This window comes from the organism of the source record quoted next, unplaced genomic scaffold, assembly GCF_019419815.1.
Source record: "Pyrus x bretschneideri cultivar Hongxiangsu unplaced genomic scaffold, Pyrus_bretschneideri_v1 Contig21, whole genome shotgun sequence".
Classification (NCBI taxonomy): domain Eukaryota; kingdom Viridiplantae; phylum Streptophyta; class Magnoliopsida; order Rosales; family Rosaceae; genus Pyrus; species Pyrus x bretschneideri.
The window spans coordinates 5,141,733-5,213,821 of NW_025999513.1; the positions used below are offsets into that span (position 1 = coordinate 5,141,733).

At 36.8% G+C, this 72,089-nt stretch overlaps 4 protein-coding genes and 1 long non-coding RNA gene across 6 annotated transcripts; 4 read left to right on the top strand and 1 right to left on the bottom strand.

The window, feature by feature from the left end:
- Positions 1-6,938: 6,938 nt before the first annotated feature.
- On the top strand, positions 6,939-12,433 carry LOC103932018. 2 transcript variants are annotated; one of them, XM_009341548.2, is made up of 4 exons: positions 6,939-7,131; positions 7,335-7,387; positions 8,656-9,426; positions 10,164-12,433. In XM_009341548.2, the coding sequence occupies exons 3-4, from the start codon at positions 8,656-8,658 to the stop codon at positions 11,919-11,921; spliced, it is 2,529 nt and encodes an 842-aa protein (XP_009339823.2). In that variant the 5' UTR covers positions 6,939-7,131; positions 7,335-7,387; the 3' UTR covers positions 11,922-12,433. The 2 variants fall into 2 exon arrangements, with proteins under 2 accessions (XP_009339823.2, XP_009339825.2); XM_009341550.2 differs by lacking the exon at positions 7,335-7,387.
- Positions 12,434-12,898: 465 nt separating this feature from the next.
- Positions 12,899-14,240, top strand: LOC103932017. The gene is made up of 3 exons (XM_009341547.3): positions 12,899-13,261; positions 13,375-13,514; positions 13,683-14,240. The coding sequence occupies exons 1-3, from the start codon at positions 13,102-13,104 to the stop codon at positions 13,968-13,970; spliced, it is 588 nt and encodes a 195-aa protein (XP_009339822.2). The 5' UTR covers positions 12,899-13,101; the 3' UTR covers positions 13,971-14,240.
- A 50-nt stretch (positions 14,241-14,290) lies between these two features.
- On the bottom strand, positions 14,291-18,103 carry LOC103932016 (mitochondrial thiamine diphosphate carrier 2). The gene is made up of 8 exons (XM_009341546.3): positions 17,908-18,103; positions 17,563-17,727; positions 17,066-17,182; positions 16,796-16,907; positions 16,042-16,169; positions 15,576-15,728; positions 14,956-15,105; positions 14,291-14,772 (listed from the first exon to the last, which is right to left on the bottom strand). Exons 2-8 carry the CDS (start codon positions 17,677-17,679, stop codon positions 14,554-14,556), a joined length of 996 nt encoding a protein of 331 aa, XP_009339821.2. The 5' UTR covers positions 17,680-17,727; positions 17,908-18,103; the 3' UTR covers positions 14,291-14,553.
- Positions 18,104-25,966: 7,863 nt separating this feature from the next.
- Positions 25,967-28,035, top strand: LOC125477448. The gene is made up of 2 exons (XR_007258514.1): positions 25,967-26,173; positions 26,273-28,035. It is a non-coding gene; the product is annotated as an uncharacterized LOC125477448 (long non-coding RNA).
- Positions 28,036-42,748: 14,713 nt separating this feature from the next.
- Positions 42,749-44,040, top strand: LOC103932014 (protein SRC2-like). The gene is made up of 2 exons (XM_048584295.1): positions 42,749-43,796; positions 43,861-44,040. Exon 1 carries the CDS (start codon positions 42,871-42,873, stop codon positions 43,750-43,752), a length of 882 nt encoding a protein of 293 aa, XP_048440252.1. The 5' UTR covers positions 42,749-42,870; the 3' UTR covers positions 43,753-43,796; positions 43,861-44,040.
- Positions 44,041-72,089: the final 28,049 nt, after the last annotated feature.

A 72,089-nucleotide genomic window follows, 5' to 3' on the forward strand; every position in this document is an offset into this window, starting at 1 on the left:
CGACCCAAAATATTATTTTTGGGCCTAAACACATTATATATGTCATGTTAAATTGTTCATTAGTTTGTAATTGAGTTGATTTTTGATAACTAAATTACTACATAATTTCTTGTGTTTTTAAATAATTGAGTGCATAATAGCCGTCTAGAGCATAAATCAAAGAAAAACTCTTTGCCGATGGCCCCTGCATTTGGTTTGGAGTCCGTGACAATCATCTTAACAATCATTTCTAGTCTCGTCCTTCTTTACTTTTCTGTTTACTTTGTTTGGTGTAGAATTGTCGATGTGATAGTCGTCGTCTTTTGACTTATGCACATAGTAAAAACAATGTTTTAGATCCAATTATCACCATTGATATAAGATGTCAAATAGAGTCGAGATGGGGTTTAGCTAGTACGATACTATGGGTTTAGCCAAATATGGCTCTCGAATGTCCAAAGGATATGGAGCGGTTTCTGTTTAATAATTTATAAGAATTGTCTTGGAGTTTGGTTTTGATTTCTCTATTTAAGAGAGTTTGCTAGTTTGATTTCTCTTTATAGGAGAGTTGCTTGATTTTAATTTTTGTTTGGTGTGCTACAACTCTTTTTGAATCTATGTGTGAAGTGTGGAGCTGCTTGATTTGTTGAATTTACTTCACTTGGTATTATAGGATTGAAGGGTGATGATTAGATGATGCGATTAGACCTATGGACATCGTACTTCATGTCCCAATATATGATTTGAGATTGTTGTTCTTATATGATCTTAAACAAGGTTTAATGACTTTATTGATCTATGTTCCCGATAAGCTTAAACGAGTACTTGAAGTCTATTCATTATTTTACATTTAATAATGCTTTATTATAATATTTTTAATAGTGTCGTTTGGGACCAAGTTTTTATAATATAAATATATTATGCCTTTTTATTCATTGAATAAAATATATCTTTTTTTTTTCCGCTAAACCCACCCCCTCCCTTTAGTGTAGATAATATCAATTGTTCAAAAAAAAAATCTCTCTTTTAAAAAAATAAAAATTGTGCACAAGAAGTTTTCAGAGACCCTTTAGTGTAGATAATATCAATTGTTCAAAAAAAAAATCTCTCTTTTAAAAAAATAAAAATTGTGCACAAGAAGTTTTCAGAGACAATTACTTAAAGTGGTCAGGAGGAGCACACTCAAAGTAGAAGGAGAAGAGCTTTCACCTAGATTGAGTTGCGTTGGCTGACAAAACCAGGCTTTGGTAATATTTGTCATTTCCTCCCAAACAAGATAAGCCAACAAAATGAAAAAATGGCCAACTAAAAAAACTCTCTCAAAGCCAAGTGGCTCCCTACCACAGTGGTGAAGAGGAGTGTTGTTCTTGCACCAGGGTTTAAACCCCAGTCGGCTTCCTAATCTAACAAATATATCGTTTTACAAAAAAAAAAAAAAAAAAAAAAAAAAAAAAAAAAAACCCTCTCACAACACTAAATTGAACTTTGAGAGCATGAAGATATTGTTTCCCCTATTTGTTCTGCAATTAAAAGCCGGTAAATTCTTATCTCAACTGTCATTTGACCTGGCGACATTGTTTTGCAACCAAACGACTTCAACTTCATAGGTGAGAAAGTGATTTAGCTGTCGATGTCAGATTTTATCCTAATTATATACGATATTGTCTGTTATAAAAGAAATATGAATGTATAGAACATAAAGAATGACAAATTATAACCCCTAATAGTGGTTTATGTAAATTGATTCTCATGTATTAGAAGCAATGGAGCATGTTGAAATCTAAAATGTTGTTGTTGTTGTTGTTGTTGTTGTGTGAGTTTAATAGAAAAAACCTCGCTATGTTATAGGAATCAAACTTATGAGACTCATATATTACAGTCAACAAAATTCCTATTGGACTAATTTTCATCTTACTATATAAGTTTAATTCCAATTTATAAAGAGAACTGTTATTTACACTTCAAAATTTTCATTTTGCATTCCTCTCATATGTATTTTTCTTTCTGATTATAAAAAATTTAGAGCGGAAAATGAAAATTTTGAATGCCAATAACAATTTCGTTTATAAAAACTAAACCCAAAATTTCTATACCAAGTTTGAATTCCCCACCACCAAATCCCAACTACTATATTGTAAGGGTTGTGATTTTCACACACCCTTAACTACTTTTCTCACATCCCTTCCTATTTTTTACTATTTAATCGATATCCTACTATTTAATCTTCCATATATACCCTTCCTACTTTTTGATAGTAAATAATGAAAGATTAAATAGGGAGGGGTATATATGGAAGATTAAATAGTAGGATGCTAATTAAGTATTAAAAAATATGGAGGTGTGTGGGGGAAAAGTAGTTAAGGGTGTGTGAAAATCACAACCCTATTGTAAAGTCATTAGTAGGGTCTTTCATATTTTTAATTCACCAATTTCGTCCTCCATCTATTTACTTATGGGTAATGTTAGGAAGATTCAATTTAGAGATTCAATTTGTAAACTAAATGACGTGTCACTAATATGAATAAACACGTTTGTTAATGTTTAAGTAATAAACCAATCATCAACTTCTATGTCCTTTAGTTTTCAAAACTTTGCCTACAATTTAGTCTCCCTAGCATAACCCTTTACCTATTCGGAAGGGGATCCTCTTCATATCCCTTTCACCAAATCCACCCAATCAATTAATCCAGACCGTTGAAATTTGATCCAACAGCTACATACAGGGTCCATTTAAAAGTTATAATAACTTTAAAAGTTATAATAATAAAGTAATCATTAGATTAAATTTCAAGGGCCCGGATTAGGTGATTGGGTGGAATTGGTGAAAGGGATATAGAGAGGATCCCTTTCCTACTTATTCAAGGAAAAAGATCCTCGCTGGATCCCGTGATCGTGATCGTTCATCTTATATCGTGCGATCAGTGGGTACTATTTATATTTAAATTTTAAAATGAACAATCATGATGTATAATGAACGATCACGATTACGGGATATCTAGGAAAATGATTCAGCGATAATCATTTTCCCTTATTCATCAATGTAGTATTACCGCCAATGATATTTTGCCATGTGGATTGAGTTGATAAATGCGTTAAAAATAAAAGAAAAACCAAGATTTAGGAAATAAAAAATTCAATTGTCATCTTCAAACTTCAGCAGCCCTTAGCCGGCCCATCCACTCCACCCACCGTCGACGTCGACCTCTAGTCCCACCACTACCACCCACCACGTTCCATACTGTTGCACCCTTTCTCCCCCAAGTAATTCACATAATTCACCACCCCCTTCCGGTGCTAACCTCGAAAATGTCGTCGTCATGGAGCAGTGAGTCTTTCCCGATCAAATTCTCATCGGCGACATCGCCCCACCCAGTGCCAGTACCCATACCCCGACTAAAAACTTCAGAGCTTTTGATTAACTCATCGAGAGAGAGATGAGTTGTTGACAAAAAAAGAAGAGAGAGATGAGTTGAATTGTGCCGTGGTGGGTGGTGGTGGACTGGTGGGGATTTGAGGTCGACGGCCACGGTGGGCGGAGTGGATGAGATGACAATGCGTTTGCTGAAGTCTGAAGACGACAGGTGATTTTTTAATTTACTTTTTAACCAACAATTTTATATACAATTTTTAACTCAACCCACATGGCAAAATACCGTTGCCTAGGACCCAAATACATGACATATCAACACATTAATATTCCAAAAAATAAAAAATAAAATACTAAAAAGTTTTAAAACGACGAAAATTGAAATAATGAAATTTTATTTTTTAGAATTTGTCAATTTTCCTATTTGACTAACCTAAAAACAATGGAATTTGAATACGAAATTTGTTATTTTTAAACTTTCATTCATATAAATTTAGAAATGACATTAATTTATATGGAATTTAAACTTGGAAATTTGAGGCCCCAATTCCCAAGATTTTTTTCCACGTAGAAATTCTAAATTTCTATGTTTATGAATCCAAACTAGAGGCATGTCAATTTATAAATTTGACTTTGTCAAAATTCCAAGTTTATTTTCTTCCGACTATAGTGTAAAGGAATTCTTAAAGGAATTAGATGGCAATGACAATACTAAAAAGTCAATAAAGGGGAGGACGAAATTGATGAGTTTGAAACATAAAAAAACCAAATTGATGACTTCATAGTACATTAGGAACCATTTGTGATTAAAAAAAAAAACCCATGCATAATGTGGAAGTCGGAATCAATCTAACTAATATGTCAAACTATCTAGTAAGAAAACAATGCCTCATACAGTAAAAAAAATTTATCTATACTTCTTGTATGAGTGGTAAATTGCACTGCCTAGTGTCATAAAACTGAATCCAGAAACCGGATTACATATTCAAATTTCATAAATGATACACAACAAATCTTTTATATTTTAAGTGAACATATAAAAAAAAACAAAAACAAAAAGTTAAAAAGAGAGCAAAACTAGATGCTTGCATAACGTTGTCCGCTCAGATAGTCAATTATTACGCTCGCACAGTCTGTTTATTACGTTCATATTGTCAATAGTGGTACGTTATGTCACATCCCGGCCCGGGGGGGACCACTTCCCGGGCCCACTCCACCATCATAGCACGATATTGTCTACTTTGAGTCCCTACCATGCCCTCACGGTTTTGTTTTTGGGAACTCACACGAGAACTTCCCGATGGATCATCCATCTTGGGAATGCTCTCGTGCGCTACTCACTTAACTTCGGAGTTCTCATGGAACCTGAAGCCAGTGAGCTCCCAAAAGGCCTTGTGCTAGGTAGGGATGAGAATATACATATAAGGATCACTCCCATGGGCGATGTGGGATGTCACAATCCACGCCCTTAGGGGCCCGACGTCTTCGTCGGCACATTTGCGACCAGGGTTAGGCTCTGATACCAAATTGTCACATCTCGCCCCGAGGAGGACCACTTCCCGGGCCTGCTCCACCACTGTAGCACGATATTGTCCGCTTTGGGTCCCGACCACGCCCTCACGATTTTGTTTTTGGGAACTCACACGAGAACTTCCCGATGGGTCACCTATCCTGGGAATGCTCTCGTGCGCTACTCGCTTAACTTCGGAGTTCCCATGGATCCCGAAGCCAATAAGCTCCCAAAAGGCCTCGTGCTAGGTAGGGTTCCCAATGGGTCACCTATCATGGAATTGCTCTAGCCCCCTTCTCGCTTAACTTCGGAGTTTTTACGGAACCCGAAGCCAATGAGCTCCCAAAAGGCCTCGTCCTAGGTAGGGATGTAGAATATATATATAAGGATCACTCCTTTGAACGATGTGGGATGTCACACGTTATGTGTTATATTCTTTGTCCACTAATCATCTCTATTAATACCCTTGTTACTTGACAACTCTGTGTTATATTTTGTGCTATGATTCATGAACTAAGCTGAAATTAAAACCCTTTACCTAACTCCATGTTTAAGAACTTATAGCTCGTCTCTCAGTTTATAACCGAACATCACGTCAATTGAAAGTTGAGCATTTCCGTATTTAAGAGAAAAAAATTCTCAAAAAAAAAAAAAAAAATTTAAGAAAGAGCTCCAAATCATTATTTTGGAAAGTAAAAACTTTACAAATAAATCACTTAGGTTAGCATGAATATATTTTCCTTTTCTTTTTTTTTTTCTGCAGTTAAAAGTGAGTAAAATCTATCTTAACTGTTAATTTGACCGAACGACAACTGTCATTCTGCATCGAACGACTTCAGTTTCATAAATGGAAAATGATTTGGCTACCGATGTGAGATTTTAACATAAATTATATGAGATATTGTTTGTTAGAAATGCGATGAATGTACCTAACACAAAAGAGAACACTTCTCTAGCAAGAACACATAACCTCATACAGAACATTTTTATTTTATCTTGGCTGTAAACGCGTGAAGTGCACTATTTAGTGTCATAAAACCGAATCCAAAAATCAGATTACATATTCAAATTTCATAAATGATATGCGACAAAACGTTCGTATTTTAAGTGAACAGATAAAAAAAACAAAAAGAAAAAAGTTAAAAGAGACCAGAATTGGACGCATACGTAACGTTCTCTACTCAAATAGTCACTTACTGCGTTCACACAGTCTGTTTTTGCCGTTCACGTTATCGATTAGTGGTGCATTATGGGTCATATTGTTAGGCCGCTAACTAGCCATCCACATTGTCGGTTATTGGTTCATTATGTGTTATATTATTAGGCTGCTAATCACCTCTTATCCTTTGTTAATTGACAACATTGTGTAGCATTTTTGCTAGGATTTATGAACTGAGTGTGTTTAAGAGCTTATGTCCGAGTTAGCCATATCTTGACTCAGTTGATAACCGAACCCCACGTTAATTGAAAGTCGAGCCTTTCCTCATCGAGAAATACCCCAAAAAATATTTAAGAAAATCCCTTCAAATGATTATTACAGAAAATAAAAGAACTTTTATAAATATATCCACCCAAAATCAACCCTCACTTACAAACACGCGCCTCCGAGCGCGTAGGACCGCACCACGCAACGATCCCTATGGCTTGCCAATCTAGATCGTAATAACATCACTACGACTTGTCGTTCAACACACTAGTAATAAACCTTCGTAACATTCACATAGGTGGCAGCACACCATTGGCCCGCCCCTTAGCTACTAGAGAATTTTCAATATGCTCGGAATGTAAGATAGAAAATCACATTGCATCATAGAATTAAATATATATATATTTTTTAAAGTTTCTCTAAATAGTATAATGACATGATATTTCAATTTCCTGCTCCGACCTTATATTCCAGACACATTAAAAAATCTTTCTGCGTCTAAGCAGGCCATAATGTACAAATCTCGTCCGGTCTATTGTAGCAGGAATCTTTAAGGCCACGTGTCAAATGTTACAGGATTTAGTATCTCACGCGCTATGGTGGCGCGTGGACATATCGCTTTCGTACGTCTTTATATGGTCCAGAGCCCCCCCTCACTCTCTCTCACACACCAAAAGAAAACACTCAGGTCCTCTCTCTCCCCCCTCTCTCTCTCCCCTATAAAATCGTAATATTTTCTCTCTCTAAGGACACAACGACTTTGCTTTCTCAAATATTTTTCTCTTTGGTTTTGGCCTCCTTAGAACTCAGCCTTCGTGGTCATGAAAGCTTAGCTTCCATAAAACCCAGGTACAACCCTCTCTCTCTCTCTCTCTCTAGTTTTCATGTCCAACAGCGTGCGTGAGTTTTCTCTCTCTAAAAATAAAGAGACTCAGAGGCACAGGCTCTCTGTGTAAGAGACTGTGTGTGTGCTTCACGCTTTGTTTTACTTATGTATTTTGAATCCAAAGCTTGCAAATTGGTGCTAAAACTCCAAGACCCATTTTTCTTAGGCTTGCTCTCTCACGTGGGTTCGGCTTCAAATATCGTTTCCTTCTCCGTGGAGGTATGGAAATATTAAAAAAACCAAATCTTTCGTTTTCTGGGTTGCTGTTTTTATTTGTTTTATGATTCAATGCAGTTCTCTCTGTGTTTTTGGAGGGTCATTGTTTGGTAAATAAGTGGAATTTCATGGGATCGTGTTGGAATTCTCACTGGGACTGTGGTTTTTACTTGCCGGAATGCTTTCCTGTTCTTTCTGTCGTTTTTTTCTATGTTGGGTAATTATTTATTTTTATTAAAGTTTACTACTTTTTGGTGTTTTTTTGTTTTGGTCGTGATTGTTTGTTGTTTTGATATGAATGTGCTTAATGGGTTTTCAGATAATTATCATAAAGTTTATGCCTTTTTGTAGTTTCGTCGATTTTAGTACGGTTCGAAAAGGGATCTGGATTGGTTATTTTGTTGTGGGTTTGCTGCTTAACGCTCTGTTTGCTTGTATTTCTTCTGGTTTATGCTTAAAAAAATTATTGCTGGGTTATTATTATTATTTTTTGGAAATTTTTGGTACCTTTTTATTAAAAAAATAAATTATTGGTACCAAAAAAAACAAAAATTATTTATGATTATTTGTGGTTTATGAATAAACTTTTTAATATAATAAATGCAAGAAAAAAAAAATTCTTTTGTTTGCTTCAAATTTTGAAATTGGTATTTATCAATTTGTTCTGAGGAAATTCCTTCTCTCTTTCTCTATGTGATTAATGATTAACTAGGATTTATTGCTGCTAGTTGCATGAGTTCTTCAATCTGTACTGCTGCTAGGATAAAAATCAATGTTTTATCTTTGGCATGTTTATGACCAACCTGCAGCATTAGCAGCAGCTCAATTGGTTTTGGACTGCTTCCTAACCGAACGGTCGTGTCTTGGTTGCTCCTTTCGATCCCGTAAATATGAACTTTTAGATTGGAAACATTGAACAGATTCAACAAAATGAGAAATTTAGTCTGAAATTTTGAAAGGGTATTTGAAAATGTAAAATTGGACTGGATTTGGTTAGAGTAGAAGCATTTTTTTAGCATGCAGTTCTATTCCTCATTTTCTATCTTTCTCAGTAGGCTATCATGTTCTTATAATGGTATCAAAAATATTATTGGGGGAGCAATGTACGATTTCAAATTGGCATATAGCATTCATAATTTTCGAAATTTTTTATGAAGTATATGTCTTTTAAATTGTCTATTGGACAGAAGGAAGAACTTTGATCCTTTTGTTGTCTCAGAAAGACGATTTAACAATACCAGTTCCCCCTCCCCCTCCTTCTTGTATGACAGATGGATTCAGTTGAAGGAATTAGCCATGGGGATATCAATGACGATGAAGCTGAGCATTCATTTTCTCCAGAAGCTTCTGATACATGTGGTGTCTCTGGTGACCCTGAGCTAGGTCCTAGAGTTGGAGATGAGTACCAGGCTGAAATTCCCTGTCTACTAGCTGTTTCTGACTATATACGGCTTTTAAAGAACCCAACTGATGCAGAAATTTCCGAAGGTAGTTTAGTAATGGGTTTGCCTATACCAGTAATGTGGATCAGCGAGGAATTGGACACCAAAAAATATGAACATGTCGGACAGAGCTTGATTGATTCAGAAAGTGACAACGTAAAGTGCAAAGCTGAGCCAATGGATGTTAAGTCCGATAATGTGATAACATCTGGCGAGTCAGAAAATCTAGTATTGAAACAAGAAATGAAGGCTGAAATGCATCAAAAGCCTGGAGGAGTGTACTGTCCAGTTCCTGGTTCTGCAGGAGACAATTGGAGTGACATGGAAGAAGCCAGTTTTCTTCTTGGTTTATATATCTTTGAGAGGAACCTCGTTCTGGTGAAGAAGTTTGTCGGAAGCACACAAATGGGTGATATTTTGTCATTCTACTATGGGAAATTTTACAAGTCTGACAGATACAAGAGATGGAAAGAATGCAAAAAAATGAGAAGCAGAAAATGTATATTTGGGCAAAGAATTTTTACTGGGGCAAGGCAACATGAGTTGTTTTCTCGTTTGTTTCCTCACGTGTCAGAAGAATGCCAAACTTCTTTGCTTGAGGTTATTAAATCTCTACGAAACTTCAATACTGTGGATAAAAATTATATCAGCCTGTCTGTACACACATCAATATGCAAACAAATAAAAGTATGCTAAATTAGTTATTGCTTTACTGAATACTCTAATTCAGGTTCTGTGTAGGTTCTCTGCCAACATTTTTCAAGTTATTATTTGATTGCTAAAATTTAGACAGATTAGTATCCCTTTAATTGTTTAACTCTTTGTACATTTTTCTCACAAAGTCCCTATATGCCTTCTGTAACTTTGCTTTCCTTTTGTGTACCTGTTCATTTTTTTTGGCAGAGTTGAATCATGTGGAAGTGATTGGTAAAATTGAATTTGTGTGTTTATCACTTTAGCAATTAGTTCCATGTCTAGAGATTACCGCCTCCTACTCATTAAATTTAGTAGTATTTTAGCTTAAATTATGGATTTACGGAGGTACTGTATAGACAAATTATATACGAAAATAATGACAAATGTTTATTTTCTGATGAAGATTGACAAGTAAGTGCAAATATGTAATGCATGTGGATCCATCATTTTATCTGCCACTTGTTTCCTTCTGATTTTATACAACAGAAACATATAATGTTGACTACTCAAAATGAAATCCGTTAATGCAGATAAACAGTTGTTTACAGAAGGGATACACCTTGGATTTTGCTATGATTGTTTGTCCCTTTATTTGTTCGTATCAGGATATGGTCTGTTTTAATTTGTTTGACCAATTCCAGGTCTCGAAGACATTTGGGGAAGGAAAAATTATACTAGAAGAATATGTATTCATTTTAAAGGCTAGAATTGGATTGAATGCACTGGTGGAGGCAGTGGGAATTGGTACAGGAAAGAAAGATCTCACAGGCAATGCCACAGAGACTTTAAAGTCCAATCAGGTTGCTCCTGTTCGCCCAGAAATACCAACTGGCAAAGCATGTTCCACCCTTACGCCACTAGAAATAGTCAACTTTCTAACAGGGGGCTTCCGGCTAAGCAAAGCCCGCTCAAGCGATCTCTTTTGGGAAGCTGTCTGGCCTCGTTTGCTTGAAAGAGGGTGGCACTCTGAGCAGCCTTATCCGGGTTTCTCCACTGGTTCCAGGAATTCATTGGTCTTTCTTATCCCTGGTATTAAGAAGTTCTCAAGAAGGAAACTGGTGAAGGGATCCCACTACTTTGATTCGGTAAGTGACGTCCTGAATAAAGTTGCTTCAGACCCTGAGCTTCTTGAGCTTGAAATGGGAGCAAATAAAGAAAATGGGTGGACAGATGAAACAAAGCTGGACGAACAAGACTTCCCAAATCAGCAACGTCACTGTTATCTGCAGCCTCGTACTCCAAATCGTAGTAGTACAGATGTCATGAAGTTTACAGTTGTGGATACTAGTCTGTCTAATGGGAAAATATTCAAGGTAAGGGAACTGAGAAGCTTACCGCTTGAATTGGATGTCTCTGCCTCCAGAAGTGATTCTGAAGATGACGACGAGGATGCTTCTGAGGATTCAACAGATATTTATAATTCTGCTAATTCCTTGTGTTCACAGAGGGATGAGATCCACGTTTCGAAGTCCATCCGTTTGGGTAGAAATGGTGACAAATATTTTAAATATGGTACTTCAGAGGTGGAACATCAAGCTTTTGGTCAAGGTTCGACTACTGTGACTGCAGATCTCCCCAAGAATGAGAACATTGGTACATGCAACGACATGCAGCGCCGGAAAGCTATGAAGTGCCAAAAGAGCCGGAAAATGGTTTCTGAAAATGAAAATCATGTTGCCCCTGTTTCAAAAAGACGTCGACGGTTAGCTGCTTGTAGTCGCACACAGATCACCCCCAGCAGGAGCCAGTTCTTGCAAGGTCCCATGTTACAACAAGATGTTTCTGGAGACCGTGCGGAATTTAGTGAGAAAACTCCCTCTCAAGTGGAACCATCCAGAGAGAAGTTATCATCCGCCAGTACTTTGCCTAGAGGAGCCAGCCCAGTTGATAGTGGTGAAGGCAATCGTCGTGGCAACAGTTTGCCTGTGGAAATATTCCAAGAGAATCCTCAGCGCCCTATGTTGATTGACTTGAACATGCCCCCGCCTCTAGATGCCGAAACTGATGAACCTTTAACAATGATAGAAAGACAAGATGATCAAACACACCAGGAACCAGATGCTGCTTCCCATTCAGTGGATCCCTCTGAAAGTGGGGCAACTTCTGAACAGCAGCCTGCAATGAACTCTCGGAGACAAAGCACAAGAAACCGACCACTGAGCACTAAGGTACTGGAATCTTTAGCTTATGGATTTTTAGACACAAAACAGAAGCGGAAGAGTAGGGATGAATTCCCCCGAGACAACTCCAAATTAAGGTCATCCAGGCGTGCTCGTACTAAGGTGAGCGATCTCAACAGTTTTGATACTAGTCTCCCGGATTTCAGTATGCAGGAAACCAGGAGTGCTATCCCCAGTAACAACGCTGATGGGTACAGCGAACTTGACATGGTCTCGTAAGTCGGTTTGGTGCTGAAAATCCAACAAACAACTTGAACAAAGCTCTTCTGCATATAACAGAGACCGCTGCTTTTGGCTCGTGCGGTTATAACCAACCCATGATAAACAGCAAGGGCAGCAAGTCGCTTCATTCTTCTGCATTGTACATGGTGTTACATACAAATTTCATTGGAAATTCGGAGTAGCAGCGTCTTTTCCCGTGGCCATTTCATCAGCGAAAGCAGCGCAATTAACCAGAAAACCAAAGATGAGAGACAAAAGTTACCCTACTCCCTTTCAGTCTTAGTTCAACAGCATTTGATAAAACCATTTACTTTCTCTCTTGTGTACAATTTACTTTAAAAGTGGTCGTCTTTTTTTTTTTTTTCTTTCCTTAATTATGAGTTGCAAGACTAACGTATAGGGTGACCGTTGTTGCATTCTGATCAAATGTAGTTCGATTTCTTAGACTCGCGTCGACAGTTTCTCATCGGTTTACATCTGAAATTTTCGTAATTTGAAGAGATTTGTGTTAAGCATTGTTTGTTGCCTGCCTGAAAGCAAAAGGTAAGTTAAGATTTAAGTTTCCTTAGAACAGTTTGATTGCTTGCTAATTAGATATCAAAGCTAGGGGTGTTCCAAGATTCAATCCAATCCGCCCAAACGATCGATTCAATCAAATCCAATCTTGGTCGATGTTGATGCTATGAAAGTTTAGAGAACGAGAGTTCACTAAGCATTTAAAGTTTTCAGAAAGAATTTATATACGTACTTATCCTAAACAGCCAAAGTCACTAATCATTTGTATTATAACACTTGATGTATTAGACTATTTTTCCGACAAAAAAAATTTAGAGTTATAATTAATGCTTATCTCTAGCTAATTTATAAAACAAAACTCTCATATTTGACCCAAAAATAAAAATAAAAACAAAATTAATAAAAGTAAACGAAATGGGCCCCATCGGTATTTGCTATTTGGTGTAGGACAAAAGGACACGAGAGTACCACGCGCCACTTTCCACTGTGTACTGCTCCCATCCTCTTCTTCTTCCTCCTCTCCCACGTCCTCTTCCAATATTCCCACCAAACCCTAAATATTGAAAAGGGTGTTTTGTATTTTAATCTATCTGCATATTTAACGGAGTTTATTGTTGGTTGATTTGGGAAAAATTAGAAAATAGAAAGCACGACCGACACAATGGGTCAGGCGCTGCGACGAGCTGCTGGAAGAACGCGACCCTCTTCGACCGTCGAAACGGCGTCGTCCAAACCGAAGACCGTCGTCGTCGATAAGCGGCCTCCTCTGGTTCCCCCCGAACGGGCGGAGATCTCCAAGGCCGGCGGCGCTATTGATTCTGGTATAGTTAAAGTTGCCGCCCTTCTTTTGTCTATTGGCCTTTCTAGCACATTTTTCCTCAGTTCCGTTCAGTTAATTTACGGCGTCGTTTCGAATGTGGTTTGTTGGTTTCAGATGGCAGTGCAGGAACAGGAGGAGCCGCAGAAGCAGTCGAAAATGTGCTCGAAGAACGAGATCCAAATTACGACGCCATGCTCAATCAAATGGTGGGTAGAATCAAAGCAAAGCCCGGAGGCAAATTGGAGATGGGCGAGGTCAGTTTTTCAAAGTTTGGTTTTTTCATTTTGTTTCGCCGTTTGAGAATAACGTAGAAAGCACTTCCGCTCATAAGCACTTTTAGCATATAAACTAGCTAGCCACGGTTTGAATTTAAGACATTGTATTGTACTGTTGTAAATGTGTATTTTGGGATCATTGTACAGGCAAATGTGGTGGACAAGTATAAGAGGCCTCTACCTAAACTGAGGGATACGAAGCCAGATTCCGGGAGTTATGAGGAGAGGCCTGCTCCGCCGGGAACTCTGAATGTGGCACAGCTGCGCCACATTATTCTGCTGCATCAGGGCAAGGCCGAGGATCACAATGGCCGCATGGAGCCGGAACAAATTGCTGAGAAGTTCCGGGTTGATGTGGTTGAGGTTCGCAGGATCTTGCAGTTTGTAGCACTGCCTCCGGAGGATGGCAGCGGCAAACAGAACAACAATCGCTGAAGAAGGCACACATAGAGATAGCTTCTATCGACTATTCTCCTTCACTACTAGTTGGATTTTCCGTTGAATAACGTTGGTTCGCATACAAGTTTGAATGTGAATCCTGTGATTTGGAGATTTTACACACTTCCGAAATCTGTAACATGTCGGAAATTTTGTACCTAGTGCTTGAGGCATTTCGATTGCAACACAACTGAGAATCTGTAACATGTCGGAGAAGTTCATGTTTACTTGTGGTTATGGGATTTATAAGTTCATTCTGTTTCGAGACATGAGTGCGAATGTATCGGTACTTCGACCACAAAAATATGTAGAGGATGTAAATACGGTAACCAGATTTTTTCCAAGAGAGGAGACGACAATCTCATTTGAAACATGCTGATACAAAAATTTATGGTGCTCTAAATCTCAACTTCTATCTTCAAACATTTTGCTGTCTAGTTACAATCTTATGGCCTGTAAGGGCGGCTAAAATAGGGTCCCTCCTTTCGGTTCCTTCGACGAGGGTTTTCTAAGGTTTCCAAGGACAAAAGAATCTCATCATGCAAAAATAACATTTGAAACTATTAGGAAACAGTTAGATTCAAGTCAATCTGGACTCTAACCAATCTGATGTATATTCATATGCCACAAATGTCACTGCAGCGGCAGGTGCAGATTTGACGGTTGATGGGACTATTCCCTTATAGAGACCAGCCCAGCCCTCCATCTGCAATATTCTTCGCAAGGCGTCAAACATGTTGCTATAAGCACGGTGCTCTACTGGTTTCCCATATCTTGGGTGCCTCTGTAGTCCTTCAACCTGCAAGGCCCGGGAAAACAGTATTCATATGACCAACCATCATTGCATTAACATGGAAGCATTTTCATGCACATTGTTCTTCCTTTGTATTCTTGCGGAAAGATTGTTAAATAACACACTAGAGTCCAGATGAACTGAAAGTTCCAGTACTGCAAGTGGAGTTCGGGACGTTTAAATATCTACCTGGAATCTTTTCTTGACCACATCAAGTGGATGACAGACAAGTTTGGCACATGTGCCGGATGCTATACCACAGATGAAAAGCTGAAAGCTCGAGAGACCATCTTCTCTACCGTGCGAGTTCATATTAGAGGATCTGTACCGGTTCCACGCCTAAAATGGACACAATAAAATGTGAGATCACATACTTTTTTTCAGAATTTCTCAATCCAAGAAAACCTTCTCACAACACACAAACATATATTGGAAGGACAATTGTATCCAATTCACTTCCAACAAAAGATCTTGCTCTTTGCTGGGTGTGTGGCCCTTTTCTTTGATTATTTCAATTCACATATCTAAACATGTCAAGTTATTTTTACACAAGTGGGGGAGGGGAAAAGCGAACCTAGGACCTCAAGTGCAGGGGTGAATGGTCTTAACTACTTGAGCTATAGGCCCCCTGCAAAACTAGCCAATGTGGTTCATTTCCTTGTGAGACCACATGATAGATATTTTCAACCAAAACAACTATATATTGATTTCCAAAACTGACGGAAATCATCCCATCATGAGACAAAGAAATACAAATATTTAGTAAAAAACACAAAAAAGTAAATGATAGAGCAGAACCAGAAGCTTACCATGGTCCAGCGCTTAAACGTGTCATAGGTACCAAATTGCAAGCCTGCATAGGGTATAATCTCAACAAGTGTTGGCGAAAGTCCAGCATACAACCCTCGAAAGCCACGATTTTTAACTATTTCAACCAACGCAGACCTCATATTTGGATACACCTAAATGAAGAACAATGTGAGTTAGGCTCTATTATGCCAAAGAACTCTTCACAAATTGGTGTTTATGCAGAAACTAATTCTAAAGGTGGCCTGATAAAATTCAACATTATTTTATTAGTATATTAAGCATTTCAAAGCTACTGATTACATAAAGGATAGCTCATGCTGTCAGATGCATAACTTTGCAACTTTAAAGAATTTTATGAAGAATAACATGGATCTAACATTGCTATACATGGCGCGGAACAGTTTGAAAGTTAATTTACAATCACACGCACGCACCATACCAAAAAGTAAACCCATGTACCTATACCTTAGGTTCGCCCTGTGAAGCTAATAAGGTTCTTAGAAGATCAAATGGATATGTGCCAACAGTAGCTACACAACCCGCTAATGCTCCACTGACGTAAGATAAATAGGGGCTCAAACGAATGTGATCCTCTGCATCAGAGCAAACAATGATCAGGACGTACAAGAAATTTGGGGTATTAGAAAAAAATAACACATCCAAAGTGGTCACAGCTCTGAAGTCGTAAACATTACATATAGAGTACTTAAACTAAACATGGTACCTCTATCAGCAAAATCCTCATTGCAAAATTCAAATAAACAACAGAGCAATAAACCTAGACTTTTATTAGAGATGGACATTACATTCTAACATCCAGCTTACAACCCAAGTTACTTTAGCACAAATTCAGTTCTTGATAATCAATTTGAAAGAGAATTTTAGAGAAATAAAGAAGTCAAAGTCAAATGTCCTACGCCGAAGCTACTGGAGCTACAAATAATGAAAGAAGAATCAGAAGATCAAACCATATTCAATTCATACCCTTACTTAAAAGAAGCCACATAATACAACTTTTAATTCAGAATTCAGACCTATGTTTCATGGACACAAACATGGATTTCAGATGCAGGCAGGTGTCCAACTGTGTTTGCCTATTTTACAAGGGTTTTAAACAAATATAGGGTCCGAGTTGTCATACCCTTAATAGTATCAAGTCCTATTGAAATGAGTGCGCAAGTGAAATAAAGAGTGCACATAAGGACTATTCTCAAAGTACCTGTTTTGGAAGAACCAGTAGCAAATGTTTTCAACTTGTGTAACACCGTAAATTGTATCGCGGTATACGGCATAACCATAAGTAAAGCTGGGACATTTCCACGCCAAAAACCCTGCCATAAGAAATTCTCATAATAAGATCTCAGGAAAATGTTAATGTTCTTGCAAAACTGAACCATAAAAGACCACCAGAAATGGCTTCTACAGAATGCCACAAGAAAAAATAAATAGTAATTTACATTCTCCATGAACATAAATTGTGTTACTGTACCAGTAAGCCTTCCTCTCTGAAGATATCCCTTGTTGCTTGAAACATCCCAGTATATTTTGATGGTTCAGACAAATTTCTTCGAACCAAAGCCCATGACGTCGTGGGTTCGAGTTGAACCTATCAACCAAAACAAATAAAAAGATTTTCATTCCACCACCAGCCCTTATGATGCATATGCAGATAAGCATCATGCATAAAACCCAAACACCAAATCGATAAAAATTCTTAAAACCCACGAAATTTACGCAACAACAAAAACAAACACGATTTCACACCAAGTCAACACGTGCAGGAGTCCATTAAACTTGAAAAAATAACAATACATATCATTACTTGTACCGTGCTGTAAGAATGTTATGAATTTTCTACGATGGAAAACAATGCAAAGCTCAGAAATTGCAAAAATTTACAAACTTAACCACGATGTCAAAACAATTTCGCAGTCTAACCCCATTACAGATAAAGATAAAGGCAAAAATTTCAAAACTTTAACGAACCTGGAATCTAATTTTAATAACATCCAGCGGCGAAGTAACCGTTCGCGATATTCCGCCGGCGATTAAACCCGCCGTTGTATCAATGAGGGCTCGCTTGAGCTGCCCCTTCTCTTCCATTGCCAAAAGAAATCCCCCTCGCGAACAAAGCTGAAGCAGATATATCACCTGAAACGATGCCGTTCAATTCAATTCAGAACAAAAGATCAAAAATTGACGATCACATTAACGGATTAGCAAAATCCGATAAGGGTTCAGACGATTAGGGTTCCGCCGACGGTGAAATACTGGAAATTCGACTTGCAGAAAGCAGAAAGGTAAAGTGCAATGAGAGGGAGAGGAACCGACCTGGAGAGGGCAGGTGGGACAATGGAGCAGAGAGAAAGCGCCGCCATTGAATTGGGGGGTTTTGCCGCCTTATTGGAAGACCGCGTCGGCAACTTGTAAGAAGAAGAAGAAGAAGGGGGTGGGGGGCGTTTAATAACGTTTAAGGGGTGTTAATTGTGGGGCAGCCTAGATAATCGGGGTTAAGGGAGCGCTGCTGGTTAATTCACGGAATTGGTCCCGTCCGTCAATAGTGGGAATGGTCCTTTTTGTGAATAGAAGATATTTTGTTTGGTTTTTATTAGTTTTTTTTATTTATTTTTCCTTTTTCTTTTGTGTCCTCTAAAAGATAGAATGAGGTCACATCACCACCCAAATCTCATGCCATGACATTACAGCCGAAGACAAGAATGTGGGAAAAGCATAGTCGCCAGATCTTTTTTTTTTTTGACATGTTGGGATTGTGATCGTTCATCGTATATTAAACGATCAATTTTTGTTAGGTACTATTTATATTTAATTTTAAATTTTAAATTTTGAAATGATTTTTGACCGCACGATGTGTGATGAACGGTCACGATCTTAGGATCTTAGAGATGCTATGATCGTGACCGTTCATCGTACATCATACGAGCAATTTTCGTTAGGTACTATTTATATTTAATTTTAAATTTTAAATTTTGAAATGATTTCTGACTGCATGATGTACAATGAACGATCACGATCATAGAATTCCTAGGAAAAAGGATTTGGCGATGATTCTTTTCCATGAACATGTTCCACGTTTTGTTAATATTAATTTGTTCTAGTCGACATATTGACGCTGGTAAATTACATGATGATAGTCTTCCTTACCTTCGAAAGAGTGACTGCCATGACAAAGCCCCTAAATTAAGAAAAAACAAATCTTACAATATGTATGCTCAAAGATGTTTCAAATAGAGTCATTTAGGTGAATTTGATACATTACTTGTCTCCTACTTTTTAGTCTCTCATTGTTGCTTGCTTACATAATTCCTTTTAGGTTCGAGGTGTCAAAATTGGCATTTAGGTTCGATTCTCACTAAAGGTGAATTTGAACCATATTATTGCTAGTTTATTGTGAGGCTAAGCTCACCTCCTATCTTTTAGTGTAAAATAATGTCGTTTGTTAAAAAAAAAATGACATCAATTTTATAAGTTCTAACATGGACGCTTAGACTAACTCGGTTGGTCATTGGTGCATTTCAAAACACTCGTGTCATCTATTTATATAGTACCAGTCTTCATGGACGCGCAAAGGCATCCCAAAATAATGCATCAAATAAGATAGGGGCATTTTCATCATTTTAATAGTGTTTTTTTTTTTTCATGATTAATTTTTTAGTACAGTTTTTTATTTATTTATTTTTATATATTTTTAGTATCTCACAATAGGCTAGCAATAATGTGATTCAATTTCTCTATTTTTAAACACATTCAAAACATCTTAAGAGACGTGTAATGCCGGTTATAAAAAGGTCTTTCACACGTGTATATGGTATTTTTTGAATCATGACATGCTCCGCATGACTTACATGTTTTAAATATACTTATATGCGTAAATTGACAAAAGGAAAGTGTAATATTTGAAGTAAATGAATACTCTTAGATCATGTTAGAAGAAACCACTCATAAACCAATTAAAGTAGTTAAATCCACATAATAAAATTGGTCTTTATAGAATTTACAGTAAGAATAGAAAAAAAATAATATTTAATAAACAACTACTTGAATCACATTATTACTAGACACTGACATTACATGCCTCTTAAGATGTTTTGAACGTATTTAAAAATAGAGAAAATAATATTGAATGAATAGCTGATTGAATTACATTATTGCTAGCCTATTGTAAGATACTAATTTAAAAGAAAAGGTACAAAAAAAATTAATTATTAAAAAAAACACTATTAAAATGAAGAAAATATCTCTACATTACACGCTTCTTAAGATGTTTTGAACGTGTTTAAAAATAAAGAAAATAATATTTAAAGCAGCTGAATTCACATAATGAAATCGGTCTTTATAAAATTTACGTTAAGAATAGAGTAACTAATATTTAATAAACAATTGATTATTGAATCACATTATTGCTAGCTCATTGTGAGGCTAAGCCCACCACCCTCCGCCTTAGTGTAGATATTATTGTTTGTTAAAAAAAAATCATGTGACAATTAATTTAATCACATTATTATCTGCGTGCGAAAGACTTTTTTTTATAACCGATATTACACGCCTCTTAAGATGTTTTGAACGTGTTTAAAAATAGAGAAAATAATATTTAATAAACAACTGATTGAATCACATTATTGCTAACCCATTGTGAGACTAATCTCACCCTTTCCCCATTAGTGTAGATAATATCGCTTGTTAAAAAAAAAAAAATCATTTGACAACTTATTTATCACATTATTATTCGCATGCGAAAGACCTTTTTTATAATCGGCATTACATGCCTCTTAAGGTCTTTTAAATATGTTTAAAAATAGGGAAATTGAATAACATTATTGCTAGCCTATTGTGAGGCACTAATTAAAAAAAAAACAAAAATTGTACCAAAAAATAAGTTGTTAAAAAAAGCACTATTAAAATGACGAAAATGACTTTGCCTTATTTGATGCATTATTTTGGGACGCCTGAGTTTTTTTTTTTTTTTTTTTGGGGGCATTTTTATCCAAATATTTTGTTGAAACTTGATGACACCAGAAGCACTATTCACCTTTTATGTTGGCTTTATATATAAGAAGATATCTCAGAAATAAATATCGTATGACTTTAGTTTATTAGTCTAATAAAAATCACGAGTCCAAAGGGTCAATGGGAGGGCTTTTCATGTGTTTTTTTTTTTTTTTTTAAATAATGTCACTTTATAGACAAATATTGTAAATCCAATAATTTAGAAAGGGTATTTTGCGCAAGTACTATATGAACTTGTAAGCATGTACAATAATATCACATGAACTTTGAGTTTTTATATCTTATCACATAAATTCTCTGAATTGTTGGAATCTACCACCTTGATTACTTTCAATCTATTTTGCTATTAAAATGTGACATCCCACATCGCCCATGGGACTGATCCTTATATGTATATTCCATCCTTACCTAGCACGAGGCCTTTTGGGAGTTCACTGGCTTCGGGTTCCGTAGGAACTCCGAAGTTAAGCGAGTAGAGGGCGAGAGCACTCCCAGGATGGGTGACCCATCGGGAAGTTCTCGTGTGAGTTCCCAGAAACAAAACCGTGAGGGAATAGTAAGTCCAAAGCGGACAATATCGTGCTACGGTAGTAGAAGCGGGCCCGGGAAGTGATTCGCCCCGGGCCGGGATGTGACATTGGTATCAGAGCCTATCCCTGGCCGGAAATGTGCCGACGAGGACGTCGGGCCCCTAAGGGGGGTGGATTGTGACATCCCACATCGCCCAGGGACTGATCCTTATATGTATATTCCATCCTTACCTAGCACGAGGCCTTTTGGGAGCTCACTGGCTTTGGGTTCCGTAGGAACTTCGAAGTTAAGCGAGTAGAGGGCGAGAGCACTCCCAGGATGGGTGACCCATCGGGAAGTTCTCGTGTGAGTTCCCAGAAACAAAACCGTGAGGGAATGGTAAGCCCAAAGCGGACAATATCGTGCTACGCTAGTGGAAGCGGGCCTGGGAAGTGATTCGCCCCGGGCCGGGATGTGACATAAAACATGTCATTGTAGGGCTCTAAAATTGGGGGCTATATAGCCCCAGTTCGGCAATTCCCTCCATAAGAGTTTGAAAAATTAATATCTGAATAAATTAAGGTGAACCACACACCCACTTGCTGACCTACAAAAAAATAATAATTGAAAACTCACTATAAATGAAAGATTATATTTTTGCATAATTTTCACTTCAATTCTTCAACAACCCTTTCCAAAATCAACTTCTCCATTCCTCTTCATGACTTGACTCCAATGCCGCTACAAAAAAAAAAAAAAAAAAAAATCTTTTGGCTTCATACAAATTGATTCGCCCTAGGAAGTGAATTGCCGATAATATCCCTCCACGTGAGGGGCATATGACACGTTTTAATGGCAAAATAGATGGAAAATAACTTAGGTCGTCAATTCCAACAATTAAGAGCAATTAAGAGAGTCAAATGGTAAAAGTTAAAAATTGAAAATTCACGTGATATTAATGCACATGCTTGCACGTTCAAGTGATACTTATGAAAAAATATCCCCTTTTAAAAAATAAGAAATCCAAATGACTTGACAATGCGCAAAATATTTCACAATTGAAAATCAATGAAAGATTGACAAGTGAATAGATGAAGAGTTTTTAAAGTACTTTTCTACAAGATTTACAGCTATGGGGATGATTTTCTAATCAATTAAATGGTGGGAGGGGGTTCAGAGATTAATGGACGGCTTGGAACAAATAAACGCAACAAGAGGGGGATGGGAGTATGCTGGTTATTTAACATCTTACCATTAAAAGATATCAATGCACAGCGGAAGAAATATGTGTGAATGTATGAACTCAACTCATGAATCGATGAATGAGCCTACGTATTGAATATATACTGTTACATAAGTGATTCAGTCACAAGGGAGAACTATCTCCAATAAGTACAAGGATAAATACTTGTGATAACAATAGGAAGTTTGATCTAACTAACAGACCTAATCTGATGAAGAGCTTGAGTTGTAGTCGAACTGTATTGCAGCTGAGGAGAGCGGGAAGGCAGCAGCGTTTGAAACTGGGTAATCTGACTTGGCTTATCACGCCCCCGCAAGCTGAGCGGACGTTAGGCGAATGGGAAAGTTGGAAATTAAGAAGGCAAAACATGAAAATGATAGGCCTCTTATAAGAAGATCAGTAAGCTGATGATCAGTTGAAGCCGCATATCCAACGACGACTTCTTTGCGAGTGACCTTTTCGTGAACGTAGTGGTAATCCACTTAAACATGACTCATTCGAGCTTGATAAGCTGGATTTGAGGCTGATAAGGATTTTACCAACTGCAAAAGTAAGGATAAAAACACTTAAAATACTTACAAGAGTACAAGGTAATTGTAGTATAGATGACTCTAGCAAGGATGTTCTTCACTTGAATTGAATGAATAATTTGTATTAAATCAAATCTTAATTAATTACTTAAAACAAAGTTTTGAAAAAAGTTGATTTTTTGATTTAAAATAATAAAAACGAATTTAATAGAAAATAATTAAATAAAATGACAAAATAAAATAAGCTAAAAGAAAACGGTTTTTGAAAATTAAATTGTAAAAGCCTAGGATTCCGCCATCGCCTTAACAATCCTATGTAGTTTTTCCAATTACTTATGAATTATACATGCATATTTTGAAGGTTAGGTTTTCCTAAAATATGCCTACTTGGACCCCTAACATAGAGCATATATCAAACATGCAACCCATATGTGGTATTCAGATCAAATCTAAACATGCATGACTCATTAAATTTTGTGAAATCTTTTGAAAAACCATACAACCCTTAAGACGTGGTATTCATAATAAGTGAACTTGCACATATTAATCACAAGAAGCCTTCATCAATTTCAAGGACTGACCTCCGACCAAAATTGTATCAATTTACTTTTCTAAAGATCTCAATGGTAGCTAAGCATTAAGATAATTAAACAGTTTAAACCGATGATTAATAATTCAAACCTGCATGCATAATATCATAAGCAAATTGAAAAGAAACTACATATTCTTGCTAAGGCTCATGACTTCGCCCTAGCAAATGGAAATTAGTTACTAATAATCATACAATGAAATATTATTAAAAATAAGGATAGAAAACACCTTGAAAATAAACTTAAATCCAAAAGCTCTCTAAAGTGTGTGTGCATTCTTTTCTTTCCCCTCTAAACCCTAATGGCTAAAAAGCCTTATTTATACTACTAAAAAAAAAACTCTACCTAGAAAATGTCTTAGAATAATACTAGGAAACCAAATAAATTAAAATAAATTAGAAAACATAATTCTAAATTGACTAGTAAAATTCGCCCAAAATATGCATAGTCTCCAAACAGCCACGTTTTTGGATCTTTAGAGCTCCAAAATAGGCCCAAAATGGCTAGAATTAAAGCTTGAGATGTTCCGAACATAATTACAGAAAGCCTCGAACCCAAAAGATATCATCATGGCCGCCAAAAAGCCCAAAGAATCCCAAAACGTCAGTTTGACGGCACTGCATGCTGCTCCTTTATTTCATAGCCATAAATAAACCGCTTGGTAGAAAATTATGAAACTTTGATACGATCAAGAAAACAGACACATGAACATCCTTCAATTGGAATCACTCCAAAATTCATCCATTTGACTACTTTTTGCTCCAGACGAAGTCGAATGTCTTACATTAAGAATATAAATCAAAGTATCACACTTCTCACAAAATAACCAATAAATTAATACTAAGAATTGGGTAAAATATATAGTAAAATATTGACTCATCAAATACGCCCAAACTTAGCTTTTTGCTTGTCCTCAAGCAAAACAAAACTAGAAAACAAAAATAAAAACTAACAAACTAGAAACTTTATTAAAACTCAACTAAGACAAAATTTTCATCTTCAAGTTGCAGTCCATGGAACACGTTGAAAATCAGAACATCTTTCCAACAATTCCAACTAATCCCACCACAGAGTCTAAGCCGTTTAGAATCAATTAGAAAAGAATTCACAAACTTCCTTCGGTGTAAAGTGAACCAACATAGTTAAGGAGACTTAACTAAAACCCTTACCTCTCGTCCTTTTTTATTTCACACATACTAAATTGAAACATAACTATTTTTTTTCCTTATTTTCTCCTTCTCTTTTTTTTTTTCCTTCTTTTTCATTTTTTTTTAGTAATAGTAATGGTCATGCAATGCCAGTTCCCTTAAGCTTTCTATCCAACCCATGTAGCGAGCTTTAGGTCAATGACTCCCAAACCACAAAGGCTTTAGGACACTAGGTGTAGAACACCCCTAAGGACTTACTAACTCGAACTGAAAAGGATACGAAACCAACTAACCACTCTGCCCCATGCCAAGACTCTATCGTTTGACGCGAGAATCATTGCTGATCAGGCAGGACTGGCCCGGTTACTGAGTAAAGTCTCGGGTGGAACAATTATTACTTTATTTTAACAATAACTAACTTTACTTTATTACGAACAAAAATTGAAATACACTTAGACTAAAAGTAAGGGTTTCAATCTCACTCCCCACAAACCATGTTGATGTAGATGTGCAAATTTTCAATGTATAACTCATGAATTAGTGTCTAAGCAACGATAAATAAAAAAGACTCTATTGTGAGATTAACCTTCACTATGTTCATTTTTTCTAATGTTTAAAATAACCTATGGATATTAACATAAAAAGAATGAAATTTTTTTAAATTGACACAAAAATTAAAATCCTAAAATTTTTATTTCCCACCCCTAAATTTAAATCACACTTTGTCCTCAAGGTGTGAAAATATAAACAAAAAACATGAAAATAAATTCATAAAAAGACTAACAACTAGCTATTAAATAAAAACTGAAATTAAAAAGATAATATAAAGTCAAAAGATACAAATCTTAATAAAACAAAACTCAAAGGAAAGAAGGTACCTGGGTTCGACATGGTGTCCTGATGCATGGAACTCATGGCGCCCATGTGCTTAACAATCTGAGGTAATGCAGTGGGCCATGAGTGAACCCAATCCAGCGAAAGATGGATCAAGCCAACGGGTTTTGGCTGCAAGTACACACGTGAATCATAATAAAAAGAAAATTTTAACAAAAAACTTCAAGTACCGTTTATTTTAACAAAAGTGAACACAAGTGAATTGTTATTAGCACTCCAAAAATCTCATTCCACACTCCAAACTTTCTATATTAGGAAAGAAAACTATGTTTGTGAGGAGTGTAGAATAAGATTTTTGTAGTGCCAATAACACTTCCCTAACAAAAAATCACATTTTTACACTAAAAACTCAATCATGGTACTATTTACTTTACCCTTTTTATCCTTATCGTTAAAATTCAAAATTTCCAAGCTCTTTTCATTAGTTTTTCTCAATAAAAACTAGAACAACATTGCTTATCTCTAACCTTCATCCATCTCTATAACCATGCCACCATAGCCATTTTGTCCAAAGTCGTAACTAATGTTCGAACTACAACCTGCAACCCCCAAACTTCGGGTTTGAGAAATGAAAACCGGGAACTTTGAAGCTACACCCGCAACCCCAGATCCATCACATTGCACAGCCAGCACTGGGATCTTTGTCATCCATTGCAGGTAAAAATGCTCACTCTCCTTCTGCGATATTTGTGCTTCTGCTTAGATGAAATGGAAGAGAGATGTGACGTACCTCCTGCATGTGTGTATCTTGTGCAGGACTTTCAGATCCACAGCAGGAAACAACCCAAATTGCAGATCTTAAGGTTGAACGAAAGGTATAAATTTTCAACAACGATTTGGATGAATAGATTATGTGAATCTGTGTCTTTGTAGTCATTGTCGTTCATGTGATTTGGTCAGTGTGTGGCTGCTGTCTCGCATCCATAGGTTTGAAAGTCTTTAATTTTTCTTCTATGCATGCTGCCCTGAATAATATGATGAATGTTGAGCTAAACAATGCACCAACTGGATCCTTGGTTTGCATGAACAATTGTGCTCTCCTTTATGTTGCTTGGATCACACCCCCAGACTTGTATTTAGTAATATTTTAAATAAAATGCGAGGGAGTGATTGAGTGAGAGGGGGGCCAAGCAATGCAAGGGGCTTTATCACCAACCCCACTGTGAGTATGTCTGGAACACTGCCTTTGCATATTTCTGCATTCGATTAATTGTCTGGACTTTTCATTGATGATGAATGATGATGAATGCTGATGTGCTGAGTTGAATTTGTAAATGCTGCTGAATGCAGGATTCAGATGAATGTGTGCGCTTAGTCGATATTTAGGGCTTAATTGCTTCCAAATGCAACCTACAAAGATCACACAAGAAAAATCTAATTAGAATAAACCCAAAATAAAATATTGATCAACTAAAAATATGGCTATTTTTGTGTTTTTCAATTTTTTTTTTTTTGTGATTTTTGTAATTGAAATAAAAGCAAGAAAACTAAATTGAACGAAATTAAAAAGATAAGAGTTGGAAAAAATTGGGTTGCCTCCCAATTAACGCTTTAGTTAATGTCTATAGCTAGACTTAGAGGAAGGAATTGATGATCGCGTCACTTGTTCTATTAGAATCAACCACTCTTTAACATCATCATATAACAACGGTAGGTACGGATTGACTTGATATGTGCAATTAAATTCAGTAGTTGAGTTCTTAATGTCCACCTTTCTATGAGAGTGTATCTTTGAAACCAAATAAGTTCCCTTCCATTGATGCTTGTGTTTCCCTTGAATTGACTTAAATCTAATATTTAATAGCCACAATTTCTACACTGGACAAAGTTCTCTATGAAGAATAGGACTACCATTAAACTTTTTCTTCATTCCCTTGTAGATCTTAGCTTGCCTGTAGGACTCACTTAGATTTTCTTTAAATTTGAATGCTTGTACTGCTAGATTGTCCAATTCAGCAACATCAATTGTATCAGTAGTCATCTACCATGTATCCAATAGTGTGTTAGAGAGCTGATCATGCGACATATTAGATGTTAAATTTGTGTGAACCTGCCCTAACATATTAACACTCATGTCTTCCTGCAAGCTTTGTGGGAAAGGTTTTGGTGGCACATGAACTTGGCTAGCTAAAGGATCTGGGAGAATTTTTGGATCATCATGTGCTGCTTCCCTTTGGGCGTAAGCAAGTGGCAAATTTCTCCTCAGTTCCTGCACCAATCTTCCCTTCATCATTAAAGCTCTTCCCACAGTTTAATGCTTGAATCAGAAATCCTTGATTGGTTATTTCAATGTACAACTCAATTGATTCCAACAATTTAGAGAGCTTGTCCTCTATCGGAAGCTCTTGTGGCACATTAAACTGCTCAAAAAATTGCTCAAGATGCTCTTTCAAGTTTGGATTGTAGGATTCTGAACAAGGATTGTTCCAATGCTTTTTTGAGTTGTTCCTCATATTAATATGCGTTCCCGTTTCTACTAATGAAACCCAAAGAGATGGTCCACCGGGTGTTAGATTGAATTCAGGGGAACTGCAAATTCCATTGTTGCACTGCTCCAAAAGAAACAAATTGTAACCTACAAAAACAAAATCAACAATTAAATAAAAAGATGTATACAATAATAATAAACTAAGGGTTGATATACACAAATTATTTAAAACAATCCCTGGCAACGGCGTTAATTTCATGAGAGGGATTTTACCACTTGCAAAAGTAGAGGTAAAAAGACTTAAAATACTTGCAAGAGTACAAGGTAATTGTAGTATAGATGACTTTAACAAGGTCGTTATCCATATGGATTAAATGAATAATTTATATCAAATCAAATCTTAATTAATTACTTAAAACAAAGTTTTGGAAAAAGTTGATTTTTTGATTTACAATAATAAAAACGAATATAATAGAAAATAATTAAATAAAATGACAAAATAAAATAAGCTAAAAGAAAACGGTTTTTGAAAATTAAATTGTAAAAGCCTAAGGTTCTGCCATCGTCTTAACAATCCTATGTAGTTCTTCCAATTACTTATGAATTACACATGCATATTTTGAAGGTTAGGTTTTCCTAAAATATGCCTACTTGGACCCCCAAACATGGTATTCATCTTAAGTGAACTTACACATATTAAAATCAAGAAGTCTTCGTCAATTTCAGGGACCGACTTCCGACCAAAATTGTATCAATTTACTTTTCTAAAAATCTTAATGGTAGCTAAGCATTAAGACAGTTAGACAGTTTAAACCGGTGATTAATAATTCAAACTTGCATGCATAATATCATAAACAAATTGAAAGAAACTACATATTATTGCTAAGGCTCGTGGCCTCGTCCTAGCAAACGGAAATTAGTTACTAACAATCATACAACGAAATATTATTAAAAACAAGGATAGAAAACACCTTGAAAATAAACTTGAATCCAAAAGCTCTATAAAGTGTGCGTGCGTTCTCTCCTTTCCCCTCTAAACCCTAATGGCTAAAAAGCCTTATTTATACTACCAGAAAATAAAACCCTACCTAGAAAAGGTCTTAGAATAATACTAGGAAACCAAATAAATTAAAATAAATTAGAAAACATAATCCTAAATTGACTAGTAAAATTCGCCCAAACAACTAAGTTTTTGGATCTTCAGGGCTCCAAAATAGGTCAAATTGGCTAGAATTAAAGTTTGAGATGTCCCGAACATAATTGCAGAAGACCTTGAACCCAAAAGACATTATCTTGGACACCAAAAAGCCCAAAGAATCCAAAAATGTTAGTTTGACAGCACTGCATGCTGCTCTTTTATTTCATCACCATAAATAAACCGCTTGGTAGAAAATTATAAGATTAAGTCAACAGACTCACGAACATCCCCCCAATTGGAATCACTCCAAAATCCATCCGTTTGATGACTTTTTGCTCTAGAGGAAGTCGAATGTCCTACATTAAGAATATAAATCAAAGTATCAAACTTCTCACAAAATAACCAATAAATTAATACTAAGAATATGGTAAAATATATAGTAAAATATCGACTCATCAGAGGCTATAGCAATGACACTTGTATTATCCCACCACAGTCGTGGAGGTGCAAGAGAAATATATATGCAGGTCACAAAATATGTTACGAAACCAAGACAGTGCTGCAGATGTGTAAGCGAGTTGACGGTAATCCGCTTGAGTGCTAGACCAATAAACTACGCGTTGTTTCTTGGAACTTCAGGAAATATGTTTGACAGTTACCCTGATTGATAGTGAATTTGCAATGTCAGGTATCATAAATAAAAGGTATTGAAGTGTCCAAACAAAATTATGCATTGGCAGGTATAGACAAAGGTTTACTGTAGACATTGAAATTTCAATGAAATAAATGTTGACCAATGTATTAAATTTACAACCTTTATTCATTTCACCTACATCACACACGCATTTCACCTATAACTTCCATTTACTTCACCAACCTCACACACTTATTTCACCTACATCACACACTTACTTCACCTACTAACTCTATTTATTTCACCTATAACATCCACTCACTTCACCAAAAAAAAATGGATGATGGTGATTCACTCTCAAAGCCTATAAATAGGCTTCTCCATCAAGAGAAAAAAGGGGGGGGGGGGGAATTTACATCACACCAAAACCTTAAGGCCTTGAAACTCTAAAGCTCTCAAGCAAATCCTGAAGGATCAAGAAAGCACTTTTCATTCTTCATCAAATCTTCTTTCAAGATCAAGCCCTAACGGCCCTTGAAGAACTTCCACCAACTCAAGATCAAGCCCCGACGGCCCTTGAAGAAAGTGTTCATCATTCATCATCCGTTCATCCTAAGATCAAGCCCTAACTGCCCTTTGGATCAACAACCTCAACAAATCCACACATCCAATCATTCTTCAAGATTAAGCCCAAAACCCCTTGAAGATCCGTTCATCCATCAACCTTCAAGATCAAGCCCAAAAGCCCTTGAAGAAATCCACACAACCATTATTCAAGATCAAGCCTAAAAGTCCCCTTGAAGACCTGTTCATCAACCTTCAAAGATCAAGCCCTGAAGGCCCCTTGAAGAACTTCCACCAACTCAAGATCAAGCCTCTACGGTCCTTGAAGAAAGTGTTCATCATTCATCATCCGTTCATTCTAAGATCAAGCCCCAACGACCCTTTGGATCAACAACCTCAACAAATCCACACATCCAATCGTTCTTCTAGATTAAGCCCAAAAGTCCTTGAGGATGCGCTCATCCATCAACCTTCAAGATCAAGCCTAAAAACCCTTTAAAGAAATCGCACAACCATTATTCAAGATCAAGCCCTGAAGGCCCATTGAAGAAACTTCCCTCAACCTTCAAGATCAAGGCCCAATGGCCTTTGAAGAAACTTCAAACCGTTCATCCAAGATCAAGCCTCGACGGCCTTTGGATCAATCGCACATCCAAAAATCAACACCTTACAAAGATCGAATCAGAGGATCAAATTACAAAGAGATTGTAACCCCAAAATCATTAATTAATACAAAATATATTTTGTACACGTGTTCTTGTTTCAGGAATTTTTCATGTTTACATTTACAATTAGCTATATTGGTGCATTTGAAAAGATCTGAAATATACTTGGACTGAGAAAGGTGGAAACCGGTTGGCGTGTGAATTACCTCCATCCCCAAGAAGAAATGTAATGGCCCAAGATCTTTCTTAGAAAATAGTTTTCTAAGCCTATCTATAAATCATGATATTTGAGTGCTATTACTTCCTGTCACCAAGATGTCATCCACCACATATGTAAAGAGATAAAGTACAGTGGAACTATCAAAGAAGGTAAACAAAGGAAGAATCTATGGTGGATCGATGTGACGAAACCCAAGTCTTCCAGGTGATGAGAAAAACATTGAAACCAGGCACGAAGGGCTGTTTGAGTCTGTAGAGAGAACGACAAAGTTTACATATGTGTGTGGGATATTGCAGGTCGACAAAACCTGATGCTTGACATATATAGACCTCTTTAGCCAAAGGACCTTGAAGAAATGCATTTTGGACGTTCAATTAGCGAATAGGCCAATTAAAATGGATTGCAAATGAGAGAATAAAAAGTCGAATAATAGAATGAGTGACGACTGGAATAAAGGTTTCCCCATAATCTATACCATCTTGTTAATGGAAACCATTTGCAACTAGTCAAGCTTTGAAGCATTTGATGGAACCATTAGACATACGTTTAATCCTGTAGACCCATTTGATTGGAAGATTATTCAAATGAGGTTGAGATGAGCCAAGGGTCCATGTACCTGTGCGTTGTATGACATTAAATTTTTCTGCCACTGCCTGATGCCACGATGAATGTTTATTTACCTAACTAAAACATGTAGGTTCAACAAAATTATCATGAAGATTAGCAACACAAGCATATTGCATGTTGATGAATCCCATCTTTGGCACATGTGATCATAGGATGGGAAGGTTGGTGCGCCACCTGAGTTGTGTGAGGGGAATTAATCCCTATATTCGAAAAGGGAAGGGTCATAAGGGAGCCTAAAGGGACAATATAATAAGGGTAAATTGTAAATAGTTGAGTTTGTTATAAGGAAGTTGAGTTCGTTACAAAGTGGTTATAACATTTTTTGTAATTAGCTAAATGATTAGTTAGTTAAAGATGTAATGAGTTGTTAGCACAAGTGAGTCACTAGTATATATATACCAAAGATGTAATCTTGTTCTCTTTATGTAATGAAAGCATAACTTTCTCATTATGGTATCTCTTGCCTAAGTCTTACAACCTTCGATCATCTTCTCCCATTTCCTGCTCAGCTTACTTTTGAAGCTTCAAAACCTAGAAATCTAGCCATGGCGACTTTTGGTTCTACTTCCTATGAATCTACTTCTCCAGTTCATCATGCCCCGATAACTTCTTGTCCTAATTCTTTAACATTCTCAGCAATTTCATCGATTACGATCCAGAATATATGATCTCTTATTCCAATTAAGCTCATAACAACTAAATATCTTACCTAGAGTACTCTGTTTACTCTGATATTTCGCCAGTTCAATCTCACCGGTATCATTGATGGCACGATGCTTACTCCATCGAAATTTCTTCTTGATTCGTCTGGTAATCACACTTCTACTCTGAAGCCTCAATATGTTACATGGTTTAAGAATGATCAAAACATTTTGATTTGGATTAGTTCTATACTCTTGGATGCTCTTATTCCATACATTATTAGAGTTAACTCGTCTCGTGAGCTATGGCCGAAATTGGAATCACGCCTCGCAACTTCATCGCAATCGCACATTCATGAGCTTCATTCTTGTCTTCGTAACATCACGAAAGGTGATTCTACGACTGCAATTTATCTTCAACGAATTGAAGAAATTGATGATGCTCATGTTAATGCCAAAGCTCTAATCTAAGACTCTAAGCTGATCTCTGTGATTTTACATGGTTTGCCCTCTGAGTATGAATTTTTTATCACTGCAATTCAGTTTCGGCTTGGTTCTACCACTATTGATGAACTTCATGGTCTTCTTTTAAGAAAGAAGCTTAAGTTAACTACTCACAAGAAAGCCTCTCTGTCGGCACCAATTCAGGCATTTAATTCTTATGCTGGTCTTTTTCCCACACCGACTAGTGATTTTGGTTCACAGACATTGTTTACTCAGAGTAGATCCAACTTGAATTCCTATGGTTCTTAACATTGTGGTAATTTCTCCAACCTTAGACACTATAACAACCATGACACTCAGAGGAATTATCAAGGCTTTTAGGGTAATCTAAGATTAATCGAGGCAATTAGGGTAATCACCAAAACAATCATGGTTCTCGTCCTCAATATAACAATTATACTAGAAAGACCTCTTGCCAAATTTGTCGCCAAATGGATCATGAAGCTGCAGAGTGCCCTCAATGCATGAATCCATATTTTGGCACCAAGAATTCTCAAACTGCATACAATGCAACCACTACTCCTACATGGTTACTTGATTCTAGTGCCAGTTCTCACATGACTAACTCCTCAAATAATCTACAAAACCCTGAGGCATACAATAGACTTGAACAAGTGTATATCGGTGATGGCAAAGGTTTACCTATACTCAACTCTGGTTCATCTACACTTAATATTGCCTCTTATTGCTTTGATCTCAAAAATGTTTTGCATGTTCCTCATTTTAAGCAAGATTTGATTTTTGCAAACCAATTCATACTTGATAATTGGTGTTCTATTCATTTGTATCATTTTCGCTTCATTGTGAAGCATCTTTCTTAGCAGAAAACGCTCTTTATAGGTCATGTGAGAGCTAGATTCTACCAATTTCATGCATCTCCTATTGCTAGAAATCAACCGGCATTTGCAACATATGCTAAAGCTTCACAGGATACTTGGTATCAACAATTAGGCCATCCTGCATTCAAATTACGAAATAAGCTAGCATCTAAGTCCTGTATTCCAGTTTCAAGTTCTTTAAATAAATCTGTGTGTTCTAGTTGTGCTCTAGGAAAACGTTCAAAGCTGTTTTTTGCTTCTGTTTCTTGTACATCAAGAAAGCTTCTTAAGTTTTTACACACTGATGTATGGGGTCCTGCACCACTCACTTCTATTAATAGATATCGATATTACATCATATTTGTTGATGACTATACAAAATATACTTGGTTTTTTCCTCTTCAATCCAAGTTTGATGTCTTTGATACATTTGTGCAATTCAAAGCTTTGGTGGAAAAATTGGTAAGTTCCAAAATTGTTACTCTGAGGTCTGACTCTGGTAGAGAGTTTTTGAGTCCCAAATTCATCAATTATCTTTAATTGCATGGTATTTCACATCAGTTAACCTGCCCTCACACACCAGAACAAAATGGTTATGCTGAGCGCAAACACATATATCTTATTGAAACTGCTAGAACTCTTTTAGTAGCCTCGAAGGTCCCTAAGTCATACTGGGTTGAAGTTTTTGCCACATCAATCTATTTGTTTAACAGGATGCCGACAACTATAAAATCATCTCGTTAGGAATTATTATTTCACAGATCTCCAGATTACACATCTTTGAAAATATTTAGATGCAGATGCTTCCCATGGTTGAAGCCTTACACAACTTCCAAACTTGATCCCAAAAGCAAGGAATGTGTGTTCTTGGGTTATAGTTTGAACCACAAAGGCTACAAGTGTCTTGATCCTCTCACTGATAGAATATACATCTCGAGACATGTGATTTTTTATGAATCTTCTTTTCCTTTTGCTCAAAAAGATCTTCAATGATCAAGGTCCAATTTTAGTTCTTATCCATTGCGGCATCATAATACCATTCACATTACCTTAACATTTCCTATTATATCTCATCCTTCTTCCTCTACACCTCCACCTACATCTCTACCCCCATATTCCCCTTATCCATACATCCTCATCCATACCAGACTCTAATCCTGTCTTTGTCCCTAGTATCTCTCAACACTCATGCTATGCAAGCCAGATCAAAGTTTGGAATTTTTAAATCTAAAGCTCTTCTAGCAACCAAATATCCTCTCCATTCTGATATATCCTCTGATTATACCTCATCCACTTATCTTCAAGCATCCAAATACCCTCATTGGAGACAAGCAATGAAGGAAGAATTTAATGTTCTCATTCAAACTGGAACTTGGTATCTAGTCCTTGCCATTTTTTCTCAAAATTTAGTTGGTGCAAAATGGGTGCTTCAAATCAAACGCAAACTTGATGGTACCATTGATAGGTACAAAGCCAGGCTTGTTGCCAAGGGATTTCATCAGGAACAAGGCTTGGACTATACTGAGACCTTTAGTCCAGTTGCTAAACCTATCACTATTAGGCTTCTTCTCACTTTGGTTGCCAAGTTTGATTAGTTTCTCAATCAACTTGATGTGAGTAATGCCTTTTTGCATGGCAACTTAATTGAATATGTGTTTATGATACAACCACTTGGGTTTGAAGATCCTACCAAGCCTAATCATGTTTGCCATTTACATAAGTCCTTGTATGGTTTGAAGCAAGCCCTCAGGGCTTGGTATGAGAAGTTGACCATTGTCTTAAAATCTCTTGGTTTCTCAGGTTCACAAAATGATCACTCTTTATTTGTCAAGAATGATCCATCATTGATCTTCATATTGGTGTATGTTGATGACATCATTGTCACTGGTCCCAATACTTAACTTCGTCAAGAAATCCTCTCTCAGCTCAGTGTCTTATTTCTTGTTAAGGATCTAGGCCCTCTTCATTACTTTCTTGGTATTGAAGTCCAGAGATCATCCTTTAGTATATTCATATCTCGGAACAAGTACATCCTAGATCTTCTTACAAAAACTCATATGGAAGGCTCCAATCATTGTGTTACACCTTTCAGCATAGCCAAATTGGATCATGAGTCTCATCTGCTTGATAATTCTAAAGAATATAGGTCCTTGGTTGGTGGATTGCAGTATTTAACCTAGACCAGACCATATTTATCATTTGTAGTGACCAGTTCATGCAAAATCCAAGACAATCTCATTTTTAGGTAGCCAAGCGCATTCTCAGATATCTCAAAGGCACATTGTCTCTTGGTTTACGGTTTCCTAAGTGTTCTAAGCCCCTTACCCTCACTTCTTTCTCAGATGCAAAATGGGCACGGTGTAGCATTGACCGAAGATCCACTGGTGGGTTTTGTGTCCATTTGGGAGACTCTTTTATAAGCTAGAGTGTAAAGAAGCAACCAACTGATAAGCTTATATTTATATATATTTGATATCAAATTCACTTGTCTTTTCTTAGTTAGTTCCTTATATTTTTGAGTTATTACTTTGTTTTTGTGTTTTGTAGGATTTGTCAAGGAAAGAAAGGAAAAATAACACAAGTGGGATTTTAAGATATAAATTCGTCAAAACTGCCTGTGCAGGTCAACTAACTTTGGAAGCAAGTTGCGAACAGCTCATAATGAATTAGAGAATGAGCCTTATTGCAAAGCTACGGATATCTATTTTCTGGAGCATTTCGCGGATTGTTAATATCATTTTTCTAGAAGAAGTTATGGTCATTTTAACACTGAAAGGTTCCTAAGAGGCTGAGCAGTTTGTAACTGACTAGAAAGCATTGAAATCAATAACTCCAATAAATCTAGCAGCCAAAACTGATGCAATTAAGAACAAACCAGCTGACACCTATTCAAATATCAGAGAAAATAGAATTAAAGATGAGGATTAAGAGGGAGTAATTGGCATAAAGGCTACCCAAGGAGTTACAATTGTTTTATCATTTCCTCTCAATTATTGTCATCACTAAATGGCTATTAGTGGGTGAGTTAAGGAAAAGAAAATGATGCAGCAAGAATTGGTTTAAAAGTATCGTTGGTGAATGAAGGAAATGAGAGCCTCAGTCGATTTCTTTGGGTTCTATTTTCTCAAACTCATGTCTATCTTTTGTTTTAACTTAAGGATTATGTAACTAAATTTTTAGTAGTTAGGGGCTATTTGAAGCCCCGAATATGATTGCAAGTTTGTTATGACATTTTGTTTGAATTACTTTTATGAATGGATGAAAATTGGTTCACTACTTGTCTCATGGATGAATTCTTTATGTGTTTTCTACGGATGTATACTTAGTAAGCATATCTAGGATTCTAATGCTATGAATATGTGTGTGCTTGGCCTTGTCAAATGAGGACCTACATATGTTCTAGAGTAGTACTTGTTAATTGCGATTAACATGTGAACCAATTTCTAGGATAAGTAAGACAACGCCAGTACTTACGATGCCTTGTGATGACTCAAACTCTTTTCGTTCTTAATGATTTCTAATAGTTAAATCTATGAACACGCCATTCTAGATTGCATTTTAGGGACTAAATTAAGTTGAAAACGCCATTCTCTTAACATATTACATAAGAAAGAGTAATAGGTTGAGTTCTAACATTGAGCCAACTTGAGCATCTTCATCAGGAAATAAAAGGAATTTGAATGAAATATAACATGTTTGCATGATTATTTGGTGGTGGATAGCAATTCTCTTAACTCGTTTTTCTTAATTTACGTGTTTTTGTTCAATTTAATTTAAATAGCAAATTAACTCCAAAAATCCCAAAAATCTATGAGTGTAGCTCTGTGTGTCTAGTATCTGCATATAAAATTTCGTAGACTTTAGATAAGTGTAAGTCGGTCTAATAATTATTTTTCGGTGACTGGTCAGTAAGGACATCAACACGGTTTTTGTGACATTTTAAGTAGTTAGATAAAACAATCTTCTGCGGGAAAGACCTTTATTTTCATATGCTAAAATTGACAAATCTTAGTGTTAATAAGGAAAATCAATAGGACATTTGTGTGCTACTTTGTGGTGTACTTTTAATCCTATCACCAACTGTGGCTCGCTCTTCCACCGAGGCTGAATATAAGTCACTTGATAATGCTGCAGCATAATTGACATGGATTTGTAAGCTTTTGGTTGATATTGGCCTTGTTCTTCCTTCTCCCCCACAGCTTTGGGTGTGATAATATTTATGCTATTTCCTTGGCTAGAAATCCAATTTTCCATGCAAAAACTAAGCATATGGAAATTGATTACCACTATATCAGGGAAAAAGTGCTCGCAAACCAAGTGACTGTTCTATTTCTTTGCACTTAGGATTAGGTTGCAAACATATGTACCAAAGCATTGTCCAAGCATAGATTTTTCTTCCTCAGGAACAAACTCTCTCTTTGGTTACCTTTGTTAGGTTTAAGGGGGAAAAATAAGTGTAAATTGCAAACAATTGAGTTTGTTATAGGGAAGTTGAGTTTGTTACAAAGTGGTTATAGCCATTTTTGTAATTAGCTAAATGATTAGTTAGTTAAAGATGTAATTAGTTGTTAGCATAAGTAAGTGAGTCACTAGTATATATATACCAAAGATGTAATCTTATTCTCTTTATGAAATGAAAGCATACATTTCTCATTACAGTAGATGAAGAGGGGAGAAATTGGGTTTGAAATTGAGGTGGGTAATGATGTAGGTTAAGCGGAAACAGTAGGCTAGGATGCAGACAGTGGCGGATCTAGGAAATAATATTAGTGGGCAAATTTGTTTTACCAGAAATAGCATGCATATTGCCATTTCATCAAGTCTTGGTAGGCCTAAAGTCATTTGGAAAGGCATATTGGTCACCTGTTAATGTATGCAAGGGGCAACACCCAAGATATCCATGGACGTTCACTGAGTCTTGGTAGGCCTGAAGTTGGTTGAAGGGCATGTATGAAGCCAACTTTAATTTTCAAAAGGGCAACACCCAAGATATCTATGGACATTCACTACAATTTGAAGGGTAGCACCCAAGGTATCCATAGTCGTTCACCGAAGTTTGGGGGGTGGGGGCTGACCCTCTGCCCCTCAATGCATCCGTCACAGATAGGGTTGGCAAAGATGAAGATAATTAAGGTTGGTGATGGGACTAATGGTTGAGGATTATTTTGCTGATGTGGTGAAGTAGAGTGGGATGGTATATGGAAAAACGTTGTGGGATAATCGTGGGTTGTACTATGCTAGAAGAGAGTAAGATAAGACCTATATCTATGGTGTCACTTGTAGATGAAATTGGAGGAGTGCAAGCAGTAGTAGAAATATATTCATGATATGGAAAACATTTTTCATAACAAAACGAAGATCACAAACTTGACAATTTACGTTATTCCAAAGTCCTCACTGATTTTGTGCATTAACAATGATAATTTACCTATTAAATAAACAAGACACAAAGTATGCGTCTAGGCGGGGGTTGCAATTTGTCTTTCTTTCCTAGCATTTAAATCTCAAAGCCTTACTTTAATTCTCTCATTTTTCTCGCTTGCACAGAGTAAATCACAAACTTCCTTAGTGCCACCGACTCCTTCCTTGGGTTAGGGTCGGCCGGCAACCCCTTTCCCCTTTCCCCTTTTCTCTTTTCCTTTTCTTTATTTATGCTTGTGCACTTCGAAGTTTTCTTGGCGTCTTTCGCCATTTTTCAGAGTTCTTTGCCGTATTTCAGTGTTTATTACCATCTTCTTTGTCTTGACAAACCCAAACCCCATCCTTCAACCCCCTCCCTGCAACCCCTAACATTCATCATCTTTCACCTTTGTTCAAAGCCATGAGCGATGCACCTGGTTTGGTTTGCATATCTTAGCCCTTAGTTCACGTCTCTATACCCAACTGGCATGCCGGAACTCGGGGCCAAGCATTATGCGGTTTTGCCCAAAGCGAGGGTGTTTTAGATGCCCCCTTAGCCCCATCCCCTTTGTTTTGGTTTTGGTTCTACTTGTATGGGCTTGTTTTGGTGGTTCAGATCTGTTAGCTCATCTCCGGTATAGCAGTATTGGTGGCGAATTTTGGTTGGGGATTTTTCCTTGTTGTTGGTTGTTTTGTGGTGCGATTCCTTCATCAAATTCAACACGGAGTTGGTTTTTTTTGGGGCGATTTTCTTTGTGGTCGCTGGCGAGGTGATGACATTAACGGCAGTCGGCCTTTGCTGGTTTCAACTCTGGATTTTTGTTTTGTCTACTTTTTTGCTAAATGGGCTTTGACTATCCCCACTTTACCGGGCTAGTTTCTTGTACTTGTATTGGGCCTTTCTCATTCAATTAATTTACTTTTCCTTGTCTAAAAAAAAAAAAATGCATACTTTAATACGTTGGAAGGTTAGTTTTACAAGCAACTAGGAAGAACGAATCAACTTTGGATGATGGACCTTGAGTTCTCGACTAATTACCGAGTCTGATAGCGATGCATCAAGTTTTCAACTTTGGGATGCAAAACGCTGCTTCTTTTTCATTTTTTCTAGTCAACAAGTTGTTCTTTTCTCATCCCCATCTGCTCTAGACTTTAAGACTTGCCGTTTTCATTTGAGGGATTATATTCACACATTTTAAATTATTATTATTTTTTTTAAATTTTTGAATATATTCTATACATCATTAACACTTGATAGAAAAATATTAAAAATTTAAAAGGGTGTAAGAGAAGTAATTTAGGGTGTGTGAATATAATCTCCCTTCATTTTTTGTAGACGTGACAAATTTTTGCACGATTTGTTAACTTGATTCGAAAATAACTAGTTTTGCATTAATCTATTAACAAGTTAGGTCATTATTAGGTCATTCATTAATAACCCGAGAAGATATCATTTGCCAAATCTAGATATTAGACATGACAAATTTTGATATAACTCATTAACCTGACACGAAACGGCAAAACGCATTAACTTAAACATAACAAATACGACTAGTTTGCTAAGCCTAATTTGCCTTTTTCTGGTGCTCAGTCAAAACAAAGACCAGTCAACCAAAACATTTCTATTAGGTGACGTGTTGTTCAGTACTTTCAACAACCATCACTCATTGTCTTCGTGTCATTATACTAATACTTTGAATTATATTATTGCTACTTCATACAAATTTAATAACAAAATTAGCCAAAAACAGATGTGAAGGAGTTATATACTACCAATGAGGATTCTTTCCGGATCTTTTTTGTGATAATTTTGTGAATTCTTCAATCACGTTCGTTCATCGTACATCATACGGTCAGTTTTCGTCAGATACTATTTATATTTAATTTTAAATAAAAAAATTACAATGATTTTTGACCTGCACGATGTATGATGAACGAACATGATTGAGAGATCATCGGAATCCTCACAAAAGAGATCCGGAGAGCATCCTCATTCCTATACTAGTAGCCCTTGAGTATATTCTTGGATATCCTTTTAGGATATAACTATAATCCTACTTGAACTGATATACCTACGTTATGGGAACATGCGAGCTATTTTAACTAAGGAGTAAGGAGAAAACTAATTTACACTTTTTTTCAACTTGTTTAAACTAAACATTTGGTACTTTACAAAATTTGATTAAGATGCTTTGCTCAATGCTAACTCAACCCTTTTCTACTAATTTAATATATGAATGAGGATCCTCTCCGGATCCTCTTTGTAAGGATCTTGGGAATCCTCAAATCATGTCCGTTTATCGTACATCGTGTGGTCAGAAATTATTTTAAATATTTTTATTTAAAATTAAATATAAACAGCATTTGACGAAAATTTACCGCACGATATACGTTGACATGATTTGAGGATCTCTAGGATCCTCACAAAGAGGATCCTCATTCTTAATATATATATATATATATATATCCACTTAAGCTAGCTAACAGCTAATTTCCTACAATCTAGTAATTTTAAGTTCATGGCTTTAATTAAAAATATTATTTTACTTAGTTCCTCAATATCACTAAAAAAGAGTAACTTTTTATGTCTGTTAATTAGTCTCTTCCTACATTAAAAAAATAAATAATATTTTCCTAAGAAAATTCATTAGTTTGTTAAATTTTTACATATAGTTATATAAAAAAATGTATTTAAAACTTATGGTACATTTGAAAATAAACATACCGACTTTTGATACATTTATATTCTAAATGTTCCAAGAAACAAAATGTATTAGAAATCCAAATGTAACAAAAAAATAAAATGTACCAATATTATAGGTAATCAAACATACCTCTAATAAAATTGTAGTAATTTTTTTTAATCAAATTCTTAAAAGAAATAGATATTTAGTCAACGAAATTGAAAAACGAGGCGCCTATATCAAAACACCATTTAGCTAAGCCCTAATTAAATTTCACAAACATTAGCCACTGTCCTTGAATTGCAAGTTATTACTAAACTCTAGCTTAAGCGCTTCTTTTACCAACAAAAAAAAAATGAAAAAAAACTTAAGCCTTCAAACAAAACCAGTTGAGAGAAGTGATAATGTGTGTGTGTGTGTGTGTGTGTGTGTGTGTGTGTACTTAAGCGCTTCTTTTACCAACAAAAAAAAAAAAAAGAAAAAAACTTAAGCCTTCAAACAAAACCAGTTGAGAGAAGTGAGAATGTGTGTGTGTGTGTGTATCATACCTTGCAAATAACACTTTTTTACTTGATAAATTTTATAATCAAAATCATTTATTTTGAAATTTATCTTAAATAAAAAATCAATCAAAGAAGATCGTTTATGCATTCAAATGTATGAAACAAATTGACGATGTGGTACCAAAAAATATATTTGTGACGAACCGTCTAATTATTTAATACATTTTAATGACTAACCCATTTTTTATGCAAATAATTTTACATAAAATTTATTTTCAAATGAAATTTAAAAAATTAAACGATTTCAACTATAATATTTATGCAATAAAAATACTTATTTTCAAAAGCGTGAAATATATTCTAAGCAAGTGATTACAAGTCATCACATTCCCAGAAATAAACCATATGGTCAACTTCCATTATACAAATGAGGTTTGACCTTTAAGCCAACGAACGGTACTAACCCCAAATATCACCATTCACCAATCCAAATCCCATTTCCGAACTCTCTCTCTCTCTCTCTAAAAAATGGATCAGAGGACCCTAGAGCTCGAACTCATCTCAGCCAAAGACATCAAAGACGTCAACCTCATATCCAAGATGGACGTATACGCCGTCGTCTCCCTCCAAGGCGACGACGACTCTCGCCGCAAGCAGCAGAAAACCAAGACCGAAGTCGCCCGGGGATGCGGGACCCATCCCACCTGGAACTTCCACACGAAGTTCGTTCTCGACGAGTTCCTAACTCAGCAGAACCGCCTCTTCATCGTCTTCAAGCTAGTCTGCCAGCGCAGCCTCGGCGACAAAGACATCGGCCAGGTCGTCGTCCCCGTTAAGGAGCTTTTTGACTCCGTCAAGGCTGACGCCGCCTCCATGAAGTTCGTCGCTTACCAAGTCAGAAAGCCCTCTGGGAAGCCGAAAGGTGAGCTCAATTTTTCCTACAAATTTGGTGACAAAGTGGCGGCTCCACAGGCAGCGGCGACTGCGGCACCATCGAAGGGTAACGAGCCGGTAACAGCCTATCCGGTGGTTGGACCGTCAGTCCAGCCGATGGTGGGGTACGGTGGATACCCCCCTCCAGTTGGCACCTCTGCTGGGCCTCCGCCACCTGGATACGAGTACCCACCACCGCCGCCTGGATATGGATACCCGCCACCGCCACCGGGATACGGCTACCCGCCACCACCACAGGGGTATGGGTACCCGGGGCCGCCACCTCCGGGGTATGGGTACCCCGCGGTGCAGCAAGCCCAACCGGAAGCAAAGAAGAAGAACAAGTTTGGGATGGGACTGGGGGCTGGATTGTTAGGGGGAATGCTTGGTGGTTTGTTGATTGGAGATATGGTATCTGGTGGCGGTGGCTGCGGCGGTGGCGGTGGCTGTGGCGGTGGCGGGGGATGTGGTGGTTAGATTTTTGGATGTATATTTTTTAACTTTTTGTTAAGAGTACCAAGTTTTCTTGTTGAGTTGTTTATATTTTTGGATGTATATTTTTTACTTTTTGTTAAGAGTACCAAGTTTTCTTGTTGAGTTGTTTATATTTTTGGATGTATATTTTTTACTTTTTGTTAAGAGTACCAAGTTTTCTTGTTGAGTTGTTTTGTTTGTTTGATGGTATCATGCTAAAGTCGGCTCTTGACTTATTGTGTTTACAACATTATTATGTAAAAAAAATAAAAGAAGAGATATTAAGTGACAGATTAGATTTTCTATAGCCCTTTTTTTTTTTTTTGTTTTTGTTTTTTTTCGAAGAGATAAATAATATTAAATTCGAATTGAAAGATTTATACCTTCAGCTAGCTAACGTATTCAATCTCACTCAACCGAGCCTCCCTCTTTAAAAACCAATGCCGCCACAGAGTGTACTGCTCAATTGCCTTCTCTCGGCGAGGTGTTATTCATACATTGTTTTTTATCTTTTACATACTCATCATAATTTCTGATCGTTGACTCGAATGAATTAGACATGATCAAATAACATAAATTAACAAATGATGTGTTAAAAGTAAAAATATGCATGTAAATAGCATCACCCTTAAGAGTTAAGAGCAAGTCCACTCTTAAAAAATGAGTTGGCCCAAAATCCATTTAATCCACCTAAATGAATAGATTTGATTGAACAGTAATTGGCCAAAAAAAAACTCATCTTAATTACTGACATCATAATGAAGACTTTAAATTAAATAATATACATGGCATGTATGTATCTAGTAATCTTGAGAATCATCGTCATGAATTTTCTCTTGTGCTTGGCCTTTGTTTCTCTAATTTGCAATGTTATTATTTGTCCGTTATGATGGTCATATTGAGTTGATAATACAAGTGGTGTGCTTTAACACGTCGAAATATTTTTATCTTCCAACCATAGGTGTGATCGTGTGAGGCTTTCCCAATATACAAATCTGCAAAACACATTAATTATAGGGTAATTTTGGATGCGGTTCTTATTTATCAACGTTCTTTGATTGAAACTCTGTTGGTTTTCGATTTTTTATTGTAGTTCCTGAAATTAATGCAATAATGCATTCTATGTAGGTTATTATATTTTTAAAATTAAATTTGATATTTGTAGTTATGTATATTAATGAGATTTTAAATAAAATCCATAATTTGTTGAAAATATTAAAAGAAATTATACTTAAATAAAACCCATGACTTGTCATTACTTGTATTAATGACATTGTACATGCAAAAATTTGGTAATTTTTACACGATGCATTTTACATACAAAAAGTGGGTGCATTTTACATACAAAAAAAAAGTTGATACGTTTTATATAATAGGTACATTTCATATATATAAAAAAAAATGGGTACATTTTACACAAAAGAGATGGTACTTACAAAAACAAATCGGTACATTTTACATATAACAAAGTGGTACCTTTTTAAAGACAAATGGGTACATTATTAATAAATTATGGGTACAAATAAAAGGTCATAAAAATATGAGTACAACTAAAGTTTGAAAAATATGGACACAAAAAGAAATTAATATATGGGTACAAACTAAAACTGCATAGAGAATTGGCACAATTAAAAAAAAAAAAAAAAGGTTGCAAATTAAAATGTGACACACCCCGACCTAGAATGTCCACCTAGACTCCGAATCGAGTTGTGCTCGTTGACACCCAGAGGGTGACGAAGCCATAAAGTGTAGTGATGTGGAAACTGTGAATAAATTTAAACCTAAAAGTGCCTAAATATAAGAGTGCGCTTGTGAGCGGGAATGAACCCATTTCACAAGTGATGTCAGAGCATAAGTAAAGTATAGTAAAGTAGGATGAGAATTATACCATCAGTAGAATTCCCACAACAACAATTTGCCAGAAACCCTCGTCGATATGAAAGCTTTGCTACTGATACCTGGAGGGGCGAAAAACAAGGGTGAGTGGGCCTGAAAATAAAGCTTTGTAAAACCATTTTGAAAACATAATAACCCTTGCCGTAAAACAAGTATAGCTTCCAAAACATAGATACTACGTATAGTAAGAAAATACCTACCGTAGTATGCAAAATCTCAAGAATTCAATACGGCACAATATTTCATAACTAAGTGCATGACGTCAGTAATCGTATAATCTCGCATAAGCAAACATATTATAACGAGTGTTCATCGACACATCTGACACACGAGTTCATGTAGAGATATTCTAACATGAACAATACTGGTTGTAACAATAAGATACGTTCTAGTACTACAATCACGTGAAGATTGGCACTATGCGCAACACATACGAGCCCTAATTGCCTATAGCAATCTAGGACAGGATTGGCACCTACAGTGGATCCAAAGTGAGCGTATGGTGAGAAGTGCACATACACATGAAAGACTGGTCCTGGTCCGAGGCAAGTACTAACATCGGTGCAGCAAACAATGAGTAGATAACACAAACATAATCATGCCATAGTGATTCGATAGTTCTAATCAACATAATATCATTCATAGCCGTAAATATAATTATGACATCAATAATAATACTCATACCTGTGCATCCCATAGGACGTAGCATAACTTCATAATTTATATCAATGTGCTAAATCTTATAAGCGTTACACTAATCTAGGCGTATTGTAGAAAACTCTTTATGAAATGTATAAATGGAAACTAACAATTATATATATGCTATATAAAAGAAAAGACTCACTCACAGTTACCTGCGAGGTCACAGCCGTTTGGACGTGAAAAGCCGGAGTCTTCGATAGTAATTACACCTAAGCATAATTTGGAGAAATACGCTAAGGAGGGTCTCAAGCAAATTTTCGTAAAATGTCAACGATCAACCTTAAAAGTCAACCGAGACGCCTTAGTGGTTAACTATGTTAAAACTTCAGAATATCACTAATTGAATGTCAAAAACGGACTCAATACGTCAAAATTAGCCTAGGAGGGTTTCCGAGAAATTTTCGAAAAGTCAACACAAGTAATTTTCCAAAGAATATTCCTAGAATATTCTGAGCCCAACTTTGACAATGGGCTGACTGTGGCATTGGCCCAAAGGTTTGGACCAAAATAATATGGGTTGGGTTTTGGGCTTATGGCCTTTTTTTATTTTTTATTTTTTATTTCTCTTCTTCTTCTTCGGCCAGTTGCCTTTGCAACTATCGGGACCTTGGAAAAGATGGCCGAAACTCCGACCAACCCAAAAACTTAACTAAACCTAACCTTCCCATATATCAAATTGAAGCTCGGAGAACAAGGAATCAAAATATACCATTGGATTCCTTGACCGTGGCTAGAGTTAGCCAGAAAATAGCTCGAAGTTATTGGATCTCTCAACGAAAACTAGGGAAAAATCCCCCATGCCATCTCTACATCAAAACATCACTAAAACACCTTAAATTTCCCTAATCGTACAACAAAACTAGATTCAAGAAGTTTTGGAGATTTTTGAGGCTCATCTTTGCAGAGAATGGCGAGAACTCACCGGAGTTCGAGAGGTTAGGTGGTTCAGTGTTACTGTGCATGGGAAGTGCATAGAGAGTTTAAGATTAAAAAGTCTTAGAGAGTTTAAGATGGGAGACAAGTCGTGGCTGTCGGTGGTGGTAGCTCAGTGATAAAGGATCTCGCCAGAGTACAACAAGGTGGTGGCGATGTGACCTTTGTACAGAGAAAAGGGCGAGAGAGAGAAAAGACAAAGAAAAAAGTCGGGAGAAGAAAGAGCTGAGGGATTAGAGGGAAGGGAAGATGTGGCAGTGAGAGAGTGGAGAGTGAGATGGGGGATAGTTGACAAATGAGAGAGAGTCCTGAGAAATAAGGGGACTCGGGATAGGGGTAAAGGAATGGGGCGTGGGCCCCACATGGCACACATCCCAATCCATAACAAGATGAAACAGGAATAAAATATCTTGTAAATGTAAAATTACTAAAACACCCTTCAAGTTTGTAGTTTCGTAAAATTTTAACCATAGTTTCGATTTTGATTCCGCTTGTAGCTACGCATTCGTACCGTGGAGTCCTTCGAGAATACAATAAAATAGAAGTTCGTACAAGATACGAAAAAGACGGTCAACGAAAGTCAACAATCTCACCTCTATGGTATTTTCGTCAAATCACTCTTTTAAAATTTATAAAATCGTAAAATTAGGGACGAGTTATCACAAAATAGGTACAAACTAAAAATACAAATATATGATACAAATTTTAGCCATAAATATAAATATATCAAATGTAATGTTTCCAACACTAAATGAATAATATAAAAATAAAATTTAATTATCTTGATATGTAAAATATTTTATTGTTGAAATAATTAATGAAGTTTATTAAAATAAGGGACATTGATTAAATTTTGAAAATGAATAAGGTTTCAATCAATGGAGTTGAAAAAAGAGGGATGAGAACTTAATTTTTCCTTAATTATATTGTTAATTGGTAAAGTAACTGAAGCTTTAGAGTATTTGTGGTAGCGACATCATAGAAATCTAGAAGAATAGATCGATTATGCAAGCTAGGCTGCCGGAGTGAAAGTTAAGTTGCCGATGAGAGATGCAGGCCTAACGACGCTAAAACGTTAGGTTTTTGTCCAACTATTTAAAATTTAATGTAGTGCTATTCACATATTCTTTTTTATTTTTTACACTCTTTTGTTAATTTTTATCTATTAATATTGTTTAAATCATTCGATCTGATGGTCAAAATTTAAAAAAAAAATGTGTGAGAAATAAAAATAAATGTAAATAAACACTACCCAAAACTTAAAGCTACATGTCAAATTTTATTGGTCAAACATATCACATTAGCCGTGTACCGGATACACACAAAACTTTCTCCCATATGAGCATGAGATTGACCAACTATTTAAATCGATGAGACTTCGTCCTTCCATATGTTGGACTGCAAAGGCGGGATCAATAATACTATATTGGCATTCCAAAAATCTCATTCTACACTCTTTATAAGTGTATTTTTCTTTCTAAATATAGAAAATTTAGAATGTAGAATGAGAAATTTGGAATGCGAATAATAATTCTCTCATTCTAACATAAAGTTTTTACAACGGGAACAAGTAATCAACGTCGGAAATTGGAATATACAATTTTTACTTTGGTTTATCAGGGCCGGCCCTGTAATGAAAAAGTTAACAGAGAAAAATTAAAAATAAAAATCCTAATGTCACCAACTCAAGTATTTGGCTTCAGCACTGGTGACAATTTTTCTTAATCTCTTCATATTTGTAGTTGCCGTCTCCTTTGGTGGACAAGATTTTTGTAGCGGTTATGTTTACTTAAAGCAGCGACATTTGTTCAAATTTGAGGTGGCACCAAAAACAAGTTTGTGCATAAAAAATATTATAGGTTAGTGCACCAAAAATAAGTATGTTTGAGCGGACATGAGTGATTCCTATCTTCAACTCGGTTCGAAACATGTTGCATGTTTTGTGAACAGTTTGTTTACTTAATAAGAAAAACTAAAAATAGCAAAGCAAAACAACAACGGGTAGAAGCCAAACATGCATGAAATGTAGAAAGCGTAAACCACTACTGCTAGAAGAGTAACTGGTAATATCTTGCACATTTTAATATATGCACACATGTATCTGTGTACATGTAAAGAAAATTTGAGAGCCCTCCTGAATTGAAGGCCTCTGAGATAGCATCTTTTACACACCCTCAAGACCAGCTATGTCGGTGCAATATGTTGATAGGAGAATTTATCCTCAACAATCTTCAATTTGCATGAATGTGTAACTTGATTGTTCATAATTTAGCTTAAATATCTACCATTATTCTCTAGCGCGTTTAATTGCGCTATTCTCAAAGTGAATCACTGAGCCTCTGTATTTAACATCAGTGCATTTACAAGCATATATAGAACTATACAAGTCACCTCATCAACACATATATTTGAGCTTCTGTTGGCACTTTATTTATTTATTTATTAATTCTGTTCTTTTCAAAGGAAGCTTGGCCGATTATTTAAATTGGATAGGACTTTGCCTTCCATATGAAGGACTTCTTCAACCTGGATCAGGATTCTCCCTCGTTTTATTTCTGTCATTTCTATCACAACGGTTCAAAACATTTTCAAACTGATTTAAAGCTCAAGATTATGCTACATCAGTAATTAACAACCCTCATACTTCTACAAATTCAAGACGTCGTCCGTGATGAAAATCGTACGATTCACTACACCGTGACGACTGGTATTGCGGTTTCTTCCATCCCAGTTTCAACCTTGAAAATTGAGCGCCCACATTCATAATATTTCTACAACCATGTGCTTGTAGAAATGCCAGACTAGGGGTTGGACTAAGGATGCGTCTTGATAGAAATCCATTAATATCTTTAAATTTCTAGTTTCCCATCGAGTTCGTTTGGAAAATTTTGGAATACAAATAGTAAGAGGAAAATGGGGTTTGTGTTTGAAGCTGAAAAAAGTTAGTAATTAGGCTCTTACTAATTGGTTCAACTTTGTTATGATATGCAGGTGTTAGTCACTTCTGCTTGTTTAGTTTTCTAATACAATATGTCTCAATTTAAGGCTTTTGGTTTCAAAATTTCATTAGATGTTTCGTTAAGCAGATTTAAACTCATTGCTTGCTTATATAAACGGGTTTTTGCTTGATGGTGGTTGCCCTTTTGTATACATGAATGCTTGCGTCTATATGTATGGTGATTAGGCTAATCATTTGATCAACAAATGGAAGGCTGTTGTTGCTTACATGGTATAATCTTGAGCTTGGAAATGTTTTGAACAGCTGGGAGTGAAAAGAGGGCAAGATAGGTGGGGAGAGAATCTAGATCCCTTCAACCTCGTCCTTTACAAAGATAAAAATCATATTGGTAACAATTTAACCTATGTGCAGATTTTAAGAGAATATGTAGTTGAAGACCTGGTTTAGCCAAATTAGCTAGAAGGGTATTCATTTTTTGCACTTAAGTTTGAATCACCTCCCAACTATAAATCAGATTAATAGGGTAAACTCTCATGTGTATGAAAAACAATATATATGTCACGCCCCAATCCTGACATATGTCCAAGATCGACACGTGACATCACCAATACCCGTATATCTAACATACCCCGCCTCTGGAATATGTACAACGCACAACTCAAGATTCAAATTGCATAGTAATTTTTGTATATTTTATGGTTGCATCTAACCTCCACGTTAGACTGCCTACGTACCCTAAATAGGGATCAAGCCATTCGTAGTTCACCATTTGTTAAACTTTAAACTTTTCGTAAAATACTTCTAGTAGAAAACATAAAGTACTATACTACACATCAACCATAAGCCAAACAACGATTGTCATCTTGCGATGCACACAGATATGCCATTCACACATATATACTTTCCAACACCATTCCACAATCATATCAATCAATAACACATACAATGCACCAAAATGCAGGGCTAGAACTCATCAAGGGGAATAACTTTCATACCTAGGCCGAGGTTCAATTCGGCTAGGAAACACCTGAAAACCACCTTGATCTGCTGAAAACCCATGAAATGGGTGCTCTTGATTCGACCTCAAAACCCATTCCAATGCCTCCACCACTGCTTAGGCTTTGTTCCTGATGCTGTAGGGAGTAGATTGGTGGTGGTGGTTGACGGAGTTAGCTTTCAGGTTTGGCGGATCACCACCATGGAACCACCGCACCCATTGATGCATTCCTCATGCAATCAAGCCAAATTTCATCAATTTTGGGGTGCAAAAGAAAGAGGGAAGGATGGGAAATGTTTTCCAAGTGGTGGCAAGCCTTGGATCGCTAGAAAAATGCCATAATCAGTGTCAAAATGTGTGGAGGAACCGGGTTGGGGAAACCAGGTCATCAGGTCGAAAACAGGTCAAAGGGGGTTGGCTGGTTCCTCTCATTCTCTCCTCCTTCATTTCCCTCCTTTCTCCCCTTTCTCATTGGTTTGCACCCCTCCTTTTCTCTCATTTCCTTTCCATCACAGCCACACATGGGGCTTCACAGATCTTTGCTCTAGAAAATCTGGAGCCTTCCAGATAATGGTTAAATGACCGTTTTGCCCTTAACTTTGTTTGTTTATAACTTCTTCGTTATAACTCCAAATTACATTATGTTTGTGCTCACACGTCTGTATCGACAAGTACTATCCAAATATGTAAAGAAATCTAGAAAAGCACGAAAGGATCAAATATGTCCGTAAAGAATCCCGTTTAGTCCATTAAGGACATTTTCTTCATTTTACTTATCGAAAAATTATACACCGCAAATACAAACGCGTCGAAACTAAGAATACGAATACGAAATACGTAATTTTAAATAGTAAAATCTGGGGCCAGGATTTCACAATATATATATATATATATATATAAATAATATTATATACTTTATTTTTTTTATATACTTGCTATTGTGACTAAATGTATTTACCAATTGGTGTTGATCTTACTTGATCAAATAAACTGAAGTTTGAATTAAAGTAAGCTCAAATTTGAATAGATTATATACTTTGATCACATTATATGGCGAACAAAACTTGATAAATAAATTTCATAGCTAGCATTAGCAATACTAATCTTAATCTATGTTTGTTGCTGCCGGCAGAAGTTGAATAGAATTAGAAGGATACAACATGTGGCCATAGTTGACATACAACAGAAGAGTATAGAACCTCACAGTTGAAGGCCAAAATACAGCACCTAGCCGCGGCCGGAGTTGATAAAAAGATGTGTATGTTTACATCTTTCCATTTTTATCTCTGCTTTCAACTGTATATATATCTTCTCCTGTTGGAGATGCTTTCTTAGTGTGAAAGTATGGAAAGTATAATTACTACAAGGGCTTCAGTCCTTGTATAAGCTATAAGGTTGGAATTCTTGGGTTGCTAATACTACTTTTGTATATGTGTATTACGTTGTCTATAAAAAAAAAAAAAAAAATTTGAAAACAGTCAGAATATATGCTTAAATTCTGGAGTGACAATACCTCATTTTTCTTCTACTAGCCGCCGCCTAGGTACTGCTTCATACGTTTGCAAAGTACGAACAACAGCTGAAGCAGCAGATGCAGCCAATTAAGCAGGAAAAGATAGGGAAATAGATGAACAATAGGAAATAATAGCGATGAGGGGTTTGGGAAAGAACTCCTATTTTCAAAGATTGAAAGACGCGACTTGTGTGTTCTGTTGCTTCTTCTTCAAAATCCAAGCTCCCACTGATATACAGGGACAATGGCTCCAACGCAGCCACAAAGTAGGATTTTTGTGGGATTGAAAAAAGGCCACATTGTAACCAAGAGAGAGTGACCTCCACGCCCCACGATCCTAAAGGAAAAACTAGCGAAGGGGTGCCCTTTGTTAGGAATTTGATTCGTGAAGTTGCCGGTTTTGCACCATACAACATATGAGAAGAGAATCACTGAGCTTCTGAAGGTAGGCAAGGACAAGCGTGCTCTGAGAGCAGTTCCACCGTGGGCTATTGCCTGGTGGATTGGCTTTGGAATAGGGCCATATAGTTCGAGGGAGATGGTCTAACGTGTGCTGGCGATGGAGCCCGAGCGGGCCCGAGGGAGAGGCCCGACACGAGTTGCCAGCTCGAGAGCCCGAAGGCAACGTGACAAAAGGTTGACGTCATGGCAACATCAGCCACAATATAAAATTAATAAAAATATAAAATATTAATAAAAATTAATAAAAAAATGTAAAAAATTAATAAAAAAGTAAACAAATAATAGAAATTTTTTAAAATGTAAAACCCAGCAAGCTTTGAACTCAACGGCTCTTGTTAGAGTTCGTCCCCGAGGCTAATGATACACCCACAGACAAATGGGAGAGATCCAGTCCTTCCTCCGCCGCAGATGCTGCGGCACCCCACACTACCTTCACCCCCAAGCACTCGCGATCCCTCTTCTTCCACTCGTGTTCCGAAATCGCACGATTTGGGACTTGTTTTTGGAGAGAGAGAGAGACAGAGAGAGAGAGTTTGGCTAAGGAGCAGGGAAGATCGGGACCGTTGATGGACGCTAAGTTGGGTGGGATGGTGAAGATGGAGGAAGAGAGGCGGTGGTGGCGTGGTGAATGAAAGTTTGGGTGTGTTGGGGCGGGGGTAGGGGACATGAGTTGATGGGAAGTTTCCACAGGGGGGAGGGATCTGGGTGTGGCTGGTTTTTTTTTTTTTGTTTTTTGTTTTGTTTTTTTTTTAAAATATTTAATTAATTAATTTTTTAATAGAAAGTAATGCAACGAGACCGATTAAAAATCCTATCCAAAATTACAAATAAAATTATTTTGTATTATTTAAAAAAATAATAATAATATTTTATTGTCTATTGTCGGGGCTATTCAATTTAGGAGTGGAGATGCAAAAGACAGTTATGGTTCATTAAGGATAATTACTGTTTACTGGATGAATTAAATAGTGAATAGGTCTTAGCAACGGTGGAACTGCTCTGAAAGTTGCTAGGTGAAAGTTGGAAACCCACAAGAGGGCGAAAAAGAAGTGCGAGGAAAAGATATCCACAAACTACACCTATTTTATTTTCCCTCACAAACTACACCTATTTGTCTGATGAAACAAACAAACTAAGCAGGAAAATTTAGAAAAAGAGACAAAAAGGCAGGGAATCATCGGAATCACCGGAGCCGGTCAGAAAAAGATATCCACATTCTGGATTATATATATCTGGGCTTTTTTTCTTTCTTTCTAACCAATCCTCCAACTCCCTCCCATACCTCTCTTTCACCCCAATCCTCTTTTTTTATTTTCCCTCACAATATTTTCTCTCTCAAAGAAGATGTGTGTTCAAGATTCTTAGTCTCATGTGTGTATATATATTAGAGAGGGAGAGATCAAAGGACAACGGTGGTTGGAGATTTTTAGTTTTCGGATTTCAAAAGAGTTGAAGCTTGCGTCCAGTTGGAATTTGAATGCAAGCAGCAGGATGACAGGAATAGGGAAATTTTAATATCTCTTTAAAACCAAATTAAAATGTATATTTATCTTTACACTCATTATAAAATAAAATCTCAAAGAAACTCAAAGAGTCAAAAATCATCCAAGTCCTTTAGAAACATAGCCTTTTGTTTTTCAAAATTTTCTCATTTTTTAGCTTTTCCACATCTTATTTGATTTTTTGGTAAAATTTCAAAGTTCTATTGGAGCTCCTTATAGCATTATAACATTTTCCATGACTGCTGTTTTTTTATTTATTTGTGTTTTTTGCTGCAATTATTTAATATTAGTTGATGAAAGAAATTCATCTAACCTGCACTCACTAACATGCACTACCCCAAGCAATTAATTAGAAGGAGAACAAATGTCAATTAGAACGGCAACAAATGTAAAATGAAGTTGAAGTGAAACGGTTTTGTATAGGAGGACAAACTAGCTTGGACTGATGAAAAAGAAAAAGTTGAAACTCAAATACTCATATTCTACATTCTAAAAAAAATTGAAATCAAACGGACATATTTTTTTTTTAGAAATTGAGTCATACCTTAGTTGGAGAATTCAAAACTTCAAAATCATCATCCATCGATAAAAAATAAAAAAAATAAAAAACTTGTTTTTCTCTATAAAAGCTATTGGAGTTTTAGCTAGAATGAACGCATGATACACAATGAGTGATGGTTATTATTTGTAGGGTTTTTATTACAAATAGTCTTTGAAATTAACTCATTCCATCAAGATGGTCTAGTAAAAATCAATCAATATAGTCTCCAAAAATGGGTGTCGAAAGTCAATGTGGTCTTTCTGTCATAATCCTGTCAAATATTTTGTTACATGTTGATGTAAACACGATAAATTCCTAAAAAACGTGTACAAAATATATTTTTGTATTAATGATTTTGGGGTTACAATCTTTTTGTAATTTGATCCTCTGATTCGATCTCCATAAGGTGTTGATTTGTGGATGTGCGATTGATCCAAGGCCTGTCGAGGCTTGATCTTAGATGAACGGTGATGAACGGATCTTTAAGGGCTTTTGGGCTTGATCTTGAAGAACGGTTGGACGGATCTTCAAGGGTTTTTGGGCTTGATCTTAAAGAACGGTGATGAACGGATCTTCAAGGGCTTCTGGGCTTGATCTTAAAGAACGGTTGGATGTGTGGATTTGTTGATGTTGTTGATCCAAAGGGCCGTTGGGGCTTGATCTTAGGATGAATGGTTGATGAACAATGAAAACTTTCTTCAAGGGCCGTTGGGGGCTTGATCTTGAAGGAGGATTTGACGAAGAACGAAGAGGGCTTCTTAATCCTTTGGGATTTGCTTGAGAGCTTTAGAGTTTCAAAGCTTCAAGGTTTTGGTGTCATGTGAATTGGTCTTTTTTTTTTTCTTTTTTTTTTTCATCCCTTGATAGAGAAGCCTATTTATAGGCTTTGAGAGTGAATCACCACCATCTATTTTTTTGGTGAAGTGAATGGATGTTGTAGGTGAAATAAATGGAGTTGGTAGGTGAAGTAAATATGTGATGTAGGTGAAATGAATAAAGGTTGTAATTTTAATGCATTGGTCAACATTTGTTTCACTGAAATTTCGATCTCTACAAATGCCCCCACTTCAAGGCGCGTTGTATACATGTGCTTGTCACTTGTAGAAGATGCGTTTTGAAGTCCCTTAATGTAGATGTCGATCTAAAGGCAGTAAGGCTTGATCTTGAATTGGGCTGGAAATTTCTTCAAAGGCTGTCGGGGCTTGATCTTGAATTCAACTGGAAGATTTTCTGGTTTCCTCCAATCGTTGATTTTCCACAGGCTTAATCTTGAACTGGGCTGGAGGGTTTTTGGTTCTCCTCCGAAGGTCTGAACTTACTCCTTTTATTTGGAGTTGAATTTGATTCAAGGGTGGTGAACACTTGATTTTGAATTGGACTTGTGATTTCTTCAAGGGCCATCGAGGCTTGATCTTGAATGAAAATAGGACCACGAGCAGTTTCAGGATTCAAACACATGGCAGGCAAGCACGAGGTGGAGGTGATGGCCTGTTTCTTTGTTCAATCTTTCCAATTCATATTGAAAAGGGTTAGGGGATGAATCAGCACGTGCAGTTGTTGCGTTTGTTGACGATCCACAAGATTGATGTTTCATTGTCACTCGTCTTATCTGTTTTCCAAGCGAATGTGGTATCTTTTCTAGAAGTGTATCAACCATTGAAGACGACTACTCGAGAACAACGCTAGGTAAGCAATCAGGGAATAGGTTCCAGGCAGTCGGTTCCAGATCGGAAGGCTGATTCCAAGTGCCGGCTAATTGCTCTCTTTCTCCTTACCCTGCAGGTAAGAACAAGGACAAAGGAAAGGACATAGAGAAAGCATGATATGAGATACTCTTGCTTTCGACCTTGATGATATGAGATGCTTTTGCTTTTGAAGAAGTACTGGCGATTTGATGGCGTCGTGTGGCGAGGCTTTACTCTTTAGCGACAGTGTCAGCGGAAGGTTGTTGAGGCTTCTCGAGCTCTTTGATTAGAACAACGATGTCGAGCTTGGATTTGACTTAAACTCATCCATCTGGATTATGCGGTTTTGTAGGGAAGGGCGTCGTGTTACAGTGATTTGTTCCAGCTCCTTGTATTGCATTCTTCTCTGCTTGTTTCTTTTTACATAACCGAGGTGGTGCGTAACCCTTTTCCTTTAAATGGTCTTTCAGAGCATCACTTCTTAATGATTCATCCATGCTTGGCAGCTTCAATGTAAAGAGCCGACATCGTGTTAACTATCCTGAAGTATTCGCTGAGGGAATTCAATACTCACTAACAGTTAAAGATGAGCACTCGAGAGCAACGCTAGGTAAGCAACCAGGAAAAGGTTCCGGGTAAGCAATTCCAGATCGAAAGTTGACTTTGGGTTCCGACTGATTGCTTTCTTTCTCTTTATCTTGCAAGCAAGAGCAATGGCAAAGGAAAAGACAGGGAAAAAGCATGATATGAGATACTTTTGCTTTCGTCCCTGATGATATGAGATACTTTTGCTTTCAAAGAAGTAGCGGATGAATCAACACATATATTTGTTGCGCTTGTCTCCACATGCTTCGATCTACCATTTCCTCCTGCCTCATCCGTTCTCTAGGCATCTGGTATCTTCTTTGGGGGTATATCAACAATTGAAGATAAGTACTTGAGAGCAGTACTGGGTAAGCAATCAGGGAAGGGGTTCCCAGCAGTCGGTTTCAGACGGGAAGCTTGATTCCAAGTGCCGACTGATCGCTCTCTTTCTCTTTGTCTTGCAAGGAAGAACAAGAACAAAGGAAATGATGTGGAAAAGGCATGCTATGAGATACTCTTGCTTTCGAACTTAATGATATGAGATACGTTTACCTTTGAAGACTTGGTTGAAGAGGTGTTTTCAGGGAAAAAGAAAACTGAGTATATTGAGAGGTTTGGTTGCAGCTGCATTCTTGGCAAGGAAGAAGAGTCAGGCGTTTTGGATGTATGCCTTGCCATGAATGTTGACATATATAGGGATTTTAATAGCAGGTAGTGGTGCGGGTGTGGCTTTGTCACCCACATTTGTCAGCAAAAGTGTGGTAGTTGGAATAGTGAACTCCACGCTTTTCAACTTTGTCAGAGATCTTTGACAAAGTTGCACGTGTTATCTGAAAAGCTAAGATTGCGTCTGAAAAGTGTTGACGAACTTTACGCAAGAAAATCCAACTTTTAAAATTCGAAGAGTGGTGTCTCTTTGATTTTTTTTTGAATTAGTGGCTGTGTTGCCTCTCCTTTTGTAGAGGTATCGATCACATCCAACATGCACACTTTGAAGATTGCCCGTTCATGAAAATCGTCTCTGGTGTTTTTTTTTTTTTTTTTTTTGAGATTTTACTCCATCCAACCCTTTTCTTCTAACATCTTTGAGAATGGTTAACCCATCTAACATTTACTTGGATTTGAGACTCAGCGGTGATACAGGTGCGCCGCATCAGGGTAATATATGGTGCCTGTCCTTCTTATCTTCTAATGGCCCTCTTACAAGTGAAGACTCAGTGATAAGAGATGCAACAACGGCTACAATAGTAGCTAGGAACCTCCTCATTCCTAGAGATAATAGGCTGCTTTCAAGACGGTCCGATGAGTTGGTCATTCAAGAGTCCCTAGCTCTCAGCGTTCAGTGTGCGGGCTCTGTGTCCAACATGGGCCAACGCCTACTTGCTCGAACCCGTCAAGTTGAATCATTGACGGCCGAGGTGGAAAATCTTAGACAAAAGATCAGAAAGCTTAAGCACGAGAATAAAGATTTGCACATGCATGCAAATAATTATTCGATGAGCATGAAGATGAAGCTTGATCAGCTGCAAGAATCTGAAGGTCGGATTCAAAGTGACCATCAAAGGTTTGTGGCTTTCTTCTGAAGGCACCTTTTGCCTTCATCATCTAGCGTTCAACTACGTATTGAGGCTTCGAATAATCTATCTTCAATGCCTTCCGCTCTTGGGGTTTCGCCAAGTAGTGGGGCTTCACGTGAGCAACCTTTGTGAAGGCTCCCTTTTTTCTTTCTTTCTTTCTTTCTTTCTTGCTTTTTTTTTTTTTTTTTTTTTTTTTATATACGCATTTGTAATTTCTCAAAGATATCAATAAACATGCTTTATTTCATTTAATGTATTGTACTAAGTACAAACAAAACATATTAAGATGTGTTACTTTCTTTTTTTTTTTTTTTTTTTTTTTCAAATGATGCCGTGCACCATCCCATAACCTTTCTTTTCTTCTTCTTTTTTTTTTTTTTTTAGATGGTGTTTGATGCCATCATCCCCGTTTTTGTTTCTATATTTCAATGATTTCGTTGCCATTGCCCTTTTTCTTTTCTTTCTTTTTGACTTGCTAACAGTAGCATGCATTTGTGAGTAATGGCTTGAAGATGGTATGGCTGGGTTCCTTAGTTGGCTTCCTCGCTGTACTGCACTCTCCGCATGCAGACCATTTTAATTTGCTTATTTGGAGACCATCATTTGCACTGTCACTGCACCAATTGTTTTTTTTTTTTTTAATGATTTTTTATATATGTGTGTTGTATGGGATGAAAGACTGACCACCTGCAGCGGGAGAGCTGAACCTTGCAAAGGGCATGGCAACTTGGTTTAGGAGAAGTGCCATGGCAGCTTGGGTGAGGAGGAGTGGCTGCACGTGCTGGAGCTGATGGGCATAATGAGAGGTCTTACAGAGGGCATGTCAGCTTAGGCTAGAAGAAGTGCCATGACAGCTTGAGGCAGAGTGTAAGGCGTCAAGCTTCATGACTGGCTAGTCGTTTGATAGCGGTCACTGAAGTTTCTTCGCTGATTTTGATCATGGTGGCTAGGGTGACGAGCTCAAGGTTTGTGGTGGTGTCAATCTAGAGCTTGAACTCACTGGCAGAGACGATGTATGCGGCGAGATCCAGATGAAGACGACGAGGATAAATATGAGCAGTACTCAGCCAATAATGAGGACGAGGCCACCATGAGAGAGAAAAGGCTGGAAGATCCGGGCAACAGTCCGAGACCAGCTCATCCTTCAACTCCAAGGCTACTGCTGCTGCAGATCTTGGTGTTTCTGGGTGGAGGCCAAGTTTGTAACAATTGCGATGGTGACATTGAGGAGGAAGAAGACGACTTGCTTGCTGACCTCCCAAGTCTTAAGGTCGTTGACTTGAGCTTCAACCGTCTCATCGGCAGCTTCCTACAACCCTCTTCAGAGCCGACTACTGTAGTCATCGACCTTATCAAAGATCAAGATCAACTCCTCCGTTTTTCACGATGAAAACTTGAGCCCACCAACGAGGATCCTTCTCAACACCACCTGCAGGAATCTCTTCATCTGCACTTTCACAGGCCACTATTTCGGAGGCTAGAAGCTTGCCATAAATGTCACTCTATTCCACTCCATTTTCACCATCGGCCTCTGTTCTAGCACCGACTGCATCACTACGACTCCTCATTCGTCTCAACCACTCAGCATGCCAAACCTGGTTGGGAAACTCCGTATTTTTCTTTTTCGGGACCTTAATGGTGGAGGGAGATCGGGAATAGACAGTCAATGAAGTGACAGATGGGAATGCGTCACAGAGGTGTTGGGCGATGGCTGGTCCTGGATTTGGGCTAGTGGAATTCGACTACCTCGAGCGAAGCTAAGGATGATGATGGCATTGGGTCGGCCCGTGGCGTTTAGCAGGCTTGGCGAGAGCTGGACTTGGGTGCGGGTTACCACCATCCATTTGGGTGTCTGACATTATACCAGAGAGGTCAATGAGCTTTGGATATTGGCGAAGGATTGGCGATTTCTCAAGTAGTGTTAAGGGGGTTGTCGCATAGCAACGTCACGACCAGGCAGACAACCGGGAAGCTTTGCGACGATGTGAATGGCGACCTACAGAGAGAGCTTGAAAAAAAATCACTTCTGGTTGGTGCTGTTTGATGTCTTAAGCGCAGAGATGTTCGAGAAAACGAACTTGGGTATTGGGTCACTCGAATGACAGGTTGGGGTCCAACAAGCTCTTTATCTTCAAATAATTCGTAGCTAGGATGAGATCGAAGAGTGCAGCTTGGTCGACCTTGACGAATTTGACGTCGTTGAGGGTCACCAGCACGACCCTATTGACGAAGAAAAAGAAGCAGAATGAGCCTCTTGCGCGGCCTATGGCATCAGCCGGTCTCTGGGCTTCTGGGCTTGTAAATTGGAGGGAGGCCTGGCTTTTGACTCTTTTTCTGTCGGTGGAGAAGATGGGGCGACCCAATTCCTTTCTTTATTTTTTTTAATTTTTTTCTTCTTTTTTTTAAAGAAACTGTAACAATTTTATAAAAAGTAATATCTTCCCCTGTAATAAAATTGACTTTAATTAGTCAAGCATTTAATGAAACCTTTAATTTTTTTTATTATGATATGACTGGACTCAAAAATTGAATGTTCGAGTTGCCTATATACCCCTCCAAAGAAGAGATCAAGTCATAATGTAGTTCAAATACATTTTATTTTCATTTTTTTTATTTTTTTTGTGTCATACGCAATTTATGCTTTTGCGGGCCAAGAGCGCTTGTTGCCGTTTGCAGTTTCAGCTCGTGCAGGCAAGGAGCGTTTGTTGCCGTTTGCAGTTTCAGCTCGTGCAGGCAAGAAGCGTTGGTTGTCGCCTTTTAAGCTCGTGCGAACGAGGAGCTTTGTGAATTTGTCAAACGATTTTGGAGAGGCATTCTTTGCAATCTTTATAGTAAAGAGTCTTGACCGAGTGATTGAAGAAGTCTTTGGGGAAGAAATCACGCACCATGATGGCAACGAACGATCTTCGTGTCACAATTTCATCATCCTCAACAATTTCATGTAGCTTTGGAGGTTGACAAGAGCTGCTTTGCCCTTTTTCCGATTGGTGAACTTGTGGAGGAGACGTATGCTTCTTGTGCATTTTCTTTGGAGTGACATAAGTCTATCCTTCAACTTCATTTGACTTGACTGACATGGTTTTGGAGCATGCCCCCAACGGTTGAGGTAAAGATTTTGAGTCGAAAAAGCCAGAAGTGATGGTGGTATAGTTTGACTTCACCACATTGTTAAGATCTAGCTCGATGATCCCTTTTTAAGCCAGCTTCATGATGAGATCTTTCAGCACGAAGCACTTTTCCTTCGAATGACTGATGAAGCGATGGAATTTACAGTACCTTGGACTATCAATACGGTTCATCTCTTCCAGCCATTTGCACTCAGGTAGGTCGATCACCTTTTTGTCAAGCAAGTCTTTCAATATGGCAACCACATTAGAGTCGGGGAATGGATAAGTCTTATCCTCATGCTCCTTCAAAGTGCGTTTTCGCATCTCTTAACCACAAAAAGCTTTGGTTTGAATCGTCTTGCCTCGTGTAGGGATTTTGACTGGAGTTGTGTTGACTGTCATTGCTTCCTTGGTGGGTTTCCACGCAGCCTTATCCACCTTTGGCCCCAAAACTTTGTCGTTCTTGTAGTCGACAATCGGTTCTTTCTTCCCATGACGGGCGATGCTTAACTCCATATCATGGGTGTGGGTGGTTAACTCCTTAAAGGTTCGTAGTTTGATGCCTTAAAAGATGTAGTGTAGTCCCCACTGCATGCCTTGAACGCACATCTTAATGACGGAGGTTTCAGAAAGCTAATCTTTGCAATCCAGGCTTAATGAACGCCATTTATTGATGTTGTCGACGACAAGTTCATTATTGTACTGGTCAGCTCTAGCATGTTCACAGTGCGACGAGTGTTGTAGAAGCGGTTGAGAAATTCCCTTTCTAGGTGATTCCAACTGTTCATAGACTCGGGTTCGAGGTCGGTGTACCAGTAAAAAACGTTACCTTTCAGAGAGCGCATAAACTGTTTGACGAGGTAGTCTCCCTCTGTCCCAACATTGTTGCAAGTTTCAATGAAATGGGCGACATGTTACTTTAGGTTTCCCTTCCCATCGAATTGCATGAATTTTGGCGGCTGATAACCCCTCGGCATTTTCAAGGAGTCAATCTTCTTGGAGTAGGGTTTCGAGTACAACATGGAGATGTGTGAGCTCTCTTCGTACTGTGCCTTAATGGTGTCGGTGATCATCTTCTGCAGCTGATGGATAGAAAGAGATCCCATGAGTATTGCCACTTGGTCTGGCTCATGCTCTTCTTTGACTTTCGCCACCGGAGGCTCCTCTTCTTCATTGGCTCCTCTCTTTAATGGATTAACCTTTAGGTCGGGTTTCTCGTCATCCTGCGTCTCCAGTCAGTTGATGAGTGTGGTGATTTGCAAGTCTTTTTCCTCCACAGTCCTTGTAAGCCTTGCAATTGCTTCACTCATTTGAGCCAGTTGTTCTTCAACAGAGATGACGCCGATAGTCATGACTTGTGCAACCAATAGACACGACTTTCCTTTAGACATCCAGAGTGTTGATGAAGAACCCTATTGGCCATTTTGGGATGTCATCTTGTGCGCCTCAGTAGCATGCTTCGATGCCCCCAGCAAGGTTAGGTTGACGACCGACTCGTGCATTTGATGCTCTTCTTGCTTGCTTAGCGGTATCAACTTTGAAGCGGCATGTTGAGGAGTGGTTGTGGCGCCAATGGATGCTCCATTCGTGGCGGAAGTGCTCATGCTTATTCCTTTGGTGGTTGCAAGAACAACTTGTCCCTTGTTTAATGCCATTGAATTTGGAGGTGCACTTTGGTTTTCTTGAACGGAGAAAGAGATGAGAGGTAGAGATTGTCCCACTAGGCGTGCCAAATTTGTAAACACGATAAATTCTTGAAACAAGAACACGTGTACAAAATATATTTTTGTATTAATGATTTTGGGGTTACAATCTCTTTGTAATTTGATCCTTTGATTCGATCTCCGTAAGGTGTTGATTTGTGGATGTGCAATTGATCCAAGGGCCGTTGAAGCTTGATCTTGGATGAACGGATCTTTAAGGGCTTTTGGGCTTGATCTTGAAGAACGGTTGGACGGATTTTTAAGGGTTTTTGGGCTTGATATTGAAGAATGGTGATGAACGGATCTTTAAGGGCTTATGGGCTTGATCTTAAAGAGCGGTTGGATGTGTGGATTTGTTGATGTTGTTGATCCAAAGGGCCATTGGGGCTTGATCTTAGGATGAACGATTGATGAACGATGAAAACTTTCTTCAAATGCTGCTGGGGGCTTGATCTTGAAGGTTGAGGGAGTTTCTTCAAGGGTTGTCGGGGCTTGATCTTGAAGGAGGATTTGACGAAAAACGAAGATGGCTTTCTTAATCTTTCGGGATTTGCTTGAGAGCTTTAGAGTTTCAAAGCTTCAAGGTTTTGGTGTCATGTGAATTGGTGTCTTTTTATTTTTTATTTTTATTTTTTATTTTTTTATCCCTTGATGGAGAATCCTATATATAGGCTTTGAGAGTGAATCACCACCATCCATTTTTTTGGTGAAGTGAGTGGATGTTGTAGGTGAAATAAATGGAGTTGGTAGGTGAAGTAAGTGTGTGATGTAGGTGAAATGAATAAAGATTGTAATTTTAATGCATTGGTCAATATTTGTTTCACTGAAATTTCGATGTCTATAGTTGATATGGCACATAAGTGGATAATTAAATATTACTATATATATATATATATATATATGAATTTAAAATATTTAAATAACAATTATTTTTTAATTATTAATAACTTAAAAAAAATAATAATAAAGGAAGAAGATGAACAAATCCAATTTTTCGAGGATCAGTCAAACCCCATAAAAACACAAACCTAAGATTCAATTGTTCTTTTGGACACAGTCAAACAACCAAATCAAGACAAGATGAAAGCACCAAGACACCAACAAGCTTTAGAAGTTCACCAAAATCCCAGTTCAGTTTTTCGAAAAATTCCCGACCTTTACCCTAAGGGTGTGTTTACGTATCCATAATCAGAATGAAAATGTGGAATTGAATTTCAATTACGGAGTACTCTGGTATTCACTAAACATTGAGGAATCAAAAAAGCAGTGGGGTCCACGCAAATTTTGAAATTCAATTCCTTGTATTGGTGGAATTGGATTCTTTAGATGTAGGTGGTAATCCAATTCTAGGTGTTATGGGAAATCTTCAACCAATTGTACCCTCACTTTATTTTCAAAATTTCAACACTACCCTTCACATTACCAGAGCAGATCCATCCTCTGCTGCCCAACGCCCTTGTCAAATGCCACTCCTTCCCTGATCACCGCAAACCACACCCACCCCCCCCCCCCCCCCCCCCCCCCCCCCCCCGAGGCCATCAACCCAACCAAATCCACTTGCCATTATATGCCATGAACTTGAAATAGATAATCTTGAAATCATAATGCAATGGATTGAGAGAGAAAGTTACGATGGCGTCGATGAGGATTAGGTTTCTATAAACAGAAAGATTTTTTTTTTTTTGACGAAAGAGAAAATGATAAGAGTCATTAGGATTTCTTTTATTTTTATTTATTTATTTTCTCTCTTTTAATAAATATTTTTTTAATTATTAATTAGTATATAAATAATAATATAATTTATTATTTTTTGATAAGGGTATTTTAGTAATTGTATTGGATTGTATTCCGGTTCCGGCAAATTACTAAACAACTTATCCGAAGTCAATATTATTTTTACTCGGATTCCAGATAACTTTAGTAAACAATTACAACAGAAATCCAATTCTAACTCTTCCTCATTCAAACTCCTCATCTATTCAATTCCTTCCCTTTTGATTACGGAATAATAAACGAGTCCTAAATGCTTTGTGAATTCAGCTCCAAAATCATAGTCCCTAAATTGTGCATAAGATAATAACAACACCAATCAAATTCAAATACGATTTTCTCACTAAATTCCAATACATAGTACATGAAGATCAATCACTCAAACATCAAACCGCAGACATACAAAAATTAAAAACCTATCAAAATTGAACGGATTCGAACATCCAGTTAACTCAAACAAATTATATTCCAGGCGGAATTGTTGAAGCTGGCACTGAAAAAGGTGTAAAAGCTAGCACCCAATAACAAGCCGAACCTCTACACCTCTGCAACGCAACGCCGACGTCTGGCGTCACCATACAAAACGACGAGCTCGGATGATTTGCAGACGATCACTCCAGCGACTACGCTTTTACGCATGAATTGATAAAAGGAAAGTCAAATGTTTGAAATAAATAAATAATTTTAGATTATATTAAAAAAACAACTTTACAAACCAATCAAAGCAACTAAATTCACATAATAAAATCGGTCTTTCAAGTTCCATATACATTTGATTGAACTTACATTAAGGATAGAAAAAACTAATATTTAATAAACAATTGATTGAATCACATTATTGCTAACCCATTGTGAGATTAAACCCACCCCTCCCCTTTAGTGTATATATTATCGTTTGTTCAAACAAAAAAAAATCATTTGGCAACTAATTTAATCACATTATTATACGTGTGTGAAAGATCTTTTTTTATAACTGGCATTACAAACCTTTTAAGATATTTTGAACGTGTTTAAAAATAGAGAAAATAATATTTAATGAATAACTGATTGAATCACATTATTGCTAACTTATTGTAAGGTACTAATTTCAAAAAAAAAAATGTACAAAAAGAACTAATTATTACAATAACATTGTTAAAATGACAAAAATACCCCTGTATTAATTGGTGCATTATTTTGGATTGCTTTTGAAATTTTTTGTTTTAGGGGGCATTTTTGTCCAAATTTTTTTGGTGAAGCTTGTGACCCCGAAAGGGGTTGTTGGCTTTATATATGAAGTGTTTTTTTTTTTTTTTTTTCAAGTTATTAATTACATAAAAATAAAATTTTGTTTTATTGTAATTTTCTTTTTTTAATATACGACATTATCTACAATAAGAGAGAGGGGTGGGTTTTAGCCTCACAATAGATTAGCAATAATATGGTTCAAATTCGCCTTTGGCAAGAATCAAACATAAGACCTCTCACTTACAAGTGAAAAGGAATACCACTTGTTTTTAGTATTTAAATATTTTTAATTCATATGAAAATGTTTAATTAGACTTGTGGGCCTTGGTTATATGCCACATCAGCACATAATAGAATTTGTGAAGGAAGGATTGTTTTTCAAATATTGCATTGATCGATTTTAATTTCAAGAACAATCTTATGGGATGGGTCAATTTCAGGAACCATTTATGGGTAAAAACCTAGCCTTACTTGATGGAGGTTTATTATTTGTTTAAGACCTAGGATTATTGTTTTAAGTTCAACCCTTTTCTTAAAACTAGCCTTCATGCATGCACTCACTCGTGTGCAGAATGCATTTTTTGAATCACAGAGTGCTACGCGCGACTTACACATTTTAAATGTATTTATATGTAAATTGACAAAAGGAAAGTCAAATATATAAAGTAAATAAATAATTTTAGATCATGCTAGAAGAAACCCCTCATAAATCAATTAAAGTAACTGAATTCACATAATAAAATGGGTCTCTATAGAATTTACATTAAGAATAGAGAAAATAATATTTAATAAACAATTGATTGAATCACGTTATTACTAGCCCATTGTGAGGCTAAGCTTACCCCCTCCCCCTTAGTGTAGATAATATCGTATGTTAAAAAAAGGAAAAATCATTTGATAATTAATTTAATCACATTATTATCTGCGTGTGAAAAACCTTTTTTATAACCGGCATTACACGCATCTTAAGATGTTTTGAACGTGTTTTAAAATAGAGAAAACAATATTGAATGAACAACTTATTGAATCACATTATTGTTAGCCCATTGTGAGGCTAAGCCAATCCCATTCTCCCTTAGTGTAGATAATATTGTTTGTTAAAAACAAAAACAATCATTTGACAATTAATTTAATCACATTATTATCCGTATGCGAAAGACATTTTTTATAATCGGCATTACACGGCTCTTAAGATGTTTTGAATGTGTTCAAAAATAGAGAAATTGAATTACATTATTCCTAGCCTATTGTGAGATACTAATTAAAAAAATTAAAAAAATTTAAAAAAAAAAAAGACAAAAAAAATTAATCATTAAAAAAACATTGTTAAAATGATGAAAAGGCTCATGCCTTATTTGATGCATTATTTTGGGATGTCTTTGAAGTGTTTTGTCTTGGGGGCATTTTTGTTGAAACTTGGTGACACCAAAAACACTATTCACCTTTAGTGTTGGCTTTATATATAGATTCATGAAAACCTTATTCTTTCACTCACTGCAGAATCTAATCATCCTCTCAGCATCAAACTTCATAATTTTAAGTAAATTGAGGGAAGAAACGAAAAATTTTGGCTAACTAGAGAGTAGAAGATTGATTACTCATTAGGAAAATTTATTCATTCACTACTATAAAAATGGCTTCATGTGTTGAAGACTAGTGGATGTTTTGTACAACATACTGTCGGATAAGACATTTCCAACAACCTATTTGGATGATGTTGAATAACAAAGCAGTATTGTTGCTTATAACCGGATATTGTAATGTCGGCAGTACTGTGGCTTATAATCGACGAGACTTGTTTTTTTTTTTTTTTTTTTTTTTAATATTTTCAAACTTGCATTGGATAGCGTAATGGTTTTATCCCTTACGTCGTGAAATATTTGGGTGGGAATTTTCCCGCTAGTTTTGCATGTGGAATCAGGCAGAGTGATGTCAGTGGACATAAGGTGGTGTTGGTTTTAACCAACGGAATTAATATATGCTGTCTGTTTTGTCCGACACTAGGTTTCTACCCTAAATAAAAGCCCTTACTTCCCCCATTTCCTTTGTTGCCGCTTCTCCCTCCTTGTTTCTTTCTACTTCACCGTACCTTCGAAACAGCACTGATCTGCCTTTATCTCCTTTCACCCTACCTTCGAAGCATCCCCATGGCTGTCTTTCCACTACTCCTCAAAACTTTCAATCTCTTTTTTCTCTATTTATTTTTCAGAAGAAAAAAAAAAAAAAAACTATCTTTGTAGAAAATGTGTAAATTTTTCTCTGGAATTCTTGCTCATCCCTGAAATTTTCTTTCTGGGTTTGGGCCTTAGGTCATGAATTTAAAAAGGTTTTGGCTTTCAAAGGAGGTGGAGATTGATTCTACATCAGCAACAAGTGGCGTCGCAGTGAAGCAGCTGCTCGCCAAGAATCCTTACAACTCTGACATCTTTTCCAATCTCGAAAATTACGTCAACGAGCAGGTATGTATCTCTGTCTCTTTATTGATGGAAATTGATACTTGGGTTTGATTAATTTCGATTGAACGACTGCTAATTTGGTTGTTTTAGGTTTCTTCACAAATCGATACTTGGGTTTGATGACAATCTCTACCTTCTTTGCCTCTACCAGGTGAATTTGAGAATTGAGTTTTTGTTTTTCTCTGTTTTTTTTTTTCTATTGTGTTTTGTTTTGATTTGAAAATTACTACAAAAGTGAAATTTTTTTATTTGAAAATCTATAGTTTTTTCGCAAATTCACTTAATTTGTCTTGAATTTTCTTAGTTGGTTTTTGTATTAGAATCCATAATTTATTGCGAAGTTGGACTTTGTTAGTTGGGTTTTAGTTTATGTTCTATGATTTACTGAAAATTTGAACTCTGTTAAATTAGTTTGTGTTTTTAGATTCCGTTAATTATTTATTTTATTTAATCAGAAACTGGAATAGGCTTTTTATATCTATATTTTTTTTATTATTAATGGTTTGTGGTGTCGGTTATGAGCGACACAAATCTGCTTTTTTATTATCCAACGGGAGTTTCAATATCACTTTTAACCGACACTACTGTCTTTTTTTAATTTTAAAACGCTTTCCTTTTTCTTGGCGTATTAAGGGAAGTAACCGACAACAAAAGTCTTTTCGTGATGCTAGCAATGCTATCAGTTCTTTTATCCACCATTACATGAGTTTTTCTCGGATTTTTCCTTAATATCCGACAAGAATGGATTTTTCCTGTCGCTTTTTAAAATGACACTACTGGGTACTTTTGTATTAGTGATTCCAATCATCTTCAAAGTGGTATAAGATTAGAAGAGATGAGTTTTTTTTTTCTTCGTATCTTAACCTCTTCTAATCCCTCTAAATGAAAACCCAATTATTTTTACCTCCAATATGCAATGAATTAGTGAGTTATCAATTTCAATCCAATTTTACATACCAAACAAATTATTAGATAGAAAGGCTGTTAATTAGTATTTAAGCTTGATCTGTAACCCTAGATAATATCCAAACTCATGAAGCTGAAGCAATAAATTAAGCCATGGATAACATCATGTAGAACAAAGTGATACAAAACAATAGAAGTAATTAATATTTATTAAAGGGTTAAGTTCTGAATTTTTGGGAATAAGAAGTGAGGCAAGCAATTGCAGATCTGATTGGAACTTTGGAAGAAGTTCATATTTCCAATATTCATATTAAAGATTCAAAATATAGTTACATTTCAAATTTTGTATTTGAGTTTTATTGTTGTTTCCTTTTCTCCCAACAACTTAAGAATAAATTGGAAAAGAAAAAAAGGGTTTATCGGTGCAGAGATTATATCTTGCAACCAAGATAAAGTTTTATTGAAGTCACTCGTTTAATAATTTGCTATATATTCAAAAAATGAATCACCCGTCCAATAAATGTTTGTCATATAAAGCATGAGAATGGGATTGGAGGATTGTCAACGCAGTGTCGTTAACTACACAGCTATCAGATTTGAAATTTTTTCAAACTTGCATTTAGTTGCAACTAGAAAATACACTCGCGCGTTGCTATGGGAGCCAACTGTCTCATGTGTAACTGGATGAATAAGACACATTTAAGTTGAATAAATTCAACACAATCATGAATGAACAGAGGGACACATGAGTGAATGAGGACGATAAGATAAGCAGTTATGAGTCCATATTATACCATACATTTTACCCTATTCTTAGTTATAGTTTATTAGTTATTTTGGTAGAATTTTGATACTTTATTATATATTTTCAATGTAGGACATGTGACTTCCTCTGGAGCAAAAAGTGATCAAACGAATGAATTTTGGAGTGATTATAATTAGAGGATGTTCGTGATTCTTTCAAGATAATTGTATCAAAGTTTTAGATTTTTCTACCAAGCCGTTTGACCGTGACGATAAAATAAAGGCCCAACGCGTAGCTTTTCCAGATTGACGTTTCTGGACATTTTGGGTCTTTTGGAGGTCAAGATGGCATATTTTGAGGAAGATTCCTTCTGATGATTTGTATGGGACGTCTCCAGCTTTCAAAAGAGACCTTTTGAGACCAAAATCGGAGTTTATTTGGTTGGTCAAAAGTCTGATTTCCTGAGAAGTCCAAATTTCAGTTTAAATAGGAAACCTTTTATTTTCTGTTTTATTATTTTATTATGTTTCCTAGTTTTATTCTAAGACTTTTTAGGGTTTTATTTTGTAGTAGTATAAATAAGACTTTTTAGCCGTTAGGGTTAGAAGGGAAGGAGAGGAGGAAACGCCCAAGCCCTTGACAATTCAAGTTTATTTTCTATCTATCCTTGTTCTTGATGATATTTTATTATGATTGTTTGTAATTAGTTCTTTTGCTAGGGCGAAGCCTTGAACCTTAACATGAATATGTGATTTTATTAATTTGCTAATGAATGGATGCATGCTTGCTTTGAATTATTAATCATCATGATTAAACTATCTAAATGTCTTAATGATTCTCGACCATTAGGGTTTTTAGAAAGTAATTTAATGCAATTTATGTTGAAACATCACCCTGAAATTGAAGAGGGCTTCTTGTGATTAGTAATTGTAAGTTCACTTAAGGCGAACATCACGCTCTTAAGGGTTGCATGGTTTTTCAAAGGGTTTTCACAAACCTTAATGAGTCTTGCATGTTTATAATTGATTTGAACATCACAGACGGGTTGCATGTTAGATATACGTTTTCACTTGA

Bases quoted from the DNA above. Each gene is read 5' to 3' on its own strand.
- LOC103932014 (XM_048584295.1), top strand. From the start codon at position 42,871: ATGGATCAGAGGACCCTAGAGCTCGAACTCATCTCAGCCAAAGACATC.
- LOC103932018 (XM_009341548.2), top strand. From the start codon at position 8,656: ATGGATTCAGTTGAAGGAATTAGCCATGGGGATATCAATGACGATGAA. The intron at 9,427-10,163 runs GTTATTAAATCT...GACCAATTCCAG, and splicing joins GCCAAACTTCTTTGCTTGAG to GTCTCGAAGACATTTGGGGA.
- LOC103932016 (XM_009341546.3), bottom strand. From the start codon at position 17,679: ATGGAAGAGAAGGGGCAGCTCAAGCGAGCCCTCATTGATACAACGGCG. The intron at 16,170-16,795 runs GTACTTTGAGAA...GCTCTGATGCAG, and splicing joins TACTGGTTCTTCCAAAACAG to AGGATCACATTCGTTTGAGC. The intron at 14,773-14,955 runs GTAGATATTTAA...CGGGCCTTGCAG, and splicing joins TGGTCAAGAAAAGATTCCAG to GTTGAAGGACTACAGAGGCA.
- LOC103932017 (XM_009341547.3), top strand. From the start codon at position 13,102: ATGGGTCAGGCGCTGCGACGAGCTGCTGGAAGAACGCGACCCTCTTCG. The intron at 13,262-13,374 runs GTATAGTTAAAG...TGTTGGTTTCAG, and splicing joins CGGCGGCGCTATTGATTCTG to ATGGCAGTGCAGGAACAGGA. The intron at 13,515-13,682 runs GTCAGTTTTTCA...ATCATTGTACAG, and splicing joins GCAAATTGGAGATGGGCGAG to GCAAATGTGGTGGACAAGTA.